Source organism: Peromyscus leucopus, chromosome 3, assembly GCF_004664715.2.
Source record: "Peromyscus leucopus breed LL Stock chromosome 3, UCI_PerLeu_2.1, whole genome shotgun sequence".
NCBI classification, from domain to species: domain Eukaryota; kingdom Metazoa; phylum Chordata; class Mammalia; order Rodentia; family Cricetidae; genus Peromyscus; species Peromyscus leucopus.
In genome coordinates this window covers 86,254,737-86,326,825 of record NC_051065.1, presented here as the reverse complement: position 1 = coordinate 86,326,825, position 72,089 = coordinate 86,254,737, and the positions used below count along the sequence as shown (strand labels likewise).

The following is a 72,089-nucleotide window of genomic DNA, read 5'->3' as shown; positions in this document are numbered from 1 at the left end:
CCCTGGTTTCTGCTGGTACCAGTTCAAGTACTTCTTCTGGTTTTTACTGTATAAAAGACTCTGACTGGACTTGCAGCTGATGGTGACCTTCTCTCCTGCTGACACAGGCAGGGAGGATGGAGACTGGGTCATCACAATGTCTGCACAGGCACCTGTAATCAGGAAACCAAGTGATCATGCATAATAAAAAAAACACAGAATTTAATACACATGAAATTTGTCATTTAGTGTCCCTGTAATGCCATCTTGTCAGAGTATTATTGCATAAAAATATTACACCCTGGCATACATTGTAAAATTTTTTATATACAAAGAAAAGAGTCTAAAAAAGATTATAATACTTTTGAATTTCTCACCAGACACCCAGAGTAGCAGGAACATGAGGACCTGTGTCTGTGATTCCATTTTGCTCCCCCTGCTGTGTAATGCCTCTCAGTTCTCACCACAAAGGCTTGGTTTATAAATTCTGAGCAGATGGGCTGGCCTGGAGGGGCCCATGCAAAGCAGTCAGCAAGTACATAAAGAAATATTTGGACAGTGTGCGTGAGTGGATGGTGTCAATCAACAGACAAAAATACCATCACAGGGAGTGTGAGCAATCACTAAAAGGTATAAGCTTACCTCTCTCAAACAGAAATCTATTAGGTGCTCTAATAACAACTCAGACATTTGGACTCCAGATTCTGGGCCAAATATGGAAGAAAGATGCAAAGAGAAGTCCATAACCATTTTTTTGAGATAATGGGGACATTAAAACTGAGATCAGGGGAACTTTAATCTTGAAGTAAGGTAAACCCAACAGAAACTAACATGCATTCCCCTGCAAATTCAGGAAACAGAAAAAGGGCTCTCCATTGAGGGGAAGGAGGGGAATGAAAGAAACAATATTCCTCCAGTAAGTCATAGAAGACCAACACTGCCAAGAGTATTTATTGCAGAAATTCATATTCTAGGATAATTTAGAAATTAGCAGTATTGAAACTAGGTTAATGTGGTCTTGCTGACAGAGTTAGCAGGGAAAAAACCATCCCAGAAGAGAGCTTCACCTTCCTAATTCAAGTAACAATTTTACAGAAACCTATAGACCTTGACATCAGAGATTGCTCCCAACCAAAGGAAAAAAAAGTTTGAACATAAATGAAAAACCAATAACAATAACAGAAATCACAGAACCTGAATGGACTTCAGATTAGTGGACTCTGAAAGTATATATATAAGAAGTATATTATAATCATAGTGTTATGTATAAGGTACAAGAAATAGAAAAAATAAATATAAATAAATAAATAACACTGTGGGAGGAACCTCCTTACCCTGCTGACAGTGATAAGTTGCAGCATCATCAGCCTCCACAGGATTGATGGTGAGGGTGAAGTCTGTCTCAGACCCACTGCCACTGAACCTGGCAGGGACCCCAGATGCTGTATTGGATGCTTCATAGATGAGGAGTTTGGGGGGTTGTCCTGGTTTCTGTTGATACCAGTGCATATAACTATTGAAAGATGAAATGACACTCTTACTGGCCCTGCAGGAGATGGTGGCCCTCAGCCCCAGTGACACAGGCATAGAAGCTGGAGACTGAGTCAGCACTATGTTGCCAGTGGAGTCACAAATACTAAACACATCTCTCTGTCACAGATATACTAAAAGCACCCCAGTGTAAAATCATCATGTGTGTGGAATCTGTAACAGCACTCATGAGCTACACTCTGGGAGGTCATAAAATAAAAGGGAGACTTAACACTAATTAAATGCCATAATTTCAATGGTCAGGACATCAAGGCAGGAAAAACAACCAGGGTTACAAGGGATATTCTCAACACTGTATCCTCTCATTTGGAACCCAAAGCAGCAGTGCCCACACCAAGAGAGCAGCTGGCCCCATCTCTGAGACCTGGACTAGAAGCTGTTCCTCGGGCACTGGCAAGCTGCCTTTAAAAATGCTTTGAACAGTCTGCACTGTGGCTAAAGTCTCAATATGCAAATCAGCTCAGAGAAGCTTGACTTGGTGCTCAAAGGACACCTGTTCTTATGTCACCCTGTGGCAGTTAGAGTTAGCAAAGGATTCCCTAGAGTGTTCTAAGTGGGGTATTTTTGCTGGAGAATTTCTCTTCAGCTCCTGACTCCAAGTCCTGCCAGTCCTGGAGCCCACTTATAAAATAAACACACAGACTCTTACATTATTTAAACTGCTTGGCCATTAGCTCAGGCCTATCATTGTCTAGCTCTCACTCTTATATTCAGCCCATTTCTATTAATCTTTACTTTGCCACATGGCTCCTAGCTTACCAGTACTTTACATCTTCCTTGTCCTGGCGGTGGCTCCAGGAGTCACCCCTATCCTTCCTCCTTCCTCAATCCTCCTCTCTTCTTGTTCTGCCTATACTTTCTGCCTGGCCACAGGCCAATCGGTGTTTTCTTTATTGACAAATCAGAGCAACACATTTGCCATACAGAACATCCCACAGCAGGGTATCCCAGGTGATTTTTTTTGGCTGGCCTTTAGGAATTGTCACTTTTTGTTATTTTGAGGTTCCATATGAGAGTTCAGTTTCATTTCTGCTGTAAACAATATGAGTTGTAAAAACACTGTGATCCCTCAGAATTAAACTTTTTAAAAAGTTGTCTTTCTAGTTATTCTATGTGTATGTGATTTGGCTTTAAGTACCACATTTACAACTCTTGCCCTTGGATTTCAGAAGAGGGCATTGGGTCATTTGGAACTATTGTGGCAGATGACTGTGAACTGCCATATGGATGCTGAGAAATAAGCCTATGTCCACTGCAAGACCAGGAAGGGCTCTTATCCACTCCTGCATCTCTCTAGCCTAAACTAGTTTTTTGTATATCATAACAGTACATTTTGCATTGGGATACTTCTCAACAAGAGAAAACGATAGGATTTAATACGATTGAGAAAGAAGAATGTGTCCCGCTTTGGATGAGAAGGGGAAGTTGGCTCCACTAAGAGACTTTAATCTAAATGTTATCAGGAGCAGAAGAGACAGTGAACTGTGAGTTTCAAAGGGAGAAGGAGTCTGGAAACCTAACTTAGAATGAACAGGCATCACGGCGTGTAAGACAGGTCTCTGCCTTCTTCCTCTAAAGCCAATGCTGAGTCTACATGAAGCCTTCACAAATGAAGGAACATTTAACCCTGTAACCAGTAACACCTCCTCATAATCCACAATTCCTGTCAGTCAGCATCTAGCTTAGGAGTCCCAGCTTAGTCTGTTGACAGAGTGTCAGCTATCCTGGCCATGACTCTAATATGAAACCCAAGGCAAATGATGCTGGACTTAGTGTCACTCTGGATACTCTGGGAAAAGAGGCTCATTCATAATCAGCATTTCCCTTCTCTATGGCACATGAACATTTATGTGTCCAGGTATTTGACAGATAGAAATGTCTCAGACACTGATATCCTTTTTATCATTTTATTTGAAGGGACTGAGTGAAACTCAGTCCTTCCCAATGAAGGACCGAAGTACAGTGCAGCTTGACTCTCCCCAGAAGGCCTATGTAGTAAAGCCTTGGTCTCCAGGCTTTTGATCTGTTCGATGGTGGAACAAGAATGAATACAGAGACACTGGGAAGGTTTGAGGTCACTAACTCTGTGCTCATGGGTAGAACTGTGTGCCTGTAATTGCCTCCTCTTTCCTCTCCACAAAGTGCTCAGCTTGTCTTCACACACTCCTGTCCTGATGTGCTACCTCACCACAGACTCACACAGAACCTTCTTCCCATGGAGCAGAACCTCCAAAACTAAGCCAACATTAAATTAATTATTTCCTATTCTTCTGGTGATTAAAAGAGTGATATACACAGTGAGCTTCACCTTTTCCATGTAAATCAAAGCAAGAGATGCTTAAGTTACTGCACAACTGACCACTGCAACACTCACTTCAGTTGACGTTAGTGAGATTTTCACCATGGCTTTTCCAACTCTGTGGGCAATGTCCCTGGGATATTGATGTGGATTGCATTCTTGTATCACACTGTTACCACAGCCTGCATGTCTTTCTCTACTGGTGAGTGTGGAAGATCTTTCCATTCTATATCTTCTTCAACTTCATTATTAAACATCCCAGTGGTTCCACTGTAGGGATCTTTAACTTCCTTGCTTAAACTGGTTCCTAGATATTGTATTTTGAAGTTGTGAAAGGAATATATCGCTGACTTCATTCTTAGTAAGTTTGTTACTATTACATAAAAAAAGCTACTGATTTTTGTATGTTCATTTTATAGAGTGCTCTTTGTTTATATCCTGATCTTTGCTGAAAGCATTTTCAGGTCCAAGAGGTTTTGAGTTGAATTTTGTGAGTCTTTCAAGTATAATAACACATTGTTGTAATTTGACTTCTTCATTTACTACGTATATTACTTTTATATCTCCCTCTTGCTTTTTTCGATAACTGAGGTTTGAACATTACATTGAATAAGAGTGAGTGAGTGGGCATTTACCTGTTTTTCTTTTCAGATTTGTGAAGCAATGCACTCTGCTTTTTCAAAGTTAGTATAATTATAATGATATTTTTACCATTCATAAGCTTTGTTTTTGTTTTATATTGTTTTACTGTGTCATTACACATTTCTTTCAGTGACCCATTTTTGTTTGGTTGTTAGTATTATTAGTTTTAAGCCCATTGAGAGAGAACTGGCTTCTCAAGCAACCCCAACACTCTCTAGGAGACACACAGTTAAAAAAAAAAAAAAAAAAAAAGCTTGGTTGAGAATTGCCCAGATATGTCATTCTCTTCTCCACTACATCTGATGCTACCAGGCCCTGGTCTCTGGATCAGTAATGAAATGGCAGGGATAGTAACCTAGATCTATACTTCTTGAGCTGGCACCCACAGAGCTCCCTTAACTCTCTAGGGATGCTTCAGGTACATAAAGTTGCAGAAGCCTCTCTTGTGCACTCTCCCATTTCAAACTGGAGCCAACAGGCTTTTCTGAAGTTGGACATGTAGGACATCTGTGTGTGGTTCGGCTGCCTATTAAACCCAGGTTTATTCAACTCCTTCACAACTGACTCAATATCCTCTTCAAGGAGAAACTTGACATATATGTGGGCTTCCAGGATGTTGTGGACATTCATCTCCACTAGCCTATTGGTTCCACATCAATGAAGACCTCCTCAAAGAACCCATCACAGTTCTCCTATATCTCCATGTCCTTCACAGAACAGTGTGAGTGATCAGATGTCTGTGCACTGTTTGGTACTTTGGTGTTTTCAATAAAAATAGTCTGGCTATGGGTCAGTCATTGTCAACCCAAAACACCTGTCTCCATAACAGCATGCTCCAATATTGAAAGAAACTAAACAGTTGACTTAGTCTGTTTTGGTGCTGACAACAGAAACCAATATTCTGCTTTCTTCCACCAGAAGCTGCAGACAGGGCTGCACATGCCACTCACTGTGCCATGTGTTCTTAGTTATAATCAGGAAAGATCCTTCTATTCCTGGTTCACTCAGGGATTTTGTCCTGAGTTCAAATGAGTGTTCTGCAATAATCAAGAGGATGACAGGATTTCTGCTTCTTAAGCACTTTGTGCTGAATTGCAGGTAATATTTTTGAGTTTCAGCCAATCTTAATTCCTAAATAGAAACCAACTTGGTTATAGTGTACATATCCCTTCATGAGTTCTTAGATTTCACTACCAAGAATTAGGGGTCCTTATGTTAATCAGGGAAACTGGTCTCTCCTCTCTGCCTTTTTTTCTTTATCTTTCTTTTTTCATGGATAATGCTTGCTCCATACAATGAGTCTGGTGGTGCTTCTTCCTTTTCTAGAGCATGAAACAGTTTCAGGAGTATTAATATTTGCTCTTCATTAAAGGTCTGTCAGGATTATGCAAAGTATCCATATGTCCTTTGCTTCATTCTTTTTAAAATAAATAATTTGTATTATAACTTTGAAATATTGTACAAGAAAAAAAAATTGAAAATGATAATGCTTTTTTACTCCCCTCTTAGAAAAAAATACATTACAAAATGTTGGCATTAAGACAATAATTACATTTCTTGTATTTAACAGGTACTATACTTCACATCCTTTGCTCACAAATTCACTAAGACACTCTCACCTGTCCCTTATGAAAAGGTCTATTTTGAATTGCATTTACTGGCACATGTAGTTGGAATGTAGTCTAAATCAAAATGTGCTGTTAATGTAAAATATATTTGAAAGATTTATACACAGTATTTTTTTACATTTTAAAGTGGCTAAAAATTAAATTTACTATGCAGCTCTTATCATGCTGGCGGAAGACCAGGTGTCCTCATACACATGCCTCTTCCACAGGGATGATTAGGAGCGCCCATTGTAGATACCAAGTGTGTCTCCATGGACAGCTCCCTCTACACCAAGGGTCTGTAAGACAGACTGGAAAAGACATTTGAAAATAAACAGCCTGCAGCTTTGGTTTCCACCATCACATACAATTATGATTTACTTTTAATAAATTGGATTACAAAATAAACTAGCTATTTTATTAATTTTTTAAATTTTTTTCTATTAGACATGGTATTCCTTTTTCAACAAAAAAGATAAAACTTCTTATATTACTTATAACTTTAGAGCTGCCAAAAACTGATGCTCGAAAGCCTGAAAGCTTAACCAGCCAAAATGCTTAACTAGCCAAATGCTTCTAGTTCCTGATCTTCATGCCTTGTATACCTTTCTACTTTCTACCTCACTCCTTGGGATTAAAGGCTCACTTTCTGGGATTAAAGATGTGAGTCACCATGCCTGGCTGTTTCCAGTGTGGCCAATAACTAACAGAGATCAAGAGGGATTTCTGCCTCTGGAATGCTAGGATTAAAGGTGTGAATGCCTCTCACACCTTTTTATAGTGATTAAAAGGTATTTTATAGCCTCTGTATCTAGTGGCTGTTCTGTTCTCTGACACCAGATACATTTATTAGGGTGCACAATATTTGGGGGAACACAATACCATCACAGGTCTTGTATCTCTCTCCCTTTTTCTCCCAGTTCTTAGTCAAGTCTTTCCAGCTGTGCTTTAGCATGTGCCTGCTCTACCTGGAATTCTATGGACTGGAGGTTCTGATCCTCCTTGTCATTCTTCTTGTGATCTAACAGCATTTTCATGTTTAAGAACATCTCTTTCAGCTTCAAGATTTTTTACAGTGATATGATAGACATACTTTATGTCTCTAAATTCTGTCTTTGATAGACATTTTGCTTCAAAAGTGTTGCTTGCTGTGTTCTGATAATGTTGTTAATATTCTTTTGATTTAATTTTATAACAGTTGTATGTAGAAACATATCTATGTTCCAAGTTTTCCAATTTTGCGGAGAAGTATAAGATTTCTAAATCCTCCATAGTGATCATCTGATTTTCACTTGAATCTGTAGCAAGCCTCTCTCTTCTATCTCTGATTTTATTCATTTAGGTATCTTTCTTTTTCTCTAGGCTAGTTTGCATGCTATTGTACAACCATTTATTCAAAGAAAAAACTCTTTGAATAATTTTATGAATTGTTATTTTAATGGTAGTTCTGCCATAATTTTTTATCACCTCTCGCCATTGACTCAGTTTGAGTTTGATTTGATCATTTCCTTTGACCTTAAGGCTCCTCCTTAGGTACTTATTTGAGATCTCTCTGAATTTAGTCATTTACTTGAGGTCTTTCTGGTTTTTAATGTAGTCATTCAAAGCCATAAACATTCCTCCCATCATCACATAGCTACCTCCCAAAGATGCAGGGAAGCTGTGATGTTATTCACATTTCTTTCTAGGAGTTGTTTGTTTTTCTCTCTTACTTCTTCAAGAGGCTACTGGGCAGTATCCAATTAATTATTTAGTCCCTGTAATTTCTCTCTGTACTGGTTTCTAGTTTCATTTAGATTCTCTTATTCTTATTATTTTTATGACTTAAAATAGTTTAAAATGAATTCTGTTTTTTAAAAGGTGAGTGGGATGCTAAGAATGATAGATAATATAAATAAATACATGATAGCTAGGCTATATTTTAGATGTCATGGTAGCCATTTGTTTCTTGTATAGTTTAATTAAAAAATTTCTCTGGTGGTTTTCAGTCTGAATCTAAAGAAGAGATCAGTGCACGGAAATGACCCTTTGCTGTTGTATGAGGACAAATCTGACCTTGTATGCCCATCTATCTCTGAGGCCCCCTTTTCCTTGCAGTCCATTGTCAATCGGTCCATAAGGACAAAGGGACAGAAGCAGCAACAAAGCTTTAGATGGCCTGTGAACATGATAGACATGGTCTTCTGGAAGGCATCTTCAGTGAGGCAGCTCAACTTTATTCCAGAGTTAGGGGAGATGATTAGGATAAGGGACAGTGGCTAAGGCATCACATAATTTGCATTAAACAGCATGATCCTATCATAAAGCTCCTAGTACTAGTCTTGGTTATCATCTGCAGAAGCACAGTCCTATCAAAAATCTCCTAGCACAATGTCTAATTACCATTTGGGAAACATGGGGAAACTTCTGCAGGGAACTGTGTCAAGGGTCATACTAGAGATAAGTCAGGCATCTGGGCCTAGAGACAGTCTCAGATAAGGTCAGTAGAGAACAGGGTGCCTTCCATCAGGGCAGGGTGTAGAAGAGGTTTAAATATGTTTTACAATGTGTGAAGTCTTAGGAAAGAAATAAAAAGTGTATTGGCAGTTGTAGGAAGGAATAAATTGATTAAAATAATATAATAAAGTCTTTAAAGAGATAAATAAAGTAATAAAAAGGTAATCCACATAGAGATGGAAAATACAGAGGGAGTCTGGATCCTGTGTTGTAGTGTTTCGATTTTGAATATTTTGAATGCTGACAAGCAGACAACAGCTGCTAAGAGAGTGTTGGGGATATCACTCTGTATGCTGTGAATATGTTGCTCTGATTGCTTAATAAATAAAATGCTGACTGGCCAGTAACCAGGCAGGAAATATAGGCAGGACAAGCAGAGAAGAGGATGCTGGGAACAGGAAGGCTGAGTCAGGAGTAGCCAGCCAAACTCAGAGGAAGCAAGATGTAAAAGTACTGGTAAACCACAAGCCACATGGCAACTTATAGACTGATAGAAATGGGTTAATTTAAGATATAAGAACTAGATAGCAAGAAGCCTACGATGACCATACAGATTATAAGTAATGTAGGTCTCTGTGTGTTTACTTGTTTAGCTGCAGAGCAGTGAAACAGAAATTCAGTACAGACATGCTTAAAGAGATTGATGAAATGACAGCTAGACATTTTTAATGCCTAATAAAAGAAGAAAAATACATTTATACAATGGAACTTAAAAGATGCATTGCTATGGAGAATTGGTTTTGCTTTGTTTACACAGCAAACAAGATGCTATTGATTCATTCCAGGTTAAGATGAACCAGATTTGATCAAGGGAGAACTGAAGCTTGACAAATGATATCTATCAACAAAGGTTATAGCTAGTCTTCCCAGGAATTGGCCATTATCTCAAATTTTCTCAGGATCCCCATAAGATTACCAGCACCCCCAATCAACAGGAAGTTGTCTAGAGAATTATGCCCAAATTTCCAAAATATTGATTATGAATGTTTTCATCTAAGGGGGGTTGGTTAGAAATGGTTAATGTTCATAGTTAATCTCTTCCTAAAGAAGAAAGGTGGATATGATATAGAAATGATGGGGGGAAACGTATATTACTATGATACAAAGGGGTAGATTATTGAATGTATTTTAATTCAAAAAACAAGTGTTAATCAGAAAATACTTTACATTGGTATGGATTTCAATTCAAACTTAATTTGAATTTTCATTCAAACTTAAGGTCAAATTTATTATGCCGTATGTATATTTCTACTTTTGTGTCAGATATTGTTTATGAAGCTCATTTAAAAATGTAATATTTGATTAAAAATACAGATTAATGGTTACGCATCTATAATAGTCAAATTTATAGCCATATTAGTTAGGTTTTACTTAGATATACAAAGATATATTTCAATTAGATAGATAATCTTCAAACACTTCAAAGACCTACAGAAATCATATTTAAAATGTTTTAAGAACTTAAACTTTTCTCAACAGTTAGACACATCTGCTTCTCAAAGCACCAGTAACTCAAAGAGGATGATGGGCATTGAAGAAACTCTTTATGGAGTTTGCTTTCAATGTGGCAAGGCTAGTCATTTGGGCAAGAAATTGATTTTGCCTGGACTGCTTGACAGTATGCTGTATAAACTAGCATTTAGGACCCACAGGAAAATGACTGCTAAAATTTCCCACAACAAAGTATGTTGTACTTCAGGTTCCTGCTTCACAGAAGAAACTGCCTAACATTTTGCAGGACAAAGAAGAAAGTGACTCATGAACTTTGCAAATATAGGTGAGACAGTCCTTCAAATTTCCCACTTCATTAAAAAGTCTACCAGATACCCTAAGGCTATAGGCTGAAGATGGATGCCACAACATTACAGAAGAACTGTGGGTGACTGTCCAATCAGCCAGATGTCTCTGTCATTTCTTGAGTTTTGAAAATTGCCTGCTTGTACTTCTTGCTTACTCAGGTAATATTATATCCTTCTAGGGTTTTGATGGAGTTGAAGACTAGATAATTATAATTATAGTTTTCCTTAGTTATGATAAAAGATAAATTAAATATAAAACTTTAGATTCACAAAGATATTATAGATGATAGAGTATTTTCTTTAATTTTGTCAAATACAAATAGATTAAATATTGTAACTGATTCTAACTTGATAATTGCTTTTTATTAAGAAAATTTATTATTCATTTTATATACCAATCAAAGATCCCCCTCTTCCCTCCTTGCACCCCTCCAGACTCCCCCTCCCAACCCAGATCTCCAGCCCTCTGATAAAAAGGTAAGGCCTCCCGTGGAGAGGTACATTAAGTAGAGGCAGGTCCAAGCCCCTGCCCATGCCTCAAGCCTGTGTGAAGAGTCCCACCATAGGTAGTGGGCTCCAAAAAGCCTGCCCACACACAAGGGATAGATTCTGGTCCTACTGCCAGCAGACGCTTAAGCACATCAAGCTACACATCTGTTTCTCTATGCAGAGGGCCTAGTCTAGTCCCATATAGTTTTCACAGCTATTCATCTAAATTTCATGAGTTCCCACTAGTTTGGTTTGGTTGTCTCTGTAGGTTTCTCCATCATGATCTTGTTATCCTTGCTTATAGAATCACTCCTCTCTCTCTTCAACTTGACTCCTGGTGCTCAGCCTGGTGTTTGACTGTGGGTTTCTGCATCTTCTTCCATCAGTTATTAGAGAAAGGCTCTATGATGATAGTTAAGGTATTCATTGATCTGATTACTGGGGTAAGCCAGTTCAGGCACCCTCTCCACTATTGCTAGTAGTCTAAGCTGATGTCATCCTTGGGGATTCCTGGGAACTTCCCTAGCACCTGGTTTCTCCCTATCCCCATGATGTCTCCCTCTATCATGGTATCTATTTCATTGCTTTCCCACTCCGTTCCTGTTCCAGCTTGACCATCCCATTCCCTTATGTTCTCATCCCCCATCCCCTACCCTCTATTGCCCACCTCTCATCCTCAGTTTACTCATGGAGATCTTATCTATTTCTCCTTCCCATAATTTTATTGTATATAATTTTACTATGTTAAAGTTAAAACTTTCCTTTTTGATTAGGCAGAAAGGGGGAAATGCTGTGGGATGTTCTTTCTGTATGCTGTGAATATGTGCTCCTCTCATTGGTTGATAAATAAAGCTGATTTGGCCTATAGCCAGGAAGCATATAGCTAGGATGGAAAGCCAAACAGAATACAGGGAGATAGGAGGGTGGAGTGGAGGCAGATACCAGTAACTGCCCAAGAATCAAGATGCCAGAGCTCTGGTGAGCAACAGGTCACATGGTGACACACAGATTAATAGGAATGCATTAATTTAAATGTAAGAGCAGCTCGTAATAAGCCTGAGCCACTGGCAAAACATTTATAATTACTATAATCCTTTGAGTGATTATTTGGAAGTGGCTATGGAATAGAATGAAACGGAGAAACCTTTGTTTACACATTATCTTGGTAAATTTAGTTCCATAATTTATATCTTAGCATGTGTGGATCATTAACAGTTAGTTGTGTTTCTTGGAGAAAACAGACAGTTGGTTATAGTTTTTTAACCTAGTAAAAACAATATGTGTATCATTCTTGCTGAATTGAGGTCACATAAGTTCATTAATAAATGTTTATAAATTTCTATCATTTTCTTGGTGTTTCTTGATGTATTAGATTGTTGTTTATTTGTTTTCTTTTTCCTCTATTCCTCAACTATATTGGAGTTTCTGGCTTATAGCGTTGGACATACTGATATCTCCTTTCCTGATAACCATTGTTTATTTATTCCTCATTTGACATCATTTTGTCTGTATTCTCATGATTGTGTTGATCTTTCTTTTTCTTTGTGCATAGTATTTTATAGTATCTTCTGCAGTGCTGTCCTCATGATCATTAAATGCCTTTGTTGGTGATGTGCTTGTAATGTCCTTATTTCTCTCTCACTTTAAATATGATTTTTCCAGACATAGCAAACTTATTTGGCAATGACCTAATATAAGGGTCTGAAATACATTGATCCATCCTTTTCTGGTCTTTAAGGTTTTGAATGAGAGTTCAGATTGTTACATTAAAATTTTAATTTAACATTTCAGTTCTGGTTTTCCCTTGTTCTCTTATTTTTGCCATATTGCTGATTGTTTTATTTTCTTGCTTATGTTTGCCTATATGTCACTATCCTTCCTCCCTACATCTTTGACTGAATAAATTTTTGTTCATATCTTTTGTGGTAATTCACCATTTTATGAGTTTGTTTTGGAAATCTTCACCCAACATTTTACCTATTTTATATCTTTGAATTGAATCATGATCCTTAGGGGACATAAAATTTGGTTCAATTTTTTTTGATCCTGTGTTTCTGTGTTGTTATTCATATCTTTCGTTTAAGTACCTCTTTTGGTTTATTTGAAGCTTTTCTAAATTTAGCAACCTACACTCAAGGGTTCACTGCCTAGAATCACTCAGCTTTAAGGAATTGGGAGATTTCCAACAATTTAATGTAGTCTGTAACTCACTTGTTCCCTGCCATATCTCCAGAATGGTGCTCAATAAGTTTCTTAATCAAATATGGACATGATTAGTTAGCACATTTTTTACATGGGAGCACATTATATCCCCCCTACGAACATTAAGCTTTATTAATTGATATGAAGTGTAAAGACTGGAGGCAGAGTCTGCTGACACAGAATTATATCCAACATTAGAGTGAAGAGATTTTTCTCAGTCTCCACAATTGGAAATCAGATATGGAGACTTCAGACAGAGATATGGCCTGAGAAACAAGTGCAGAAAAATATTATATTTTCCCTCCTTCAAAGATCCTAAGTATCTGTATTCTAAGTATGTAAGTTCATGTGCGTATATATGGCTATGTATATTTCCTTATGCATTCATGTGTATGTGTGTGTATATGTAATGTGTATATATGTGTATTATGTGAATGTGTATTTATCTGTGTGTACATATGTGCATAAGTGTGTATGTGAATGTGGGTGCAGGTGGGTGCATGGGGGCTTAACATGGGTGTAGGTGTATATATGACAGAGAGAGATAAACGTAGAAGATAGACTGGGGAAGAAAATATAGCAGGAAAGGGAAGGGGAAATGGGGAAGATTAGCATATAATTTCAAAATATATGATATACTGGAAAAACATTGCTTTTAAGAAAATTGTGTACAATGAATTTACTTCAATAGAAGGAATTAATGGGCAGCAAGATGGCTCACATGCCAAAGAAACTGGTCACCATGTCTGATGTAAAACCTGAGTTTGATCCTCAGAAAAAAATGACCAAGATAATCAAGTCCAAGCTGTCCTCTAACCTCCACAACTATGTCATGTCAGATTTGCACCTAGAAACATGCACACACAGACACTCAAACACATGTTCACATGAACACAGAAAAAAGTAACTAAAATGTAATAAAAAGTAAAAGAAAAAAACAGAAGAAATAGACATGTGTAAGGAAGTAAGAAAGCCCTCCAGAAACTAGGAAAAAAATAGGAAACACTCTTTCCAGAGCCTCCAAACATAAACACAGTTTGCCATCATCATCACTTCAGCCCATAGACTCTTATGATGGACACCAGAACTTCAGAACTATAAAAAGATAAATTCCTCATATTCAAGCAGCAGAGTTTGTAGTAATGTGTTACAGAAGGAATAGAAAGATAATACTGAGTTCTCTTTTGCACTCTATTATAAAGGTTTTTCGTACCAGAAGACATAAGAAACATTGAAGCCATTATTTTTTTCTGGGCTCTGCAAACCTTTTCATCAATGTTTCAAGCACACTGGCTCTCAGGCAGAAAGGGGAAGAATGCAGGTCCAGGGCTGTGTGTGGTGAAGGCAGCTGCTGAGACTCTCAGAGGAGGTTTTTGTTGGAGGCTGAAGTACTGTGCGAGGAAGGTAATAATGTTGCATACAGTAATAATCTCCTAGATCTTCAGCCTGGACACTGCTGATAGTAAGAGTAAAATCAGTGCCAGACCCACTGCCTGTGAAGCGATAAGGGACCCCAGTTTCCCGAGTGGATGCTAAGTAGATTAGCAGTTTAGGAGCCTGCCTTGGTTTCTGCTGATACCAGGATAAGTAGTTCTTCTGGTTTTCACTGTAAAAAAGACTCTGGCTGGACTTGCAGCTGATGGTGACCTTCTCTCCTGCTGACACAGCCAGGGAGGATGGAGACTGAGTCATCACGATATCTGCACAGGCACCTGCAACAGGAATACAAAATGAAGTTGCATAAGATGCAAACAGAGAATATAGTAACAGTTGAAATTTGTCATTTAATATCCTTGTAAAGTCATGTTGTCAGAGTGTTTAACTTACACAATAGAGTAAAAACTGTCATGTCCTAACACACATTGTAAATTTCTTATATACAAAGAAGTGAGTCTAAAAAGATTATAATACTTTTGAATTTCTCACCAGACACCCAGAGGAGCAGGAACATGAGGACCTGTTTCTGTGATTCCATTTTGCTCTCCCTGCTGTCTAATGCCTCTCAGTTCTCACCACAAAGGCTTGGTTTATAAATTCTGAGCAGCTGGGCTGGACTAGAGGGGCCCATGCAAAGCAGTCAGCAAATACATAAGGAAATATTTGGACAGTGTGCATGAGTGGATTGTGTCAATCAACAGACAAAAATACCATCACAGGGATTATGAGCAATCACTAAAAGATATCAGCTTACTGCTCTCAAACAGAAATCTATTAGGTACTCTAATAACAACTTTGGGCTAAAAACCAAGACAAATTTAAATCATTTTTCTTTTACAGAAATGTTAGGAAAGCTATCTCAGATTAACAGTACTAAGGAAGTGATAAAATGTGTTCAAAAAATCACAACAGCAAAATAAACTTAGAGTAAGTAAACATGCAATAAAAGAAAGGAAAGGTGTTGGGAGGAACAGAGGAAAGGCAGAATATATATATATATAGAGAGAGAGAGAATTGAGCTAAATGTATTTATCATCTTCCATCTATAAAGCTACTCTCATACTGAGGACAATGAACATTGAGCTTCATTTTCTGGACTAAACAAGGGACTGAGATACAAAGAGCAGCCCAGCATTCACTCTGTGGAAATCCTGGGGAATATTAAGATTGAGATAGAAAAGTTCTAATCTCAAAGCAGAGGTAACCCAAGCAGAAACTATCAAGCATCTTCCCCACAACTCCGGGAATTGAAACAGGACTCTAAATTTTGGGAATTGGAAGGGGAAGAAAACAAACTCTATTTCTTCAAGAAGTCAGGTCTGTAGACCAACACTGCCAAGAGTAAACCTTCCATAAATACATATTCTAGAGTAATCGAGAAATTAGCATTATTGAAATTGGCTGAAAATAGTCTTGATAACATGGTGAACAGGTAAAAACCTCTCCAGAAGGGGACACAGCTATCCTAAATCAAGTAATAATTTTACAGAGACCAATAGACCACACCATCAGAGAGGGTTACCATCCTAGGGGGAAAAATGATTGAGGATGAATGGAAATCAATAGCAATAACAGAAATCACAAATCATGCATTCTGACTTCAGACTGGTGAACTCTAAAAGTTATAAGAAGCAAATTATAAACCAAGCATTATGTGTAAAGTACAAGAAATAGAAAAATAAATACATTATATATCATGGCAAGGAGTAGAGATTCAGATCTGTAATCTCAGACCTGAAGAGACAGAAGCAGGAAGCGTATGTGGTTGAGGCCAGCCTAGGGTACAAGTTCTAGGCCAGTCTAATCCATGCATGGAGACAGTCTCTCAGAAGTGTGCATCATTAATGAAGTAATTACAAAACAGCTCTATGCATTCGATATATGAAGCATTTATCTGATGTTAAGGCTCCCTGCAATATCTCCAAAATAGGTGCTCAATAAGTTTCTTAATCAGAACATGGACATGGTTAGCACATTTGTCACATGGGAGCACAAAATATTTCCTTCTGAAAACGTTAAACTTTATTAATTGATATGAAATGTAAAGACTGGAAGGCAGAATCTGTTGACACCGAATTATATCCAACATTAGTGTGTAGGGAGAGTTCTCAGTTTCCATAGTTGGAAATCAGATATGGAGAGTTCAGAGGGAGACATGGCCCCAGAAACAAAGGGAAGAAATATCACATTTTCCCTCATTTGTTGGCCCAAAGTATGAGGATTCTGGATATGCGAAGTTCTCGTCTCTCTGTATCTATATGTGTATATGTATATATGTATATGTGCATATATGTGTATGTGTATGTATGTATATGTGCATATATGTGTATGTATATGTATGTGCTGGATGGGTCGGTGTGGGTGGGTCTATATGTATGAAAGAGACAAAGAGATAAAAGTAAAAGATACTAGGGAAGAAAAGACGGCAGGAAATGGAGGTTATTACATATGGTCAAATATATGATGTACTAGAAAAACACAACTTTTGTGTACACTGAAATTACATCAATAAAATATTTTAAGAGTCAGCAAGATGGATCAGATGGCAAAGACATTTGACACCAAGCTTGATGACAAATCTGAGCTTGATCCTCAGAACCCAAATGACAAAGAGACAATGAAGTCCAAGTGTCCTCTGAACTCCAGAACTATGCCATGTCACATGTGCACCTAGAAACATGCACAAAAATACACAGACAGAGGTAATTAATTAAATAAAATGTAATAAAAGTTAAAAGAATTTATGGAAAGGAAAAGAAAAAATAGAAGAAATGACCACCAATAAGGAAGTAAGAAAGCACTCCAGAATTTAGAAAAAAATAGGAAACACACTTTCCACAGACTCCAAGCATAAACACAGTTTGCCATAGACTTCAGCCCATAGACTCTTACGATGGACACCAGAACTCCAGAACTATAAAAAGATAAATCCCTCATAGTCAAGCAACCGAGTTTTGGGTTACAGGTTACAGAAGGAATAGAAAAATAATACTGAGTTCTCCATTCCATTTTCTTATGAAGGTTTTTCATATAAAAAGACACAAGAGACATTAAACCAATTATATTTTGCTGGGTCTGCAAATATTTTCATCAATGTTTCAGGCTCACTGACTCTCATCCAAAAAGGGGAAGTAGAAGTATGCAGGTCCAGGGCTGTGTGTGGTGCAGGCAGCTGGTGAGACTCTCAGAGGAGGTTTGTGTTGGAGGTTGAAGCACTGTGGGAGGAGTACTATAAACCTGTAGACAGTAGTAATATGCCAGGTCTTCAGCCTGGACACTGCTGATGGTGAGAGTGAAGTCTGTTACAGACCCACTGCCTGTGAAGCAATCAGGGACCCCAGTGTTCCGAGTGGATGCTAAGTAGATCAGCAGTTTAGTAGATTGCCCAGGTTTCTGCTGGTACCAGGATAAGCGGTTGTTTTTATTGTCTAAAACACTCTGACTGGACTTGCAGCTGATGGTGACCTTCTCTCCCACTGACACAGCCAGGGAGGATGGAGACTGGGTCATCACAATGTCTGCACAGGCACCTGCAAAAGGAAAACAAGTGATCATGCATAATAAAAAAAACACAGAATTTAATACACATGAAATTTGTCATTTAGTGTCCTTGTAATGCCATATTGTCAGAGTATTATTGCATGAAAATATTACACCCTGGCACACATTGTAAATTTTTTATATACAAAGAAATGACTCTAAAAAGATTATAATACTTTTCAATTTCTCACCAGACACCCAGAGCAGCAGGGACATGAGGACCTGCTTCTGTGACTCCATTTTGCTCTCCCTGCCTGTCTAATGGTGCTCAGTTCTCACTGTAAAGATCTGGTTTATAAATTCTGAGCAGCTGGTCTAGGCTGGCAGAGCTCATGCAAAGCAGTCAGCAGATACAAAAGCAAATGCCTGGGCAATTTGTGTGAGAGTGGCTGGTGTCAATCAACAGGCAAATGTACCATCACAAAGAGCATAAGAAATTGCTGAAAGATATTTACTTACAGCTTCCCAACAAAAATGTACTAGGATCTCTAATAGTAGAAGCTTTGGTTAAAATCCAAGACATATTTAAATCAGGTGACTTGTGCAGAAACATTAGGAGAGCTATCTCAAATTGACAGTCCTAAAGAAATATGTTCAAAAAATTACAACAACAAATTAGGAAACAGTAAGAAAACATGCAATAAAAGAAACGAAGTATGGAAGGAAGAAAAGAGGAAAGCCAAAAACTAGAGAATTAATCCTAATTATTTTCATTGTCTCCCATCTCCAAAACAACTCTTACATTAAGGACAAGGAACAGGGCCTTGGACATTTGGGCTCCCATTTCTGGGCCAAACATTGAAGACAGATGTAAAGAGAAGCCCATAATCGCTCTGTGGAAATCCTGGGGACATTAATTTAAACCTGAGATCAGAGGAACTTTAACCTCAAACCAAAGTTAAACCCAACAGAAACTAACACGTATCCTCCCTACAACTTTAGGAAACAGAAAGAGAACTCTACATTGGGGGAATGGAGAGGAATCAAGAAACAAGATTTCTTCAAGAATTTGTGGTAGACACACTTTGCCAAGAATATTTATTCCAGAAATGCATATTCTAGGATAATTTAGATTAGCAGTATTAAAACTGGGTTAATGCTATGGGATAATGCTTATGTACACTGGTTTAATGAAACTCAAATTGGCCAGTAGCCAGGCAGTAAGTATAGGAAGGCTAAACAGACAAGGAGAATTCTGGGTAGAGGAAGGCTGAGTCAGGACATGCTAGCCGGCCATCCACGGAGCAGCATGTAATGGCACACAGTAAAAGCCACAGAACACATGTCGATATATAGATTTACAGAAATGGGCTGAGTTTAAGTGTAAGAGCTGGTCAATGGTAGGCCTGAGCTAATGGCTAAACAGTCTTAATTAATATAAGCCTCAATGTTTTCTTTGGTCTGAGTGGGTGGGGACCGGGAGGAACAGAGAAAACTCCAGCTACAGGTTAAGATGGTTTTGCTGACAGAATGAACAGGGGAAAACCCTTCCCAGCAGGAGGAACAACCATCCTAAATCAAGTAACAATTTTACAGAAACCAATAGAATTCAACATCAGAGATGGTTCCCATTCATAGGGGAAAAATTGTCTGAATATGAATGAAAATCAATAGCAATAACAGAGGTCACAGAACCTGTCTGGGCTTCAGCTTAGTGGACTCTGAAAACATATAAAAAGTTAACTATAAACCCAGTATTATGTATAAACTACAAAAAAACCAGAAGAATAAATGAATCATTAAAATATCATGGTAAGAAGTCAAGATTCACATCTGTAATCCCACAACTGGGGAGATAGAAGCAGGATCATGGGGCATTTGAGGCCAGATTTGAGGCTGGTCTAATCTATGAATGGAAATAATCTCTCAAAAACATGCATTGTTAATCAACTGGCTACAAAGCAGCTCGTGGCGTTTGATATGCAAAACAAAGTAGTTATCTGACATTAATGTTTAAGCATTAAGCCAAGAATACTACTGAAAATTAAATAAGCATTTAAGTAACATGCACTTACCTTTTATTTTGCATTAATTATATAATTTTATACATCTACTTTTAGTGCACAAAATGTTAAATTACTTATGATGAGCAATTTCAGATTTCCTCTGTCAACCATCATATGAGAGAGATAAAGAGGGTGTGGATAAGGAAGTTCCCAATTTCAAGGTCAAGAATATGACAGATGAGTATCTGCCCCATTCAGAGTCTAACAAGTTGTCATGTGCTCTCAATCTTTGCTAAACTTTTTACTTTGCTTTGTGACAGCTGCAGTGAGCTCAGATTGTGCTTCATGTCATTTACTGCTGCTCAATCAGGTTGGTCACATGGAGACTGAGGTTTTATAAATTCAAAGTCTCCTGCAGTTAATCATGTGCTTCACACAGTGTGTAAGGGGAGAGCATGGGGACTAAAAGGACAAAATTCCCTTGTTCTTTTAAGTGTAATAGAAAAATCTGGACAGTCCTTAGTTACTGCTTTGCCCACAAATCAAGTTTCTACACTGTGTTGGTTCATTAGATTCCTTGGGCTGGGATTAAGTGAACAAACTACAAACCTACTGGCTGAAAACAACACAGATTAATTTGCTCCCAGCTTTGATCCAGGAAGTCTGATGTTGATGACCTTGAGCTCATGGGACACAGCACCCTCTTCCATGGGTACCACTGTGGAATGAGGCCCAGGGAAGTTCTATTTCATCCTCAAAATAAGCAAAGAGGAGAAAGAGGATGTTGTCATTTACTATGGTGTAAAAGGCAAGCAATCTTCACATACAGTACCATAGGCTAAAATGCAAACTTCTCTACTTAAATGGTCCAAATGCTATCACATGTTACTTATTTTTGGCACATCATAGAATGCTGCCTAAAATTGTGTGAGTGGAAGAACAATAGACCAACAATTTACAGTTGAGTTCTGTATACCATGGGAAATCAGCTTCATTCAGACAAAACCTTAATGATCCTTTCAGCTCCACCATCCTCAGTATGGAAAAATGAAGCAGAAGAATAAACATTATCCAATCTCTTCTAAATAAATACATATGATTGAAAGTAAGGGAAGTTCCAAGGTATCAATAACTCTTGTTCTTCTGAAGTTGATTAGTGACTTTTACATGATCTTTTGTGGCTTGTGGATTCTTCTCATTTTTGGCTATGAGATAGAAACCAAAGCAAAAACATAAAAAAAACCTTGTTTGAATAATGAACTAAAAGGAAATCATGATTGTGACTGACTATAAATGATAGGCAGACAGAATATAAAGAGCAAGCAGTACATGCTGCTGGAGGGAATGCAACCTGGTACAACCACTGTGGACTTCAGTATGGAGATCCACAAGAAAATATAAAAATATACAATATGATTTAGCTACTCCTGCACTATGTATATTTCTGAACAAATGTAAATCTTCATAAAATAGATATATTTCCACACCCATGTTTATTGCTGCACTATTCACAATAGTAAGAATTTAAATCAACCCAGTGTCTATCAACAGATGAATGGATAAAAAACATACATATGGCAAAGAAAATCGTACAGCTATAATAAAAGTAGAAATCACATAAAAGTGTTAATTTTTTCTCTGTGACTCAATATATAGATTTGATTAAAAAAAGACTCATTGTGTAGGTGAATACAATATTTATTATTCTTCATTTGGGTATGGAGTTCAGCCAACTTCTCCTGGTCCAGGCTGATTAGTGGCAGTCTTGAAATCTTCTGTATCCTTGGTGTTTTCCTTACTGCATGTCCCATCAGTATCTGTGACAGCCATTGGGCAAGGTGGCACATGAGTGGTTGAGTCAGGACATTTACAAAGTCAATGTAATCTTAGAAAATGTAGTGAGACCAAACTGAAAAATAAAATAAAATGTTGTACTTAACAGTAGCCATCCCTGGTGGTGGATAGGTCCTGCAGAGGATGTAAGGAGTCGGCAGGAGAAAGAAGTGAGCCAGGCCATGTTGGTCAGGAGAATCTTGCAGCCTGACTGACTAGCAGCCAGAGTGTTTCTTTATTTATGCAGAATTTAGTTATCAGGGATACATTCATGATGTTCCAAAACATAGATCATATCATTTTTGTTTTTGGACATGTGTTTCACTTCCTTTTGCTCATCTTTTAGTCATCATTAATAAACTATGACACAACAGAGTTATCATTTCCATACATTTTTCCTCAAGTTTTGACATCATTAATAAACAGAGTTATCATTCTTACTCATAAAACCCATAACCCAATTTTTGAGAATCTAGAGGCATATGACAGCCTGTGCTCAGGCTGGTTGTTTTGGTTGCTTCAAGGACACTAGACCAAAACAAAATCTTCAACCACCTTGGGCATTTTGCCATGTCTCAAGAAATGTGTTATTAACTCTTAGTGGTCAGAGTGCCCAGGAAAAATCCTCAGGCTAAAGCTGATGCAGTAATTCAAATTCTGGCATAATACAATCAATGTTCACATTTATATCTTTATAGAATTGGTCTATATGTCTAATCCTGGCATTCTGTTGTTCCTTGGTCATATGACATTATAGTGGCTCTACATGAACTAACTTCTAAGAGAGGAAGGTCCTAACACCTCATACTTTTATCATCTTTCCACTCCACACTTTGCTCATCAATATGTCTTTGTGTAGGGCAGTTGTATGCCATGTAATTGTCTGAGTGTACACTGGGAAGAGCCTTGTAATCTGAACTGTAGCCAACTCCTCTAGCCCACTGAATCTTGTTGACCTTTTTAATTTTACTTTGTTTTGAATATCTTGTTTCAGTGTAAGTACAGGGACAAATGTTTCAAGAATGTCTCATAGCCTCATGAAGAGACCTCTGGCTTCTTCTTTATGTGTCATGACCTCCAAGGCATAAGGAAGACCTTCAAGTAGATAAGGATATCTCCCTTAAAGTGTGGGAGGGATAGTATGTTCAGGACTTTCCTAGATAAGCTTAGAAGCAGCATTCCTGGGAGAAGGCATAAATGATTCAGAAGGAATTTTCCATCAAACCAATATCCTCAAATTGTACAAATATTAAAAGTGCCCCACATATGTAACAGGTGGAGATGAAAACCAAAGGTGGCATGGCAGACATCATGCAGCTCAGCTTTGCTGGATCTTTGTCAAGCAGCTGTGCTGGCTTTATGACTTCTGCCATTCCATTCAGATATGGCTATGCCATGTATTGCTCTTACAATGAAGTGTTTTGAGTACCCAGAAGAGAATGCAACCTTGACAACACCTTGACTATAACCTGTGAGAGCCTGAGGAAAGGATACCCTGCTCAGATAATTATGCTGAGCTCATAAGTCACTGAGTTTGTGATAACTTCTTGTGCAGTACTAGGAAAGTCATACAATACATACATACATATATACATACATACATACATACATACATACATACATACGTACATACATACACATCATCCTGAGATAGGACTGTAACTTGAAAAACTCAGAGATGTACATCTGAAAGTGTTACTAAGGATCATTTTGTTGAGCTTTCTCACTTCACATGTGGAGGATACAAAAACCTCAAAGAAGGTTCATGAAGAAGTGAAGAATGTCTATGAAGTAAAACTTCCAAGACCATGAGTTGCACACTTGGGCCTCTAGAGTTCATGCACCTACAATGGTAGAACAACTAGAATATGAAAAGGAGCTGGACATGGTCACATATAATTCAGCAGTCAGAGTGAAGAGGCTGGTGGTTTGCAGGCTCAGAGTCACTGTGTGCTAGATAGTTATTTCCAAGTCAGAACAGGTTTTATAGTGATATTTTGTACTCCTTCACCTAAGAAGACAACAGAAACTGAATCAGGCAAGAAGAGAATGTGGCCACATTATAGAAGATATTATAGAGAAAGATGTGAGTATTGGATGAGGAGAAAAGAAAAGCTATTGAGTATAAGGCCATGAACAAGCATCTGTGATGGGCACAGAGAGGCAGATCAGAAGCTAGGAAGTAAGTCAGCTGCAGGAGGCTAGGGTGTGTGATCTCCTGAAGGGGAACTTTGAAATCTCAATCAAATAGAAGTATAAATGTGACATCAGAGTGAGGATGTCAACTCCTTCTTCAAGACAACTAGCAATCTTCAATATTCAAAGTTTTTATTTTGAGAGATCAAGGAAAATTTCCTGTAAATATTAAATGATGTATACTCAGTCTACTGAATATAAAAATTATGATTTGAAATAGTATCATGGGGAATCTTTGTTAAGGAAGCAAATTGAAAATTATAAAGAATACAAGATGTGACAAACAATAATTAGTTTAAGAAATCTCTGTTTCACAGCTTTGGCTTCTTCCTCTTTATAAACAAGATTTCTAAAATCACATAGTTGAAATATCTGATGAGAAACAGCTTAGAGACTAAGCTTAAGTAAACAGCAACCCCAGGAGGTTTGTATTTCACCCTGGAGCATTGTGGGAGGAAACTCATAACTCTGCTGACAGAAAGAGGACACAGCTTCATCAGCCTCCACAGGATGGATGGTGAGGGTGATGTCTGTCCCAGACCCACTGCCACTGAAACTGGCAGATACCACAGATGCAAGAGTAGATGCTAAAGAGATGAGGAGCCTGGGGGGTTCTCCTGGTTTCTGTTGGTGCCAATAACTATTAGCAGATGAAGTGACCCTCTTGGTGGCACTATAGTAGATGGTTGCCCTTTGCCCTAGAGGCAAAGGCATTGAAGCTGGAGACTGGATCAGCACGATGTCGCCAATGGAAGCTGAAATAATAAACACACCTTATTGTCACAGATATACTAAAATCATGCCAGTGAAACACCATCATGTATGTGGAATCTATAACACACTCATGAGCTACACTCTGAGAAGCCATAAAATAAAAGGGAAACATAACACTAATTAAATGCCATAATTTCAATGGTCAAGACTTCAAGGCATGGAAAACAACAAGGGCTACAAGGGATATTCTCACCACTGTATCCTCTCAGCTGGAACCCAGAGCAGCAGTACCCACAACAGGAGGACAGCTGAGCCTATCTCTAAGACCTGGACTAGAGGCTGCTTCTTGGGCACTGACAAGCTGCCTTTAGGGATGTTAGAGCAATCTGCACTGTGGCTAAAGTCTCAATATGCAAATCAACTCAGAGAAGCTTGACTCGGTGCTCAAAGGACACCTGCTCTTGTGTCACTCTATGGCAGTTAAGATTAGGAAGAATTCCCTAGAGTATTCTAAGTGATGTATCCCAGGTGATTTTCTGGGTGATCTTTCTGAATTGTCACTCTTTGCTATTTTGAGGTCCCATGTGAGGAGTTTACTGTCACTGCTCTGCTGTAAAGAATGTGAGCTACAGAAGCCCTGTGATCCTCAGAATTAAACTTTTAAAAAAAATGTTTTTATATTTATTCTGTGTGGAAGTGTTTTCTCTACAAGTACCACAATCCTGTTGCCCTTGGATTCCAGAAGAGGGCATTGGGTCATTTGGAACTATTGTGGTAGACAGCTGTAAACTTCCCTATGGATGCTGGGAATTAATCCTATATCCACTGCAAGACCAAGAAGGGATCTTATCTACTGATTCATCTCTCTAGCCTACACTAATTTTTGTGTCTCATAACAACAACATATATTTTGCACTGGGATACTTCTCAGCAAGAGAAAATAATTGGATTTAATAAGATTGAGAAAAGGAATGTGTCCTGGATCAGATGACAAGGGACATTGGCTCCACTAAGAGGCTTTAACCTAAATGTCATCAGGAGCAGAAGAAGTAGTGAGCTGTAAGCATTGGCTTGAAGAAGGAGGCTGGAAACCTAACTGAGAATGAACAGGCATGAACTGAGGATAAGGCAGGTCTCTCCATCTTCTCACTCCAAGGCCAATGTTGAGTCCACATGAAGCCTTCACAAATGGAGGAACATTTAACCCTGTAACCAGTAACACCTCAGATTCCACACTTCCTCTCAGTCAGCATCCAGCTTAGGAGTCCCAGCTTGGTCTTTGCACAGAGTGTCAGTTATCCTGGCAATTTCCCTACTATGAAACCCAGGGCAGATAATGATGCTGGACTTTGTGTCCCTCTGGACACTCACCATACCTTCTACTCCACACAGGCTACAGCTTTTGAGAAAAACCTCAGGTTAGCTGGGAAGTGAGGCATGTTCATAGTCAGCATTTCCCTTCTCTGTGGCACCTCAATGGAGGTACTGACAACGTGAGGGGAAGTCAGAGATTTGTATTTCCAGGTATTTGACAGGTAGAAATGGCTCAGATCCTGATATCTTTGAACAGTATCATTGTATTTGAAGAAACTGAGTGAAGTGCAGTGCTTTCCAATCAAGGACTGCAGTACATTGCAGCGTAACAGTCCCCACAAAGCCATGCAATAAATCCATGGTTCCAGACTGTTTTTTGTTGGGGGTGGTGGTGGTGTTTTAGTTTGGTTTGGTTTGGTTTTTGGTGGTGGCAAGCATGTATGAATCAGGGCTACTAGGAAAGTCTGAGGTCACTAACCCTGTGCTCACGTGGAGTACTATTTGTCTGTGATCTCCTCCTTTTCCTGCCCACAAGATGCTCAGCTTTGCTCCACAGACTCTTGCCCCTGATGGGCTGCCTCATCACAGACTCACACAGGGCCTTCTTCTCAGGGAACAGAACCTCCAAAATTGAGACAACATTAAACTCATTATTCCTTTTTCTTCTCATGACTGAGGCAGTGATGCACACGCAGGGCTTCACCCTTTCAATATAATTCAAAGCAAGAGATGCTTAAGTCATTGCACAACTGAACACATTGATGTTTTTGAGATCTTCACTATTGCTTGTGGTGGTATTGTGTTCCCCGAAATATTGTGCACCCTAATAAACTTATCTGGGGTCAGAGAACAGAACAGCCACAGTATTAAATATAGAGGATAGGCAGTGGTAGCACACGCCTTTAATTCTAGCATTCCAGAGGCAGAGATCAACTTGGATCTCTGTGTGTTCAAGGATACAGCCAAGCATGGTGACTCATACCTTTAATCCAAGAAAGCAAGCCTTTAATCCCAGGGAGTGATGGCAGAAAGCAGAAATGTATATAAGGAGTGAAGACCAGAAACTAGAAGCTTTTGGCTGGTTAAGCTTCAGGCTTTTGAGAAGCAGATCGGCTGAGATTCATTCTGGATGAGGACTCAGAGGCTTCCAGTCTGAGAAAACAGGATCAGCTGAGGAAATGGCAAGGTGAGGTGGCTGTGGCTTGTTCTGCCTCTCTGATCTTCCAGTGGTCACCCCAATACCCCACTCCAGTTTGATTTTTATTAATAAGACCTGTTAAGATTCCTTCTACAGTTGTTTTTACAATTCTGTAAGCAATGTCCCTGGATATTGATGTGGATTGCATTCTTGTATAACACTTTTACCACAGCCTTCATGGCTTACTCTATTGGTAATTGTGGAAGATCTTTCCATTCGCTATCTTCTTCAACTTCATTATTAAACATCCCAGGGATTTCATTTTAGGGATCTTTAACATCCTTGCTTAAACTGGTTCCCAGGTAATTGTTTTGAAGTTGTGAATAGAATTTGTCCCTGGCTTCTTTCTTAGTAAGTTTGAAACTATTACACAGAAAAGCTACTGATTTTTTTTAGGTTGACTTTATATAGTGCTCTTTGTTTATATCCTGCTCTTTGCTGGAAGCATTTTCAGGTCTAAGAATGTTACGGTTGGATTTTGAGGGTCTTTTAAGTATAAGAGTATTTTGTTGTAATTTGACTTCTTCCTTTTATTTCTGATCCTTGCCTTTTTTCTATGACTGAGGTTTTAGCAGAACGTTGAATAAGAGTGAGAGAATAGGTGTGTACCTTTTTCTCATTTCAGATTTGTGAAGCATTGCTATTTTCCCTCACTTAGTATAATTATAATGATATTTTTATTAGTCATAACCTTTGTTTTTGCTTTATATTGTTTTACTATGTTATTACACATTACTTTCAGAAATACATTATTGTTTATTATTATTATTATTATTATTTAATACCATTGTGAAGCAGCTTGTCAATCAACTACAATACTGTCTAGAAGATGCACAGTTTAAAAACAGCTTGGCTTTTACCTTCTTTTAGAAGGGAATGGGGCCTAGGTTGGAGCAGGGAGACTGAAGGGGCTGGAGGAGGAAAGAGGGGAAATTTTGATTGGTATGTAAAATGAATTTTAAAAAATTTAATTAAACAAAAATACAGCTTGGCTTAGAACTGCCCAGATCTGTCATTCTCTCATCCTCCACCTCTTCTGCTGCTACCAGGCCCCTGTGCTCTGGATCAGTAACACAGTTGCTGGGTTGGGAACCTACATCTATGTTTCTTGAGCTGGCATTCACACAGTGCCCTTAGCTCTCTGGAGATGCTTCAGGGGCATGAAGTTGCAGAAGCCTCTCTTGTGAACTCTCCCATTTCAAACTGGAGCCAGCAGGCTTTTCTGAAGTTAGACACCCAGGACAGCTGTGTATGGATTGGCTGCCTGTTAACCCAAGGTTTATTAAACTCCTTCACAGCCTTCTCAGAATCCTCTTAAAGGAGAAAATTGACATACATGTTCTCAATAGGTTGGCCCCCAGATGTTGCAGACATTCATCTCCACTAGTAAGTTGGTTCCACATCAATAAATACTTCCTCAAAGAACCCATCACAGTGCTCTTGTATCTCCATGTCCTTCACAGAACAGTGTGAGCCATCAGCTGTCTGTGTACTATTTGGGGCTTTGTTTGATATTGTCAATAAAAATGATCTTGGTAAGGGTCAGTTTATTGTGCAACCAAAAACGTCTGCCTCCTTGACCACATGCTTCAATTTTGAAGAAAAATGAAGAGTTGACTTTGTCTGTCTCAGTGTTGACAATAGAAATCAAATATTATGTCTTCTGCCAGCAGAAACTGAAGGCTCAGCTGCATATGCCACTAACTGTGCCCTGTATTCTTAATTATTCAGGAAAGATCCTTCTATTACTGGTTCACTTATGGGTTTTATCATGAGTTTAAATGAATTTTCTGAACTAGTCAAGATGATAACAGGATTTCTACTTAAGCACTTTGTACTGAATTGCAGTTAGTATGTTTGTGTTTGAGCCAACCTTTCATCCCTCAATAGAAACCAATTTGGTTATAGTATACATTCCTCTTCATGTGTTCTTAGATTTCACTTGCAAGAATTAGGAGGTCCTTATATTGATCAGGGAAAATTGGTCTCTCATCTCTGGCATCTTTTTCTTTTTTATCTTTGCTTTGTCATCTGGGTAATGCTGGCTCCATACAATGAGTCCGGTGGTGTTCCTTCCTTTTCTATGGCATGGAACAGTTCCAGGAGTGTAAATGTCAGCTTTTCATTAAAGGTCTGGCAAAATTCTTCAAAGCATCCATAAGTCTTAATAATTTTATAAATAAATTATTTGTATTATAACTTTGAAATTTTGCATAAGAAAATACTGAAAATAATAATGCTTGATTACTCCCCGCTTAGAAAAAATGCATTGCAAAATGTTGGCATTAAGACAATAATTATATTTCTTGTATTTTACAGTTATTATACTTCACAACTTTTGCTAATGAGTTCACTAAGACTTGCTACCCTTTCCCTTATGAAAAGTTTTACATTGTAAGTATTACCTTTGAAAGGCTTCTACAACTGGAGTGTACAGTTGGAATGTAGTCCAAATAAAAATGTGCTACTAATGTAAAATATATTCTAAAGACTTAAACACAGTTTCTTTTTACATTTTAAAGTGGCTAAAAATTAAAATTTACTATGCAGTTCTTATCATGCTGCCTAGGGCTAAGAGGACCAGGTGTCTTCATGTCACCTGCCTCTTCCACATAGATGACCAGGAGCACCCATTGTAGATACCAAGTGTGTTTTCATGGACAGCTCCCTCTACCCAGGGGTCTGTAGGACAGACTGGGAGAGACACTTGAAAGCAAACAGGCTACTGTTTTGATTTACCATTATCTTACACATTTGTTATCTACTTTTAAAATTGGATTGCAAAATAAACTAGCAATTTTATGATTTTTTAAATTTTTCTATTGAACATAATAATCCTTATTCAAGAGAAAAGGTAAAGTTCTTCTATAATTTATAACTTCAGAGCTGCCAAAAATTAGGACTGTCATTTATTAGACCTGGCCTATGTTAAGGGATGCATTAACCTATGCCATTACTTGTCACTTTATATCAGCCTCATAAAGCCCATGAGATCCTCGTGTCTTTTCTGGGGTCCTGTTTTCCAGGTAGCCTCACTGGTGATGTGAGTAGCAGTCCAGTCATCCTTGTTCCACATCTAGTATCCTCCTATGAGTGACTACATACCATATTTGTCTTTCTGAGTCTGGGTTACCTCACTCAGGATGATTTTTTCTAGATCCATCCATTTGCCTGCAAACTTCATGATGTCATTGTTTTTCTCTGCTGAGTAGGATTCCATTGTGTATATGTGCCACAATTTATTTATCCATTCTTCAGTTGAAGGGCATCTAGGTTGTTTCCAGGTTTTGGCTATTACAAACAAAGCTGATATGAACATAGCTGAGCAAGTGCTCTTGTTGTATGGTTGAGCATTTCTTGGGTATATGTTCAAGAGTGGTACAGCTGGATCTTGGGGGAGATTGATTCCCAATGTTCTAAGAAAGTACCATATTGATTTCCAAAGTGGTTGTACAAGCTTGCATTCCCACCAGCAGTGGAGGGGAGACAGGAGGATCGCCCCGTGATGGATAAATGCCTGAGATCTACATAAACAACCTGGACATGAGTGGGAGCAATGAAGGGCGAGGGTCAAGGGAAAGAGAGCGGGAGATCCCAGCTGGATCAAGAACAGAGAGGGAGAACAAGGAATAGGAGACCATGGTAAATGAAGATCACACGAGAAAAGGAAGAAACAAAGTGCTAAAGAGGCCCACAGAAATCCACAAAGATACCCCCACAAAAAACTGCTGGCAATGGTCGAGAGACAGCTGGGACTGACCTAATCTGGTGATGGGATGGCCAAACACCCTAATAGTTGTGCCAGAAACCACTTCCAAAGACTGAGGAATCCGGATGCAGACATCCACAGCTAGGCCCCAGGTGGAGTGCCTGGAGTCTAATTTGTGAGAAAGAGGAGGGTTTATATGAGTGAGAATTGTTGAAATCAAGGTTGGATAAAGCACAGGGACAAATAACCAAACGAATGGAAACACATGAACTATGAACCAAAGGCTGAGGGGCCCCCAACTGGATCAGGCCCTCTGAATAGGTAAGACAGTCGATTGGCTTGATCTGTTTGGGAGGCATCTAGGCAGTGGTACCAGGTCCTGGGCTCATTGCATGAGTCAGCTGTTTGAAACCTGGGACTTACTTATGCAGGGACACTTGGCTCAATCTGGGAGGAGGGGACTGGACCTGCCTGGACTGAGTCTATCAGGTCGATCTCAGATCTCAGTCCTCAGAGGAGGCCTTGCTCTGGAGGAGGTGGGAATGGAGGGTGTGCTGGGGGGAAGGGGAGGGGGGCAGGAAGGGGGAGAACAAGGGAATCTGTGGCTATTATGTAGAACTGAATAGTATTGTGAAATAAAATAAAATAATAAAAAAGGAAAAGAAAAAAAGCCCATGAGAACTTGCTGTTTCTCTGTACAGAAATTACATCAGTCATCTAAATACAGAGTATGCTCCATAGTTCAGCTGTCAGATTGTTCCCACTCTGAGGTCCACCTTTCTCTACACATTTCTTGAGAAAGAGCTAATTTTCTAACAGGTAAAAAATGAAAGACATTCATCTAATCTATAAAACATGGCTGAGGATGAGTTCTTCTCTTCTTCCACTGTAGCCAAGGAGTGAAACCTTTTGCTGTGAAACTTGTTAATTGTGGTCTTCTGACATTAGGGAACCTGCTCATAAATCATTTCAAATGTGACTTGTACATTTTTGAGTAAAATCACCAAGATGTATGTTCTTTTTCCTGTTGGTTCAGTACAGTTAATTCTGACATTTACTCTGGTGGTGTTCATGTTTGACTGTGTAGTGAAATAATATTTTTTCAAAAAGTGTCCCAACAGTGGCATGTTTTCATCTGTTTTCAAACAAGGTCACTCAGATCCAATTTCCAACTAAAACTCTTGCTGTATTCACTTCATCTGCAAGTGCAATTAGCACATCTACCCCACTTTGGTGCAGCTCTCACAGAACATCTAGCATGGAGTCTAATTCTGTGCATAACTTGTCCAGCTCTCAATCTGTTATTACTGTGAAAGTCTCTTCCATTTCTCAATTACCTGTTTTGCTCAGTTTCTACTACTTGGTGTGTTTGCTATATTAGCTTATGAAGTTCCTGCTTTATCTGCTTATGCTTCATCTCCATTTGCCTACTTATCCTTTCTAAGACCATGAAATGTTTCATCTCTGGTGTATGGTTTTCATTGTCTTCTTTCAATTCTCCCAAGAGTTTTATGATCTTTCCTGTACAATTTCTTCTCCAACTGGAAAAATGCAAGGATTCTTTTTTAACCTGCAAATCATTAAATTGACCATGGAAATGTTTCATAAGCACCTTTTCAGTCATGATTTTGCAAATCAGTTTTGGCTGCTTTGGAAGAGAAATTTTCTAAGGCATTTTGCAAAGGAGTATTTCTATTTCTCTCTGATGCAATGCTTTGAGGGGCTCAACATATGTGGCTGTGTTGTCCTTGACCCTTTTCATGGGATTTTCAAATTGTCTATTCATACTTCATGATCCATTCTCAGCTTATTTCTCTCTGAAATTAATATGTGTAGCTCATTTCTCCATCTGTAGTTTTCTCATAAAATTTTTGAAATTTGGGAATCAGTAAAGGCATGTCTGTGGTACAGTTTGGCATGTAGGGTTCCAGGGAAAGAGTTTGCATTTCCTCTATTTGGGTGCCAAACATCTTCCTGCAGCCTTTTGGCAGAAGGTTCCTCTCTGATTATGGGGCTATGCCTCGACATCATCATTCTTCTCTCCTTCTGCAGCCCCTCAACAGTTTTCAACAGGTCTTGTATCTCAATCCCTTTTTCTCCCAGTTCTTAGTCAAGTCTTTCAAGCTGTGCTTTAGCATGTGCCTGCTCTGCCTGGAATTCTATGGACTGGAGATTCTGATCCTCCTTGTCATTCTTCTTGTGTTCTAACAGCATTTTCCTGCCTAAGAACATCTATTTCAGATTCAGATGTTTGACAGTGATATAATGGACTTCCTTTATGTCCCCAAGTTCTATCTTGAGTGCTTTCAATAGACATTTTATTGCTGCTTCAATAGTATTGCTTGCTATGTTTCTGATAAAGTTGTTGATATTCTTTGATGTAATTTTATGACAGTTGTGTGTAGAAACACCAATTTCTTCTAGATGTTCCAGTTTTGAGGAGAAGTATAAGATTTCTAAATACTCCTTGGTGATCACCAGTATTTCATTTTAATCTACTGCAAGCCTCTCTCTTCTATCTCTGATTTTATTAATTTAGAGAGCTTTCTTTTCTCTAAGTTAGTTTGCATGCTGTTTCTGATGCATTTATTTAAAGAAAAAAATGTGAATAATTTTATGTATTGTTATTTTAATCTCCATTTACTTGTCACCTCCTACCACTGACTGCCTCTGAGTTTGATTTGATCATTTCATTAGAGCTTGAGACTCATCACTAGGTTCTTGTTTGAGATCTCTCTGAATTTGGTCATTTGCTTGAAGTTTTCCTTTTTTAAATGTAGGCATTCAAAGCCATAAACTTTCCTCTAATCATCACATAGCTGTGGTGGTATTGTGTTCCCCAAAATATCGTGTACCTTAATAAACTTATCTGGGGTCAGAGAACAGAAAAGCCACTAGTTAGGGAGTGATAGCACACTCCTTTAATCCTAGCATTCCAGAGACATTAATTCCTCTGGATCTCTGTGAGTTCAAGGCCACATTGGAAACAGCCAAGCATGGTGACACACGCCTTTAATCCAGAAAGCAGCCTTTAATCCAGAGAGTGGTGCAGAAAGCAGAAAGCTATATAAGGCGTGAGGACCAGAAACTAGCAGCATTTGGCTGGTTAAGCATTTGGCTGGTTAAGCATATGGCTGATTAAGCATTCAGGCTTTTAAGCAGCAGTTTAGCTGAGAGCTATTGGGATGAGGACACAGAAGCTTCCAGTCTGAGGAAACAGGACCAGCTGAGGAATTGGCAAGGTGAGATAGCTGTGGCTTGTTCTGTCTCTCTGTTCTACCAGCATTGTTGACCCCAATAACTGGCCTCGGGTTTGATTTTATTAATAAGAACTTTTAAGATTCCTGCTACACATAGCTGCCTCCCAAAGATGCAGAGAAGCTGTGCTGTCAATTTCATTTGACTCCAGAAATTGTTTGTTTTTCTCATTTTCTTCTTCAATAAATTAATGGTAATTCAAGAGGATATTGTGCCGTCTCCAATTAATTATTTGGTTCCTATAATTCCACCATGTACTGATTTCTAGTTTCATTTAGATTCTCTTATTCTTTTTTAGAATGTACATTATGACTTAAAATGAAGTCTATATTTAGAAGGTTGATGGGATCTAAGAATGATATATAATATACATGTATACATGATAGCTGTGATATATTTTAGATGTCCTGGTGGCCATCCATTTTTCATGCAGTTTAATTCTAAAATTTCTAGAGTGGTTTTCAATTTGAATCTAAAGAAGAGGGCAGTGTGCTGAAATGACCCTCTGCTATTGTATTAGGACAAATCTGAACTTCTGTGTTCATTTGATGTGGGGCACCCTTTTTTCTTGCAATCTGTTGACTACCAGTCCATAGGACAAATGGGCAGAAGCCGTGACAGACAGCTTTAAATCATCTGTGAACACAATAGAAATAGCCTTCTGGAAGGCATCTTCAGTGAGGCAGCTCAACTTTTTCCAGAGTGAAGGGGAAATTCAAAGCATGGGGACAGTGGCTGAATACAAAAAGCCCAATTATTGCTATCTGGCAAATTATTTAGCCCTGGCACCCATTTCTGACCTCAGTTTGTGAAAATGTATTCTGAGTAGTCTAGACTACAGAAAATAACCGGATTCTGTAACCCCTAATGAGAGCTGCAGATGTTCTTAGACAATCAATAGTTACAGGATAGGAAAATATATTTCAAGATTTAAAACACTTTTTATGTCACTGTGACTTAGAAAATACTAAAGTAGGCCAATATTAGGAGATTTAAAGTAAACCTGAGTTCCAACCAAAGTACTTAAGACACAGCTCTCTTTCTGTAAAAACTCGAGAAAGTCAGCACTTCTGTTAATCACAAAATGTTATTTTAAAATGTAGTATATATGCATAAATTCCTTATTTTCCTTAGACTCCTCAATAGTTTAATTTTATAAAGCTATCTCTCTAAACATATAACAATAACTGGTTCTTTCTTTGAAACTGCAGCTGCGAGATTTCACCCCAATCAATTAGAGAGCTGTCGTTCACAATTTCCATACTGCACATATATCAGTAACTGTGAAAGCCTCTGTGAAAACTCAAGTGGATCAGGATTCTATCCAGGCACATGAAAGGTTGAGTGAGAACATTTGCAAATTCAAGGTAATCTTGGGAAACTTCATGAAACCTTATTTTAAAATTAAAAGAAAAAACAGTTGTGCCAACATCCTCAGTAGCCCTAGAAGAAGATTCTTTTCAGTACCTAGATGAGAATGCAGCCTTGACAACACCTTAACTGTAGCCTATGAGAGCCTGAAGAAATAACCCAAACCCTGCCCAGAATATACCTGTTAGGATTGTAGTCACAATGTTTGTGCTAATTTATTGTGCATCAGTAGGAAATTAACACAATATGGTTTCAATATCCTGAATTGGAATTAAACTTGAAAAACTCAGAGACCTGTATCTCAGAAAAATTGCTAGGGATCATCCTGTTGTGCTTTCTCACTCCACATAGGGAGGATGCAGAAGCCCAAAAAAGGCTCATGTAGAAGTGGAGAATGTGTACAAAGAAAACCTTCAATGACCATGGCTGTCCACACTTGGGCCTCTGGAGTTTATGGCCCTGCAATGGTAGAACAACTATAAAATGAAAAAGAGCTGGACATGGTGACATGTTATCCAGCAGTCAGGGAGGAGGGGCAGGTGTGTTTCAGGTTAAGGGTCACTAGGCATTAAATAGCGATTTCTAGGTTGGCTGGTGATGCGCACACACACACACACACACACACACACACACACACACACACATACACACACACACACTTGAAACTCACCCCATATTAAAAGAAAGAAAAATGTAAAGCAGGCAAGAAGAGAATGTGGCCACATTGTGGAAGATATTATACAGAAAGATGTGAGTATTGGACAAGGAGAAAAGAACAGCTAAGGAGTCTAAGACTGTGAATGAACATCGGTAATGGACACGGAGATGCAGAAGAAAAAACAAGCAGTAAATCAGGTGAAGGAGGCTTTTGTGTGTGATCTGCTGAAGAGGGACTTTTGAAATCTCAAGAAAATAGAAAGAAATGTGACATTAGTTTGAGAATGGCAGATGTGTCTGCAACACCACTAACAATCTTCAGTGCTCAAGCTCTGATTATTTTGAGACACTGAGGAACGGTTCCCTGTAAGTTAAATTGGCTGTCTACTCAGTCTATTGAACACACAAATTCACATACAGGTGCATGCATTCACACATATGTGTGCACACACATATGATATTTTGAAAAGGAAATCTTTAATAAAGAAGCAAATTCAAAAGTTATAAAGCATCCGTGTTTGGACAAACACTCATATCAATTTAAGAAATCTCTGTTTCATAGCTTCACCTTTTTTACAAACAAGATTTCTAAAATCACATTGTTGAGATGTGTGGGGAAAGACAGAGCTAAAATTGACACTCAGTGAGGAGCAACCCCCGAGAAGGTTTTATTTAGCCCTGGAGCACTGTAGGAGGAAACTTCCCCTACTCTGCTGACAGTAGCAGCTTACAGCATCATCAGCCTCCACAGGATGGATGGTGAGGGTGAAGTCTGTCCCAGACCAACTGCTGCTGAACCTGTCAGGGACTGCAGATGCTAGGTTGGATGCTCCATAGATGAGGAGTTTGGGAGGCTGTTTTAGTTTCTTTTGACACAACTGCATGCTGTGGAATGTTCTGTATGTCCTGTGGGAGCCCTTCTTGGGTTCCTCGTGGCTTTGCCCAGCGGGTCCGTATGGAGGATGCTGGGTCAACACAATGTCTCCGATGGAAGCGGGAATGATAAGCATACATTGTTGTCACAGGTGTACTGAAAAAACCCACTGTAAAACCGTGATATATATGGAATCTGTGTTAGTCTTGAGCTACACTCTGAGATGTCATAAAATAAAAGGGAAACTTAAAACCAATTAAATGCCATCATTTCAATGATCAGGATACCAAATCATGGAAAATAGCAAGGACTACAAGGGATGCTCCAAAACTGCACCCTCTCACCTAGAACCCAGAGTAGCAGTACCCACAGCAGGAGAACAGCTGACCCCATGTCTGAGAGCTGAGGAGAGGCTGCCTCATGGGAACTGGCAAGCTGCCTTTTCTCAATATGCAAATCAGCCCAGAAAAGCTTGACTTGGTGCTCAAAGAACACCTGCTCCTCTGTCACCCTCTGGCATTTTGAATGAACAAAAGATTCCCTGGAGTATTTTAAGTGTATCCCAAATGATTTTATGGCTGGCCCTGGGGAATCACAGTCTGTTACTTTGAGGTTCCATCTGGGGAGTGCACTCTCACTGCTCTGCATACTGTGAAGGATTTGAGTTGTTTTCCATTTCCCCTACTCCTCAACTTTATTAAGGTTTCCCAGCTAATAGTTTTAGACATACTAGATTCCTTTCCTGATAGCCATTATTCATCTATTTCTCTCATGACTTGTACATTATATCTGTACTCTCATGATTGAAACACTATTTTTTCTGTGTGCATAGTATTTTATTGTATCTTCTGAAGTGCTGTCTTCATGGTCATGAAACATCTTAGTTTGTGATTGTCTTGTAATGTCCTTATGTTTCCCTCAATTTATAATACAATTTTGCTTTTTACTGCTGAGTAATATTCCATTGTGAAAATGTACCACATTTTCTTTATCCATTCTTCTGGTGAGGGACATCTAGGTTGTTTCCAGGTTCTGGCTATCATGAAATTTGAAGGCAAATGGATGGAACTAGGAAAAAAAATCCTGAGTGAGGTATCCCACACACAGAAAGACAAACACGGCATGTACTCACTCATAAGTAAATATTAGACATAAAGCAAAGGTTAACCAGACTATAATCCACAATCCCCGAGGAGCTCAGTAACAAGGAGGACCCTAAGAGGGACTTGGATAAATCTCACTGGGAGAGGGAATGAGATAAGACCTCCTGAGTAAACTGGGAGCATTCACAGGGAGGGGTGAAGGGGATGGCAGGTGGGAACATGAGAGAACAGGATTGTTGAGTTGGGGCAGGGACAAAGAGGGAGAGCAAGGAAAGCGATAGTGAAGAGGGAGTCTAAACTGTAATCAGATGCGTGACTACCCTAATTTGATGTTTTCAATAAAGATGGTGCTGTCAAGGGTCAGTGTATTGTGGAACCAAAAATATCTGTCTCCAGGACAACATGCTCCAATTTTGAAGGAAAATGAACAGTTGATTTTTCAGTCTCAGTGCTGACAACAGAACCCAAGCATTCTGCTTTCTTCCAGCAGAAGCTTCACACAGGGCTGCACATGCTACTAACTGTGCCCTATACTGTTAGTTTTATTCAGGAAAGATTCTATTACTGGTCTATTCAGAGATTTTAATTATGATTTCAAATGAGTATTCTGCATTACTCAAGATGATGACAGGATTTCTACTTCTTAAACACTTTATGCTGAATTAAAAGTGGTATTTTTGTTTTAACCAACCTTTGATCCCTGAATAGAAATTAACTTGGTTATAGTGTACAGGCCCCCTTAACGTGTTCTTAGATTTCATTTGCAAGAATTAGGGTGTCCTTGTGTTAATCAGCGAGCTTCTCTGCCTTATTCCTTTTGTATCTTGGTTTTGTTATCTGGGTAATGCTGGCTCCATACGATGAGTCTGGTATGTATTCCTTCCTTTCCTATGGCATGGAACAGTTTCACAATTGTTAATGTCAGCTCTGCATTAAAGGTCTGCAAAGCATCTATAAATCTCGTGCTTCACTCTTTTATAAAATAAATTGTTTGTATTATAACTTTGAAATGTTGTATAGGAAAAAATGAAAATAATAATGCTTTTTTACTCCCATCTCAGAAAAACACACGTTACATAATGTTGGCATTAAGCCAATAATTACACATCTTGGATTTAACAGGTACAGTACTTCACAACATTTGCTCACAAGTACACTAAGACTTGCTTTCCTTTATGAAAAGTTCTGCTTTGCAAGTTTTACCTTTGAATTATTTTTACGAGTATGTGCATTTGGAATATTTTCCAAATCAAAATGTACTATTAGTGTAAAATATATTCTAAAAACATATACATGGTGTCTTTTTACACTTTAAGGTATCTAAAAATTAAAATGTACTATGCAGCTCTTATCATGCTGTCTGGTTCTAAGAGGACCAGGTGTCCTCATGTCACCTGCATCTTCCATGTGGTTGACCAGGAGCACCCATGGTAGACACCAAGACTCCATGGACAGCTCCCTCTCCAGAGAGGGGCTATAAGACAGCCTGGGAAAGACACTTGAAAACAAACTAGCTTTGATTTACCACTATTGCACACATTTGTGAAGTACTTTTAAAAATGGGATTGCAATATAATCTAGCTATTTTATGAATGTTTTTATTTTTCTATTCAACATAATATTTCTTTTTCAACAGAAAAAGTCATATTGTTTGTAACTTTAGAGCTGCCAAAAATTACAACTGTCATTTACTAGACATGGCCTACATTAAGGGATACATTAAACTACATCATTAGTTGTCACTTTATATCAAGTGCAAAAACCCAAGAGAGCTTGCTGTTTTCCTGTACAGAAATTACAACAATCATCTAAATACTGAGGATGCTCTACAGCTCAGTTATCAGTTGATGATATTGTTCACACTATGAGGCCCACATTCCTCTGCCGATTTCATGAGAAAGAGCTGATTTTCTGAAATACAGAGAATGAAAAGCACACATCTAGTCTATAAAATGTGGCTGAGGATGACCAATTCTCTTCTTCCACTCTAGCCTAGCAGAGAGCCCTTTTGCATTAACCTTGCTAATTGCTGGCTTCTGACATTATGGAACTTTGCTATAAACCACAGGAAAAGATAATGGAATTCAGCTACTATCACAAAAGCTACTACTGGGAAAAGTCAAGGATTTTCCAAAGGTCAAGCTATGGCTTAAGAAGTCTTGGTGATATTATAGCTTTGGTGTATGTATGTATGTATGTATGTATGTATGTTTATACATATATACACACATATTTAAAAATGGTTCATATAGTGATTTTCTTGTAATGCTATGTGTAGTTCCAAGAAGTCCTAATAGTGTATTTATCTAAAATACCTATCAAGCATCCAAGGCCAAACTAAACAACAACTGTCTCCTAGGTTAGGCAGATAGCTTTATTTCTTGTTCAATTTAGGGTGAGACCCTCTTTTCTTATACAGCCTTACTAACATTATAGACCCCTAACTTCTTACCTAGCCACTTCTGGGAATGTAGACTGAGCACATAGATCCCCTTCTTGATTCACTAACTGATCATTAGCTCTCTATTGACCTCCTACTTTACCACTCCCCTTTTGGGTTGTAAAAGAAAGCCTGGTGGTCACTGCTTAAGGACAAGTCTTACCTGCCTTTATGACCCCTTAATAATTAAAGCCTGGTGGACTTGCTCTGCCAGAGGATTGCTATTGCTTGGGTTTATAACTGGATTCCTGACTTAGAGAGAAGGGACAGAATAAGGAGATGGAGAGTAGGAAAGAGAGAGGAAAAGAGAATGGAAGAACTAGAGAGGAACTGACTAGATGGGAAGAACTAGATTGAAGAGATAGAAGAGAGTACTAGAGGAACAAGATGGAAGATGAGGAAGAGCCAGATGGGGAAGAACAAGATGATAAAGAAGGAGATGGGAGAGGAGCTAAGACAGGAAGGTACTACATGGATGAAAATCTAGATGGGGCAGAAAAAGAGGAGAGAATTAAGATAGAACTTAGAGGGGACAACAGATAAAGGTAGAGACAAATCAGGCAATAAAGGAGCTAAGCATGAGAGTAGAACAGAAGCTGTGTAGAGAGAGAACTGACACAGAACAATAAAGTGTATGGACTAAGGAGTTTCGTGTACATAGATTCACTTTTTTTCATCAAAGATTAAATTGTCAGCTGGTTGTAGACAGTCCCTGGGAGAGGACTATTGAAGAGCCAGACCCATCTAGTCACCAATAGAACCTGTTCATAATGTCATCTCTAATGCAATTATTTAATGGTTTGAGGTAGAATACACTATCACATATGTTCTTTTTCCTGTTTGCTGAGGGCACTTAATTATGACATGTTAGTCTGGTGATGGTCCAGACTATGGTTATGTAGTGGATCCGTATTTTTTAAAAGCTGTCCCAACAGTGGCACATTTTCATCTGTTTTCCAATGAGGTCACACTGTTCAGAGGTCCAACTAAAACTCTTGCTGTATTTACGTCATCTGCAACAGGGACTGGCACATCTAGTTCACCTTCAACAAAACATGTATTAAGGAGTCTAATTTTGTGCAGAATTTATCCAGCTCCCAATTCTTTAGCTGTGCAAATCTCTTCCATTTCTTAACTCCCTTGTTGTGCTCAGTTTCTACTACTTGGTGTGTTTTCTGTATTATCTGCTAGAGTTCCTGCTCTCTCTGCTTATTGTCCATCTCCATCTGCCTACTTATCCTTTCAAGCCCATGAAAGGTTTCATCTCTGGTGTACAGTTTTCATTGTCTTCTTTCAATTCTACTAAGAGTTTTGTGACTTGTCCTATAGGATTTCTTCTTGAACTTGAGAAATGCAAGGATTCTTCTTTACACTACAGATCATTAACTTGACATTGTAAATATTTTATAAGCACCTCTTGAGTTGTGATTTTGTGATGCAGTTTGCCTACTTTGGAAGAGGAATTTTCAAAGCCATGTTTACAAGGGAGTTTCTCTGTTTCTCTCTCATGAGATGCTTTGAGTGGCTCAATGTCTGCAGCTGTATCATCCTTGACCATTTTCATGGAGTTTTCAAATTGCTGTATTGTATTGTATTCAGATTCCATCCTCAGCATATTTGTCTGAAATAAATCTGTGTAGCTCATTTCTCAATCTGTAGTTTTCTCATAAAACCTCTGAAATATGGGAATCAGTAAAGGCATGTCTACGGTACAGCTTGGCATGTAGGGTTCCAGGGAAAGAGTTTGCATTTCCTCTATTTGGGTGCCAAACTTCTTCCTTCAGCCTTTTGGCAAAAGTTCCTCTCTGATCCTGTGGCTATGCCTGGACACAATCATTCTTCTCTCCTTCTGCAGCCTCACCACAGTTTTCAACAGGTCTTGTATCTCTCTCCCTTTTTCTCTCAGTTTTTAGTTGAGTATTGCCAGATGTGTTTTAGCATGTGCCTGCTCTACCTGGAATTCTATGGACTGGAGGTTCTGATCCTCCCTGCCATTCTTCTTGTGATCTAACTTAGCATTTTCATGCTTAAGAACATCTATTTCTTGAGTTAATCTTGCATCTGGCCCATTACTGAAGGTGTTTATCAGCTGTAGGAATTCACTGGTAGAATTTTTGGGCTCACTTATGTATACCATCATATCATCTTTGACACTGGACTAGGCCATCTGCATAAGTGAGACAGTTGTGTAGCTTGATCTGCTTAAGGGGTCCCCTGTGGTGCGACATCTCGAAAGCCTTGAGGCAGGTGGAGGCGCTTGGACCTCCCTTTACTGAATGTACTAGGCTCTGCTGACTCCCTATGGAAGGCCTTACCATATCTGAGGATAGAATGGGGGTGCACTGGGGGGGGAGGAAATGGAAGTTGGGAGGAAGGAAGAAAGGAGGATCTGTGGTTGGTATATAAAAATAAATAAAAAAGTTTAATTAAAAAAGGTTAAATATTTTTAAATTAAAAAAAGAAAAAAGCATGTGGATGTATAGTATAAATGCAAGACTTTCAAAGTGCTTCAGAGAAATAATAAAACCAAAACAAAATAAAACTGTGTACAATCAATTTACAACAATAAGGATTTTTGAGGGCCAGCAAGATGGCTCATATGACAAAAGCACTTGCCACCAAGCCTGATGACAAACCTGAGCTTGATCCTCAGAACCACCAAAATGTCAAAGACACAATCAAGTCAAGTGTCCTCTGACCTCTAGAAACATGACATGTTACATGTGCAACTAGAAACATGCTCACTCGTATACAGATGAAAATAATTAATTAAATAAGTGTAATAAAAGTTAAAAAAAAATATGGAAAGGAAAAGAAAAGACAGAAGAAATGGTCACCAGTAAAAAGGTAAGAAAGCCCTCCAGAATCTAGAAACAACAGGAAGCACTCTTGCCACAGCCATCAACAGAAATACAGTTTGTCATAGTCGTCACTTCAGCACATAGACGCTTATGATGGACACCAGAACTACAAAAGATAAATCCCTCATTATCAAACAACATAGTTTGTGCTAATGTGATACAGAACAAATAGAAAGATAATACTGATTTCTCCTTTGTATTATTGTATAAAAGTTTTTCATACCAAAAGACATAAGAGATATTGAACCCATCTTATTTTGCTGGGTGCTGCAAATGTTTTCATCACTGTTTCAGCCACACTGGCTGTCAAACAGAAGAGGGAAGTGTGCAGGTCCAGGGCTGTGTGTGGTGCAGGCAGCTAGTGAATCTCAGAGGAGGTTTTTGTTGAAGGCTGAAGCACTGTGGGAGGAGTATTATAATGCTGCTGACAGTAATAATCTGCCAGATCTTCATCCTGGACACTGGTGATGGTGAGAGTGTAACCTGTCCCAGACCCACTGCCTGTGAAGCGATCAGGGACCCCAGTGTTCCGAGTGGATGCTAAGTAGATCAGCAGTTTAGGAGATTGCCCTGGTTTCTGCTGGTACCAGGCCAAGTAGTTATAGGAGCCTGAAGTGAGACTCTGACTGGACTTGCAGCTGATGGTGACCTTCTCTCCTGCTGACACAGCCAGGGAAGATGGAGACTGGGTCATCACAATGTCTGCACAGGCACCTGCAATATGGAAGAACAATGATCATGTATAATAATAAAAAAAAAAAACTACAGAATTCAATACATAGGAAATTTGTCATTTAAAGTCCTTGTAGTACCATATTGTCAAAATATTATTGCATAAAAAATACACCCTGGCACACACTGTAATTTTTTTTGTATACAAAGAAAGGACTCTAAAACAATTATAACACTTTAAAATTTCTCACCAGACACCCAGAGCAGCAGGGACATGAGGACCTGGGTCTGCAACTCCATCTTGCTCCCCCTGCTTAGTTCTCAATGTCAAGGCCTGGTTTTTAAATTCTGAGCAGCTGGGCTGGACTGGAAAGGCTCATGCAAAGCAGTCAGAAAATACAAAAACAGGTGCCTGAGCAGTGTGTGTGAAAGTAGCTGGTGTCAATTACAGGCAAACATATCATCATAAAGAGCATGAGAAATCACTGAAAGATTTTGGCTTACAGCTCTCCAACAGAAACTACTAGGATCTCTAATAGAAGCCTTGGTTAAAATCCAAGACATATTTAAATCAGGTGACTTTTGCAGAAACATTAGGAGAGCTAGCTCAGATTGACAGTCCTAGGGAAATGATAGAACAACAAACTAGGAAACAGACAGTAAAACAAAGTAAGAAAACATACAATAAAAGAAGGGGGAGAGAGAGAGAGTCAGACAGAGACAGAGAGACAGCAAGAGACAGAGAGAGAGACTGGGTCAAAATTTGTTATCACCCATCTGCAAAGCCACTCTTACACAGAGGACAATGAACACTGTCTTAGACATTTGGCCTCCAGTTTCAGGATAAGCATGGGACAGAGGTGCAAAAAACAGCCCAGAATTCGATCTAGTGAAATAATGGGGGTCATGAATTTAAAACTAGGATCAGAAAAGCTTTAATCTTGAAGCAAAAATAAACCCATCAAAAACTAGCAAGTATCATAAGCATGACTTTGATAGCTGAGAGATGGCGCTAAATTTGGGGAAATAGAAGAGGAATAAAAGAAACCAAATTTCTTCAAGAAGTCATGACTGTAGACAAACAGTGCCAAGAGTGTTTATTCCAGAAACACATATTCCATGGTAATTTAGAAATTAGCTATGTTGAAATTGGATCAACGTGGTCTTGCTGACAAAGTGAACAGATAAAAACTTTGCCAGAAGGGGGCATAGCCATCCCAAATCAAGCAATAGATTTACAAAGACCAATAGATCACAACATCACAGATTGTTGCCATCAAAAGGAAAAAAATATTTGAGTATGAATTAAAATGAATAGCAATAACAGAAATCAAAGAACCTTCTAAGATTCAGAGTAGGGAATTATGAAAGCATATATAAGAAACCTGTTATAGTATATAGGAGGGCTACTGATTTTTTTGAGTTATGGGCTGAGGGGCCCCCAACTGGATGAGGCCCTCTGAATAGGTGAGACAGGTAGAAGAAGGTAAGTCCCTACTGAACTTTGGATATAAAACCTAGAGGACCCAAGATGGATATGGCATGAATGTGCCCTCCCTGACAACTAGCTTTAGGCAACATACAAGTTTACAAAGTAAGAAAGCAACCAATAATCCTTTCCAACTATGATGGCTATGAGTAATGACAACCACAAAAATGATGACCATGGCATGATAACCCTACAATTACAATAATCATACACATATTGATCTGTTTGGGAGGCATCTAGGCAGTTTTACCAGTTCCTGGGCTTGTTGCATGAGTTAGCTGTTTGAAAGCTGGGACTTATGCAGGGACGCTTGGCTCAATCTGGGAGGAGGGGACTGGACTTGCCTGGACTGAGTCTATCAGGTCAATCCCAGTCCTCGGGGGAGACCTTGATCTGGAGGAGGTGGGAATGGGGGGTGGGCTGGGGGGAAGGGGAGGGGCAGGAAGGGAGAGAACAAGGGAATCTGTGGCTATTATGTAGAACTGAATAGTATTGTAAAATAAAAAAAAAAATTAAATTAAATTTAAAAAAAGAAGCATGTTATAAACCCAGTATTCTGTGTGTGGACCTAGAAAAGATCATATTGCATGTGGTAACACAGACACAGAAAGACAAACATCATATGTTCTCCCTCATCAGAAGCTCTTAGCTCCAAACCCAAACTCAAGTATATAACCTAGAGTAACTACAGAAACCAGAAACATATAAAAGAAATCATTGTGGGGAAGAGAAGCAATAGATAGGGGAATAAAAGGGTATAAGTAATCTGAAGTGGAAAATATGTGCTGTAATTAAGTGGGGAGGGAGAGAAATATAGAAAAATGAGATTGGAAATGTAAATAACTGTAGATGTCTGAAATTTGTAGAAAATCATTTTATTAACTATCTAATTGAAAATTCCTATAGTACATATAACTGCATATGTATAGACCATATGCATGCATATATACATATATAATATTTTAATGAAATTTCCACAAGAGCCATAGACTAGCAAAAAAGAAAAAATAAAAATATCAGCCATGAAACACTGTCTTTGAGTTGTTGCTCAGGGTTGTTCAAGGCACTCCCTAAACTTTTAGGCTATTGCTGTTTCCCTTCATCACCATCCACAGGTAGAAGAAGGTAAGTCCCTACTGGATTTTGGATATAAAACCTAGAGGACCCAAGCTGGATATGGCATGAATGTGCCCTCCCTGACAACTAGTTTTGGCAACATACAAGTTTACAAAATAAGAAAGCAACCAATAATCCTTTCCAACTATGATGGCTATGAGTAATGACAACCACAAAAATGATGACCATGGCATGATAACCCTACCATTACAATAATCATACACATATTTTGACACTGACCAATAGATCTCTGATGATACTTAAAGCCTGTTTAACAATAGGAACATCATCCCTGGTACTGGAAACCTGTCCAACTACCTGGGGCTGGTGAAGTCACAGGTACTGGAGGAGAACCTACAACTATCACTTTACTAAGGCAGCATAATCACTAACTACATTATTATTTGTCCTTGTACCCAAAGATCAGCACAGTTCTCACTCCTCACCAAGGAAGGTTCTCTTTGAAATATATGAAGATTATTTCAGAAAACCATACTTGATCAAAACACAGACTTGAGGAGTTTAGTGACAAGTGCCACACCGAAAACACAATTCTTACACCTAAGGCCTAGGGATCTTTTAGGAAGAGGAATTGAAAAGATTTTATGAGTCAGAAAAACAAAAAAAAATTGTGAGGTTGTGTCTTCTATAAATGTCAGAAGCTACACACATGAAGCCTCACCAACATGTCTGTCTAAACATGAACTGAACAAGAATGAATCCAATAGATACTAACTGGAAGAGAGAAAGCTCAGGAGGCATCAACCCTAACATAGAACTACAGGTAACTAAGGAATGCTGAGATTAGGAGAAATAGTCTTCTCAGGGAAGAGTACACTAACTGGCTCTCCAGTATCAAATGGTTAACCCTGGAAAAGTATACATACAAGTCGTTTAATATGGATGGAGTAGTCTGTGTTCATATATCTAAGAATATATTTATATATGTTTACGTAGGAGTATATATGTAACAACAATTCAAAGAGGTCATAAATTTTAAAGAGACCAAGAGAAGTATATGGGTAGGGTTGGAAAAAATTCAGAGGTACTCATAAGGAACTGTTCTGATGCTGGCTTTGGAATAAAAGGACCTCATTTATGTTTTCTCAGTCTACGCATGAGCGAACTCAGTCATGCCATTCCCAGAGTTCTCAGGCACATGCTTTTGGATCAATGAGCTGATGAAACAACAGAAATTCATCAGTTGGTAATAGAAATAAAAAAGTAGCAGTGTCATGAGAAACTCGGATATCTATACAGCCATCACCTTCCCCACTAGCTCACTGCCAGGATGGTGCTGAACCTTTTAACCTAAGCTGAATTGCACACACCTCTGTCCTTCTTCTACTACAGGAATTTTCCTAAAATGCATACATAGTCAAACAATCAGTTGTCATTTGAATTTCTAAAGGTCTTATTAATAGAAAACCCTGAGCCAGATATTAGGGTAAGAGCTGAAAGATCAGAGAAACAGAGCAAGCCACAGCCAACCTCACCTTGCCAACTCCTCAGCTGATCCTGAAAGCCTCTGATTCCTCACACAAAATGCCTCAGCCAAAAATACCCTTTAGTTCCTGTCTCCTCACACCTTATATACCTTACTCTGTCCTGCCATATTACTTCCTGGGATTAAAGGAGTGTGTGCTTCCCAAGCCAAGGCATGATATCTCAAGTGCTGAGATTAAAGATGTGTGCCACCACTGCCTGGCTCTGTTTTCTCTCCTAGACTGAGTCGATCTCATATAGTCCAGGGTGGCCTTGAACTCACAGAAATCCATACGCAACTCTGCCTAGGATTAAAGGTGTGTGCCACCACTGCACTGCCTCTATGTCTAATCTAGTGGCTTGTTCTGTCCTCTCATCCTCAGGCAAAGTGTCATATATCCTGGACATGTCTCATATCTAAAACACAAGGTGGATAATGATACTGGGTTTTGTGTCCCTCTGGACACTCACCATCAATTCCATATAGGAGCACAGCCTTGAAAAAACCCCAGATTAGCTGGAAGTGAGGCTTTTTCATAGGAAGCATTTCCCTCCTTTATGGCCCCTGAACTGGATACACTGACAATGGTGAGCATTGTGTATAATGTAAGGGAAACTCAAACATTTCCACTTCTAGGTGTTTGTCAGTGAGAAACATCTTAGACCCTGATATCCTCACATAGTAGCCTTATAATTCAAGGGGCTAAGTGAAGCTTCATGCTCCCCTCTCAAGTACTAAAGTAAATAGTTTGCTTTTTCCCAAAAGGCCCATGAGGTAAAAGCTTGGTTTCCAGGCTATTGCTGTGTTTGCAGGTGGAACATGTCTGAATACAGGGCCAGTGGGAAGTTTGAGGTCACTAACCCTGTACTCATGGGGAAACTGTGTGACTGTGATCTTCTCCTCTTTCCTTACCACAAGAGTCACAGCTTTGCTCCACACACAAACATGTTCTGATGGGCTGCCCAACCTCAGACTCACACAGAAGCTGTCTCCCATAGAGAAGAACTTTCAAACCTGAGCCAGTGTTAAATTCATTATGTCCTTTTCTTCCAATGATGGACACATGGGGCTTCACACTTGCAATGATATTCAAAGCAAGGGGTGCTTAAGTGATTGCACAACTGATACTCTAAATCACACATGCACAGGCACACACACACACACACACACACACACACACACACACACTGCAGTTGATGCTAGTGAGATAATGAAATTCAGCATTGCTTTTTCAGCTCTGTGAAGAATGTCACTGGAATATTAATGTGGATTTCATTCATATATCAGCTTAGTACCACAGCCTTTATCATATTTACTACCTGAGTGTGGGAGGTCATATCATCCTTGATTTTTTTCAACTTCATTTATAGTGCCCCAACGATTTCAATTTAAGGGTCTTCACTTCCTTGCTTAGACTGATTCCTGGGTATTTTATCTACTTTCAAGCTGTTTAAGAATGGAATTTTCCCTTCATTTCTTTCTGAGTAAGTTAATTTTTATTACATGGAAACCTACTGATTTACATCCTGCTCCTCACTGAAAGTACTTTATTTTCAGGTCTAAGAGTTTTCTGGTGGGTGTTTTAGAGTCTTCTAAGTATAAAAACATATTGTGTATGAGTGCTTCCAATCTGCCTTCTTTGTTTACTATTTATATTTCTTTCATTTCTTTCTCTTCCTTTTTCTATGCTGAGACTTTGAGCATTACATTAAATAAGAGTGATAGAGTGGGCATGCACATTTCTCTCGTTCCAGATTTGAGAAGCAGTGCTCTGTTTCCACCACTTAGTATCACTGTATTTAGATTTTAAACTTTTATATTCTTTGTTTTTATTTTTTTACTTTATCACTACTAATTTTATTCAGAAACCCATCTTCGTTTTGTAAAAATGGCTTGTCTCAGAATCTTCCAGATCTCTCACCCTCTCATGAGAAAAACAAAATAAGCAAACAACCCTGATCTTAAGAGTGTTAGTCAGTATCTTAAAGTCATATCATTAACAATGTTTAATATTTAAAATAATTTTTTATTTTAAATGCCTGGAAATTTTTTCTTAAATTTTAAATGATTATCTAAGTAAAAATTATTAAATCTAAAAAAAAAAAAAACTTCTTTGAGAAGCAGTAGCAGAGACACCACTATTTAGTGAGGAAATTATTTAATTATAACATATTCAGGGAAAACAAATGCCCTCATGAGCTTAAGAATCTTCTGTTTTGTATTTTCCTTCCCTTTCAAAGACGCCTCCTACAGACCCTAGCTGGAATGTCTCAAGAGGAAAGACACCTGAGAGACTGAACTTCAGGAAACAGCAACCGAAAGTGGTTCATCCTTAGACCTAGAAGAATGTGGGGAAAAAGAATGTGTCCTTGCAGACAATAATGGATTACAGGATCATCAACTGTAAGGGTGAAGTCTAAGGCAGCCTCAATGTCGCTCGACCTGTTAGGAATCCCAGATGCTAGACTGAAATCATTATAGGTCTGGATTTTGGGGTGTTGCACTTGTTTCTGTTCATAACATTGATGAAATTTATGCCCAACATATTGACACTGTCACTAAACCTGAAAGAGATAGTTGCCTTTTGTTCCACAGATTTAACTAAGGAAGCTGGAAATATGTCAGCACAGTGTCTCTGGTGGAGCCTGGAATGATAAACACACAAAACTACTGTTAAGGAAACATTCTCAGTGTAAGACATGTGACATTAATCACAAGCATTAAAAAAACTAAAAGGTAACCCGGGAAAGAAAAAAAATTACCAATGCTATAACTCCAATTGTCAAGAGCCCAGAGGCATAGAAAACAGACATGACTACAGAAGATGGTCCAACACTTCCCTGCACCTTCTCACCTGGCACCCAGAACAGCAGAACCCATAGCAGGAAAGTACATGATTTCACCTCTGAGAGCTAGATAGAGGATGCTTCTTTTTTGTTGTTGTTTGTTTTTTGCTGTGGTTTTGTTTTGTTATTTTCTTTATTCATCTCTCACACAATGCATCTGGACTATCTCTGGATTTCCCATCCTTCCTTCCTCCCTTCTTCCTAGGTACCGCCCTCCCAGATCCTCTCTCCCCTAGATTATCTGCTCCTCCATTTCCTCCTTCAGAAAAGACCAGGCCTCCCAGGGATATCAACCAAACATGGCATAACAAGATGTACTAACACTAGGCATAATCCCTCAAGTGAAGGCTGGATGAGGTAATCCAGTAGGAGGAATAGGGTCCCATGAGCAGGCAAAAGAGTCAGAGACATGCCCACTCACTCTGTTAGGAGTCCAACAAAAAAACTCAAGCTAAACAACCCCAGCATTATTCAGAGCACCTAGCAAAGACCCATGCAGGCTCCCCAGTTACCCTATGAGCTCTCCTTAGTTGATTCTGTGGACCATGTTCATCTGCAGTCCTCAATCCCTCTAATTCCTACAATCATTCTTCCTTCTCTTCTGTAGGCATTCCCTGAGCTCCTCCTAATGTTTAGCTTTGGGTCTCTGTATCTGCTTCCATCAGGTACTGCAGGAAGCCTCTCTACATCAAATGAGGGTAACAGCAGACTCTTTAGGAATAAATTGCATTGATGCTTGTTTGGTTTCTTTTTCTTTTTTCTTTTTTTGTCAGTCCTGTTTTGTTCTACTCTAAGTCTCTGAATCATCTAGCTTCAGGATCTTGACCATCCAGGCAGTGTTGAGCATGGGCTCCCTCTAGTACTTAAGCCTCAAGTTAGACCAGTCATTGGTTGGCCCCTCCCATATTACCACGTTACAATTACCACACCACATCTTGCTTCCTACAGGCATAACAGGTTGTGGGTCCAAGGTTTTGTGACTGCATTGGTCTGTTAGTTTTCTATTGTTGTGAATAGACACCATGACCACAACTACTCTTATAAAGGAAAACATTTCATTGGGGCTAGCTTACATTTTCAGAGGTTTAGTCTATTACCATGATGGGACATGGGGTGTACAGGCAGACATGGTGCTTAAGAAAGAGCTGAGGGATCTACATTTGATTCTTAGATAACAGGAAGCAAGCTGTGTGCCACATTGTGTGTAGCTTGAGCATAGGAGATCTCAAAACCACCCCCACAGTGATTAACTTCCTCTGGCAAGACCACACCTACTCCAACAAAGCCACACCTCCTAATAGTGCCACTCCCTATGGGAACCACTTTCTTTCAAACCACCATAGTTGGTATCCTAGTCCCACCATAGGGAGCCTAGCATGGTTACAAAAGATGGCTGCTTCAAGCTCCATATCCTTCATTACTAGTAATCCTTGCTAAGGTCACCGTCATAGGTTCTAGGAAGTTTCCTCTGCACTAGGGCTCCTCAGTGTACCCTAAATGCCCAGATATTCCACTAATCTCTCCCCATATTCTCTCTCCATCCATTTCTCCCAAACATTATCCCTCCTGTTCCCATCCCTACCTGCTCCCTGTCCACCCACAAAATCTATACTAATCCCCCTTCCCAGAGAGATCCATATATCCCCACTAGGCCTCTCCACCTTATCTAACTTCCCTGAGTCTGTGGATTGTAGCATGATTATTCCTTACTTCACGGCTAATACTTACTTCTACATGTAGACATATAATGTTTGTCTTCCTGGGTCAGATTTGCCTTGCTCAGGATGATTTTTTTTATATAGTTTTGTCCATTTGCATGCAAATTTCATGATGTCAACTTTCTAACAGATAAGTAAATTGTGTAAATATAACATACTTTATTTATCTCTTTTGCAGTTAGGAGTATCTAAGTTGTTTTCAGTTTCTGACTATTATGAATAAAACTGCTATGAACATAGATGACTAGTGTCCTTGTGGCAAGATGAAGCTCTCTCGGGTATATTCGAAGAATGATATAGATGGTTCCTGCAGTAGAACAATTTCCAATTCTCTGAGAAACCACCACTATACAAGTTTTCACTCCCACCATCAATAGAGGAGTGCTCTCTACCATGAGCTATAGTTTGTGTTATTGATCTTAGCGCTAATGACAGGTGAAAGATGGAATCTCAGAGTAGTTTTGATTTGCATTTTCCTGATGGCTTAGGATGTTAAGCATTTCTTTTCAATGTTTCTCAGATATTTGAGACTCCTCTAATGATAATTCTTTGTTTAAATATGTACTCCATTTTTTGTGTTACTTGGATTTTATGATATCTAGTTTCTTGGTTTCTCTGTATATTTTGAATATTAGCCCTATAACGGATGTGTAGTTGGTAAAAATCTTTTCCCAATGTGAAGGCTGCTGTTTTATCCTATTAACAGATACAAAAAAAGCGTTACAAAAGCTTTTCAGTTTTATGAAGTACCATTTACTAATTGTCAATCTTAGTGCCTGCACTCTAGGTACCTTGAAGGAGGTGGGAATGGGGAGTGGGTTGGGGGGTGAAGGCTGCAGGATGAGAGGGGGGAGAGAGGGGGAACTGTGGTTGGTATGTAAAATGAATAGAACATTTCTTAATAATAAAAAATCATTTAACATCAAAAAATGAAAATCAGAAGGAAAGGTGACAAAGTTTGGACCAATTTTATATAACATTGGCTCAAAATTTCTCAGCTCAAAAGACACTTACATTCTGCCCTTAACAGAGAGCACTACAAACTCATGAGCTACAGTTTCCAACCTGATAATCTACCAGAGAACAAAGACTGGCCCAGAGTTCACTCCGTAGATTTATGAGGCATCCTCACTGAAGCATAGGTTTATAAGGCTTTTAATGTCATTGTAAATGTAAGCCAAACAGAATCTTGAAACTACCTTTCCAAATGCTAGAGACTGCCACAAAACGCAGGTTTGAACACTGGCGGGTTCCTGGCATGTGCGTTTGGCATAAAATGAGGCGTCTGCCAGTGGCACATTAAGCTGTGTGGTAGACTTAGTCTTTACTAGTATTTAAAAAAAAGAGGTTTCTGGGCTACACACTGCTTTGATAAAAGCTTAGACCCACTATTTCTGAGAGTTGATGACTCCCAGAGCTGGCAAAAAACGTACCACTGCCATGTTGGGAACCTGAAGTGGGAAGAGCCAGCAGCCACAGTGCCAGTTCAGTCTTAGAATGGTACAGTTTAAAGCAATAGGCTCAAGGTAATATAAAAAATAAGCCACGTAAAGATGGCTACCACACAGAGAATCTGGATTATGTTGTCTTTGATATTCGTAACTGAAGAAAAACATTTGATTGCAAAAGCTGTTGAGTTATGCCAAAATGTATATTTTAAAGGTACCTTGACTTCAAAATTTGGATTTAAGGATATGTTGCTTTGGAAAAGAGGTTCTGCTTTTGTTTCCACAGAAAGACAGAGGCTGTGGATTTGTTCCAGATTAAGATACATCAGGTTTCACCAGCCAAGACCCCCTGAAAGGTCTCCGATGATACCATGGCCCAGATGATCGAACATCCAGAGTGGTTTAAAGACAACTGGTTCATACAATACAGCCTCACAGGCTACCCCATAGTCCTAAAATTTTCTTTGCGTCCCCATAAGATACAGCGCCCCCCTCCAGCAGAAAGTGGTAAGAGATGCTACGCCCAAATTCCCAAATATACCAAACTGGCTTTAAAGGTGGAATTGGCTCACTCCCTCTCTAAACCCAGACATATTGCTTAAAAAAATGGGTAAGAGATTCTTGTGTCCCAAATCAGAAGAGCCCTCTGGTGTGGGACAGAGAAAAAAAATATTTTTATTTAAAACAAGTTGATTATAAATGTGATCTCTTTCTACAAAAGAAAAGGGGATATGATATAAATATATAGGAGGATATAGAGATGATAAGATAAAAGGGTAGATTAATGAACCTACTTTTAAAGAACAACTTGTTTAAAATGTTTTACATTGGTATAGATTTTAGTTTATGTTTAAAATGTTTTGCATTGGTATAAATTTTAGTTTATTGATACAAACTTGAAGTTAATTTTGTTATACTAAATATATATATATATATATATATATATATATATATATATATATATATTTCTATTCTTGTTTGAGGTATTATGTTTAACTCATTTAAAATTATAATGGATAATTAAAAATAAATTAATAATTAGTCATTTATGATAATCATATTTGTAGCCATGTTAGTTAAGTCTTCTAGGTATACATAGATATATTTCAGATAGATAGGTAATCTTCAAACACTTCATAGACCTAGAGAATATGGCATTTAAATAACTTAGAATTCTGTTGACGTGAGACACAATTGCTCCTGGCTGCACCAATTGATCCCGAGAAAATGTTGGGCTTCTAAGACATTTCCATTTGGAAGTTTGTCTTGTTGGCACAAAATGGCCTACTGGGCAAAGAACTGCCCTTTCCTTGATGGCTGACAGTACGAATACAATGCTGTCCTTTCTGGACAAGCGGGACACAAGGAAAACGACCACTGTACTCTGCCAAGACAGAGTAAGATGGTCTTTCAGAATTCCTGCTTCTGAAAATGGTCTGTCAGATACTCTAGGCCTGTAGCCAATTTGAATGCACCAACAATGCTGAGAAACATTAGGTGACTGTCCAGGCTGCCAGCTGTCTCTGTCTACTCTTGCAAGATTCCCGAAAGTTGCTTGCATCCATCTACCATTTCTCAGGTACCATTATGTTCCTTCTCAGGTCTTTGATGTGGCTAAAGACTAGATAGTTGTAATTTGCTCAGTTATGATAAAAGATAAGTTAGATATAAAACCTTAAATTCACAAATATAAGATAGATAGGACATCTTCTTTAATATTGTAACTGTAATTCTTGCTCAATAATTGTTTTGTTATATGTAATTTTACCATGTTAAAGTTAAAACCTTCCTTTTTTTAAAAAAAAAAAAAGAAGAAAAGGGGAAGTGCTGTGGATATCACTCTATATAAATAAAACACTGATGGCCAGTGACCAGACAGGAAGTATAGGCGGGACAAGGAGAGAGGAGAATTGGGAAAACAGGAAGAAGAGGGACAGACACTGCAGCCACCGCCAGGACAAGCAGCATGTAAAGATGCCAGTAAGCTACCAGCCACGTGGCAAGGTATAGATTTATAAAAATTGGTTAATTTAAGATAAAAGAACAGTTAGCAAGAAGCCTGCCACGGCCATACAGTTTATAAATAATATAAGGGTCTGAGTGATTATTTTTTATATGGATTGTGGGACTGCGGGGCTTGGTGGAGCCTGGAGAGAAGCCCTCCAGCAACAGTTTTCTGTTGTCATAAAAACATAAAAATGTAGTTGCCAACTATTATTCCTTATCTTATAAGAATGGATTACCTATATCTTTAGATTGTATAGCATCACAGTGTTGAACTACACCTGTTATTGTTTGAGTTGCTGACTTCAGTTACATGAAAGGTGGTCAAATAAATTTAACTTTGGATTAGATAAAATTTGCTAAAATTCGTGAAGTGCCCCTATGCATATTTCTGACATTTTCCTATGTATTTATATTAACTGTGAATCTGAGCATTGATGATTATAAATTACATTATCTACAAATGCTGAAATATGTTGATACTATACTACATAGTATGAAATCAAACATTAGAACAGATTAACTTCCTTTGTCAAAATAAGCAGCATACCAATATCATCAATATGCAGATTAGCTTTCATCTTTAATAAACAGTAAAATTATACCATACCAAAAGTATTTTAAAATAAAGCTCTATGATTTATTAACAATTAATCTTTGTCTTCTATACCTAATATATTGCTTGTATGCCTGAGGTTTCAGTAAATATTTCATAAGTGATATTTATGAAGTTTCTGTGTCACCTTCCAACAGAAGGAAGCAACCAGAAGCTCTAGTCACCTATGACACCTATGAACTGCAAGGAACAGTAAGTATTTTACACTATACCTAAGTGGGCAGTAGAGACACGTGTAACTTGATGCTAAGCAACAGCTCTCTAATTGGACTTAAGACTTACTCAACAAGAGGGAAATCAAGCCTGGTATCAGAAATCTAGCCAAATATTCAGGGCTAGTGAAGTCATGGATCTTGGAGGAGACTCTAAACTCTATACCTCACTAAACCTGCGTAATCCCTAACTACATGCTAAATAATTTGTCCTTAAACCACAGATAACCATTGTCTTCACCCCTCATAAAAGAAACATCTCCTTGAAACAGATGGAAACCATTTTTGAAACCCATTCCAATCTAAATACAGGTGTGTGGGCCCAGTCCCAATACATATTTCAACAAAACAATCTCACATCTCAGGCTTAAGGAACATTGAGGAAGAGGAAAGGAAAGGTTGTAAGACCCAGAGGATCAGGGAGTTTCCTGTCAGATCATGTCTCCTAGTATGCCAGAAGTCTCACCAGCATGATTTTTATAAATTTTAATTCACTCTGTTCAGAAAAGGACTACTTTTAACATCTATTATTATTATTCTTTTATTTTACCTAGTAGCAAGAGATCTTGAAGAAGCAGAAATGTGTGGTATAAGTGACAGAAACTCTTAAGTTCTTATAAATATCAGCTTTCCCTAGATCTGTGATAGCTAGAAATTGGTCAAGTAGGGTGGCTTTTTGAGATCTTAAAGAAGATGAAATGTGTGGATAAATGACAGGAATTTTTAACTTCTTGTAAATATCAGCTTTTCTTTTCTCTGTGATAGGTAAAAGGTGATCAAGTGGGGTGGCTTTTCCACTTCTAGAGATGGGCTAGCATACATACTTCACACTCTAATACTGTGTTAGCATTAGACTCATGCTCATCATGACCTTCAAATAGAGGCAGAATTTCAGAGCTGACTTCTGTACACAACTGTGATTAGCATAAACTTTTTTGGTTTTCTTCCAAAGACAGAAAGAAATTTATACCAGTGGCTCACCAAATAGGCTGTCCACTTTCTCCTTGGCTCTTTCCATATCATATTACCCACTAGGAAATTTGCATATAGCTCCCCAGGGAGACATTTCTCTTCAAGGATTAGGAGTAATCTCAATTCTGCTTGGCTTCACTGGATGAATTCTCAAAATGAAGATCTTTATGCATAGCTTGGGTGCTAATGCTCTGGGTCCCAGGTGAGGTCAGAGATGAGGAAAGAAAGCAGCACTGGATGAGTTCTAGGACCACGCTGCTTCCTGTGTGTCTTTTGTGCACATGTGAGATGAGCAAGATTTAATCTGCAAGATGGGACAGAAATGTTTCACTTATGAAAGAAAGAGTCCACTAATGACTTTACAGAACAACAAAAGCTCTAGGAAAAAAAACAAGCAAAGTCACCCAGGAGGAACACATGCCTGGAAATAATGAAATTAAAACTTGAAATCAATAAAATAGAAACAAAGATAACAATACATTGATAAAATCAACAAAATAGACAAGCCCTTATCCAAACTAACCAAAAGGCAGAAAGAGCATCCAAATTAACAAAATCAGAAATGAAAAGGAAGACATAATGACAATGAGGAAATCCAGAAATTATCAGGTCATACTTCAAACACCTGTACTCCAAAAACTGGAAAATCTAAAAGAAACAGACAATTTTCTGGATAGGTATTACATACCAAAGTAAAATCAAGACCAGATAAACAATTTATATATATCAATAACCCCTAAGGAAACAAAAAGAGTCATTAAAAGTTTTCTAAACAATTCCACTAAAATCAGGAACAAGACAAGGCTGTCCACTCTCCCCATATATATATATATATATAATATATATATATATATATATATATATAATATATTCAATATAGTACTTGATGTTCTAGCTAGAGCAATAAGACAACAAACGGAGATCAAGGGAATACAATTTGGAAAGAAAGAAGTTAAACTTTCACTATTTACAGAAGATATGATAGTATACATAAGTGACCACCAAAATTCTACCAGGGAATTCCTACAGCTGATAAACACCTTCAGTAATGTGACAGGATACAAGATTTAATCAAAAACATCAGTAGCCCTCCTATATACAAATGATAAATGTGCTGAGAAAGAAATCAGAGAAACATCACCCTGTACAATAGCCACAAGTAATATAAAATACCTTGGGATAACTCTAACTAACCAAGTGAAAGACCTGTATGACAAGAACTTTCAGTCTATGAAGGAAGAAATTGAAGAAGATAACAGAAATTGGAAAGATCTCTCATGTTCATGGATAGGTAGGATTAACATAGTAAAGATGACAATCTTACCAAAAGCAATCTACATATTCAATGCAATCCCCCATCAAAATCCCAACACAATTCTTCACAGACCTGGAAAGAACAATACTCAACTTCATATGGAAAAACAGAACATTCAGGATAGCTAAAGGAATTCTGTACAAAAAAGCCTCCTCTGGAGGCATCACCATCCCTGACCTCAAGATCTACTATAGAACTGTACTAATAAAAGCAGCTGGGTATTGGCATGAAAACAAACCCACGGACCAATGGAATTGAATTGAAGACCCTGACATTACTCCACACACCTATTTATATCTTATTTTTGACAAAGAAGCCAAAACTATACCATGGAAAAAAGAAAGCATCTTCAACAAATGGTGCTGGCATAACTGAATGTCAACATGTAGAAGATTGCAAATAGATCCATATCTATCACCATGCACAAAACTCAAATCTAAGTGGATCAAAGACTTCAACATAAATCCTGTTACACTGAACTTGATAGAAGAGAAAGTAGGAAGTAGTCTTGAACACATCAGCATAGGAGAACACTTCCTAAATATAACACCAGTAGCACAGACACTGAAAGCAAGAATTAATAAATGGGACCTCCTGAAACTGAGAAGCTTCTGTAGGGCAAAGGACACCATCAATAAGACAAAATGACAGCCTACAGAATGGGAAAAGATTTTACCAACCCCACATCTAACAGAAGGCTGATCTCCCAAATATATAAAGAACTCAAGGAACTAGACATCAAAATAATGAACAATCCAATTTTTAAAAATGAGCTATAGAGCTAAAGAAAGAATTCTCAAAGGAAGAGTTTCAAATGACTGGAAGACTTTTAAGGCATTGCTCAACTTCTTTAGTCATCAGGGAAATGCAAGTCAAAACAACTCTGAGATACCATCTTACACTTGTCAGAATGGCTAAGATAAAAAATACCGAAGACAGCTTATGTTGGAGAGGATTTGGGGCAAGGAGAACACTCCTCCTCTGTAGGTGTGTGTGCAAATGTGTATAGCCACTTTGAAAAACAGTGTGGAAGTTTCTCAGAAAATTTGGAATCAATCTTCTTCAAGACCCAGCTATACCACTATTGGGCATATACCCAAGAAATGCTCAATCATACCACAAGAATATAGGCTCAGTTATATTCATAGCAGCATTATTTGCAATTGCCAGAACCTGGAAACAACCTAGATGCCCCTCAACTGAAGAATGGATTAAGAAAATGTGGTACATATATAAAAGGAAGTACTACTCAGCAGAGAAAAACAATGTCAGCATGAAATTTGCAGGCAAATGGATGAAACTAGAAAATATCATCCTGAATGAGGTAACCTAGACTCAGAAGAATGAGCATGGAATGCACCCACTCATAAGTGGACAACTAGATAACAACCTACAACTTCAGAGAAGCTAGCTAACAAGGAAGACACAAAGAGGGATGCATGGATCACCCTGGGAAGGGGAAATAGAGGAGATCTCCATAAGTAACCTGAGCATGAGTGGTGGACAATGGAGGGTAGTGGATGAGAACACAAAGGAATAGGATGGTCAAGCTGGAACAGGGAGGGAGGGGGAATACAATGAAAGAGATACCATGATAGAGGGAGATATCATGGGGATAGAGAGAAACCCAGAGATAGAAATTTGCCAGGAATCCCCAAAGATGACCCCAGCTTGGACTACTAGAAATAGTGGACAGGGTCCCTGAACTGAACTGGTTTACCCCAGTGATCAGATCAGTGAATACCCTAACTGTCATCACAGAGCTTTTCTCCAATGACTGATGGAAACAGATGCAGAGATCCACAACCAAATACCAGGCAGAGCTTTAGGAGTCAAGTCAAAGAGAGAGAAGAGGGATTCTATGAGCAGGTGCATGAGGATCATGATAAGAAAACCTGCAGAGATGACCAAATCAGACTAGTGGGAACTCATGAAAGTTGGATCAGTGGCTGTGGATCCTGCCTGGGACTGCACTAGGCCCTCTGCATAGTGAGACAGTTGTGTAGCTTAGTATGCTTGGGAGAGGGGCCTGGTGGTAGGATCAGAATCCATCCCTGGTGCATAAAGGGCCTTTTAAGAGCCCACTACCTGTGATGGGACACCTCGTGCAGCCTTGAAGCAGGGGGAAGGGCTTGGACTTGCCTCTACTGGATACGCCTCCCCCTGGGAGGCCTTGCCTTCTTGTGGGCAGGAGTGGGGGGTGGGTTGGGAGGACAATGCTGGGGGAGGCAGTAGGAGGGAAAAGAGGGATCTTTGATGTGTAAAGTGAATGAAAAAATAAAAACACAATCATCACAAAAAAAAGAACACAGCTGGTTATGGCAAAGCCACAACCTGAAGGGATCAAGGAATACCTTCAGAGGAAGCCAAATCTCAGGGAGTATTTGGTGCTATTTGGCTCTTTATATATCACCTGTCTTCTCCTATGAATATCATATGTACCTTCATAGAATTGCTAAAAGTGTGGACTGATCACTCTTTTGACATATACAATTGAGGTATTTAGAGAACAGCCTCAGGAAAGGCTTCCTTCCATAAGGCCCATCTGTTTCTCCCCTTTTAGCACTGGAATCAGATATCTCCCTTAGCTACATCCAAGGACAAATAGAAATAATAGTTCAGACCACCACATGCTAGTCTCCTAAATTAAGGTAAATTCCACACAGAGACACTGCCTAGGTTAGGGTGGACTGTAAGTTCATAGCTTCATACAAATTAAGCTTGGACCCTCCTTTCTTATACAGCATTAGTGATATTTACACTAACATTATAGACTCCTAACATTTTACCTAACCACTTCTAGGAATGTAGATTGAGCACATAATTTACCTTGTTGATATATTAACCAATCTTAGCTCTCAGTTAACCTTCTCCTTTACCACTCCATTTTTGGGTTGTAAAAGATAGCCTGACAGTCACTGCCTGAGGAATATTCTTACCTGCCTTTATGACCCTGTAAGAATTCAAGCCTGGTGACCTGGTGTGAGGGAGAGGATTTCTATTGCTTAGGTTTATAACTGTAAACCTCAGAGAATGAGGGGAAGACTAAATCTATTGAATAAGTGTTCAGTGTGCTGAGATTATTTTCCTGAAATTTAATTTTCGCTGTTCATAGCTTCACTTCTGGGCTCCTGGGAAGACGATTATTAAGGCTGCTCCTTCATAATTTTTGAGATTTACCATTTTGGCCTAGGATGCTATATGAAATACACTGTTAAAAGTTCTTGGGGAAGTTGTGAATGCACTTAAAATTCTTAACAAAAGACAGCTGATATATCAATAAAGCTGAATAACATCTAACACTGCTTGAGATTTGGGTTCCTCCAGAAGAATGCCATGATTTTTTCAGGGTTAGCTTTGTCACATTCAGCTAAATTCTTACTACATTCATGCAGCTTGTAACAATGAACTGCTATAAGGATTCATTTTAGGAAAGGAACTTATGAATTTGAATACAATACTTAGAGGAGAAGAGTTACCACACCATGCCCTACTTATGAGTGTAAGTTGTTTTTACATCACTGAATTTGTATTAACTTATTGTAAGTCATATAGAAATAATACAACACAATTTCTCATGAAAACTTATGTGTGTGAACTTGGAGAGCCATAAACAAAAGACATAGTCCTTGCAGTAACTCCCTTTCTGCACATACTCCGACTGCTCAAGGTTCAGCCAGGTTTTTAGTGTCTGGGACCCCTCACCAACTTAGAGCTACATGCAAAGGGTCAATGTGAACATGCAAGGCCAGCCAGCCTCCATGGCAGCTCAAGGAAAAAGCCTGGGACTTGTCCAGGCCTGCCCAAAAATGATAACTGTAACCCACCCACAACCAGTAAATTCAAAGGTACACATCCTCACCCAGTCATATGACCCAAAGACTTGTACCACCCTGCTTGCAGGTTTCCCCTTTAAAAAACCCTCACTCCGGGTGGGCGTAGAGGGTGGGTTGAGAGGGAGAGCCTGGGAGGACGGGAGAAGGGAAGAGGGGGATCTTTGATTGGTATGTAAAATGAATGAAAAAAATTCTTCATAAAAAATAAATAAGTAAAAGATCCTCACTCTGAGAGCTCAGGGCCATCCTCCTCAATGCTCTTAGTTGGAGTATTAGACACAAACCCAGCCAGGGCTTGCTTGTTATCAATAAACCCCTATGTGTTTTACATCAGATATTGGCTCTGTGGTGGTCTGGCTCAGTGGTCTTGCAATGTGGGCACAACAGTAGGACAAACACACATATTAGGTGAAGAAACCTCTTTTTCACAGCTTCTCCCTTTTTATAAACAAGACTCCTAAAATCACATGGTTGAGATGTCTGGTGAGAAACAGCTCAAGGACTGAACGTCAGTGAGCAGCAAACCTAGGAGGTTTTTGTGGAGCCCTGGAGCACTGTCGGAGGAAGCTTCCTAGTCTGTTGACAGTAATGGGTTGCAGCATCATCAGCTTCCACAGGATGGATGGTGAGGGCAAAGTCTGTGCCAGACCCACCACCACTGAATCTGGCAGGGACCCCAGATTTTAGGTTGGATGCTCTATAGATGAGGAGTGTGGAGGCTGTCCCAGTTTCTGTTGGTACAGGTTGATATAACTATAACCAGGTACAATGACACTAGCTGGCCCTGCAGGAGATGGCTGCCCTTTTCCCTAGAGACACAGGCAAGGAAGCTGAAGACTGGGTCAGGACAATGTCACCAGTAAAGCCTGGAATGATAAACACACCTTGCTATCACAGATTTACTGATTGCATCCCAGTGTAAAACCATCTCATATGTGGAATCTGTGTTAGTCACGAGCTACACTCTGAGAAGCCATATAATAAAAGAAAAACTTAAAAGCAATTAATGTCCTCATTTCAATGATCAGGACACCAAAGCATGGAAAAGAACAAGGGCTATAAAGGATGTTCCCAGCACTGCACCTTCTCACATGGAACCCAGAGCAACAGTACCCACAGCAGGAGAGAACCTGACTCCATCTCTGTGAGCTGGACTAGAGGCTGCTTCACAGGCACTGGCAAGCTGCCTTTAAAGATGACTTGAGGAATCTGAACTGTGGTTAATGTCTCAATATGCCAATCAGCTCAGAAAAGCTTGATTCTGCTCAAAGGACACCTGCTCTTGTGTCACTCTAGGGCTGATAGAATTAACTAAGAGTTCTCTAGAGTATTTTAAGTGTATCCCAAGTGATTTTGTGGCTGGCTCTGTGAAATCATCACATTCTGTTATTTTGAAGTTCCAAGTGCGGAGGACACTGCCATTACTCCTCTTGCTGAAAAAGATGTAAGTTATAGGAGCACTGTGATTACTCAGAATTTAACTTTTCAGAAGGATGTCTTTATTTGTAGTTTATGTGTATATGTGTTTTGTTTGCATGTATGTCTGTGTACCGAATGTGTGCCTGTTACCCTCAAATTCCAAAAGAAGAAATTGAATCCCTTGGAACTAGTGGGGCAGATGGTTGGGAACTACCATAGGAATGCTGGGAACTGAACTTATGTCCTCTGCAAGACCAGGAAGGGCTCTTATCCACCTCCTCCTCTAACTTATACTAAGTTTTGTATATCATAGCAACATGTCTTGCATTGTGATACTCCCCACCAAGACAAACAATTGGGTTTAATAAGATGGAGAAAGAATGAGGTGTCAGGGTTAGAGGAGAAGGGGACATTGGCTCCACTAAGAGGCTTTAATGTGAATGTCATTAGGAGCAGAAGAGGCAGTGAGCTGTGAGCATGGGATGAAGGAGGCTGGAAACCTAATTTAGAGTCAACAGGCATCACTGAGGATAAGGCAGGTCTCTTCATCTTCTCACTTCAAAGCCAATGCTGAGTCCACATGAAGCTTTCACAAAAGGGAACATTTTACCCTGTAACCAGTGACCCCTCCTCAGAATCCACAGTTCCTGTCATTCAGCATCCAGGTTAGGAATCCCAGCTTGGTCTGTGGATAGAGTGGTAGATATCCGGGCAAAGTTTCTATTCTGAAATAGAAGGTTAATGATGATGGACTTTGTGTACCTCTGGACAATCATTATCAATTCAACACAGGACCACAGCTTTTAGAAAAATCCCAGATTAGCTGAGTAGTGAGGCTGTTTCATAATGAGCATTTCTCTTCTAAACGGCACTTGAACTGGAGGCATTAAAAATGGGAAAATATTGTAAACAATGACAACCTTTCATCCCTGAATCGAAACCAACTTGGTTATAGTATACAAACCTCTCAATGTACTCCTAGATTTCGTTTGCAAGAATTGAGATGATCCTAATGTTAATCATATATACATATATACAATGTACATGTATATTATATACATGTACACATGGTAAATGAGATATATTTTAGATGTCTGATTAGTCCATTCGTTTTCATGTTGGTTAATTCTAAATTTTCTCTGGTGGTTTTCACTGTGAATCCAAGAGTGGTGCACTGAAATAGCCTCTGCTATTGTATCAGGACATATCTCACCTTCTATGTCCATTATATCCTGGTTTATTTTATAAAATTTGAGTCCCAAAGTTTGCTGTGTATACATGTGGAATTGCTATTTACTTTCAATGACTGAATTCTTGTATTGCTTTCCTTATGTGTTTGATTATGCTTTGTTTGGATTCTACTGTACCAGATATCAGCAGAGGTGTGCTTGAGCCCCCATTCTCTCGGTAGATTTATTTTCAGTATTTGACTTACAGCACATGTGTGTGTCATTCCCACTTAGGTGTGCTTCCTACACAAAGTAGACTGTTGCATATAATTCTTATTCTATTCCAACAATATTTGTATCTTTATTGCTGAATTGTAGTCACATAAGCTTATTAAGAAATGTTTTACTAATGTCTATCATTTTGCTGGGATTTCCTGATTTATTAGATTCTTTTCCATTTTCCCTACTCTTCAATTATATTGGAGTTTCTGGCTTACAGTGTTGGACACACTGGATACTTTCCTGATAGCCATTGTTCATTCATCCCTCTCATGAGACCAACATTTGTCTGTGCTCTCATGATTGAAACACTCTTTCTCCTATGTGCATAGTATTTTTATAGTATCTTCCACAGAGCTGTCTTCATGGTCATGAAATGCCTTAGTTTGTGATTGTCTTGCATTGATCTTATTTCTCCTTCAATTTAAATACAATTTTGCTGGAGATAGTTAACTTATTTAACAATTACTTACTATCAAGACCTGAAATATATTGTTCCATGCTTTTCCTGGCTTTTCTGTTTCAATGAGAGTTCAGATGTCATTGTGATGTGCTTGTCTTTGGAGTTGAGTTGGTGATTTTCTGTTTTATTTTTTAACACTGGTTCTTTACTTTGTATCTTTTACATTATAGGCACAATCTGTGATATGGGGAGGTCCTTCTCTGGTGACATCCATTTAGGCAAGTAAATGCATTTCTGCGTTTGTCACTTTTTTCTCTTTATATTAAATTTTCTGTACTCATTTCACTCAATATATTCCCTTTGTCTTTGGTTTTTATCTCAGCTCTTCTATATCCTATGATTCTTGATGTGGGTCTCTTCATCATATGCTAGAATTCTTTGACATTATATTCATGATAATTTTCTTTTACTAATAATGTTTCAATACTGTTTCCACTTCAAACTTGATCCAGGATATCTTTCTTCTGTTTTATTGAGACTATTGTTAATTTCTTTGTTCTGAGGGTTGTATTGGATACATTGAAATTTTAATTCCCAGCATTTCAATTGTGTTTTATTTTCTTTATTCACCTTTTCTGCTGAGTAGCTGATTTGTTTGCTCTATCTTGTTTATCATTGCCTGTGTATCATTAGCTTTCCTCCCTACTTCCTTGACTGAATAAATGTTTAGTTTGTATCTTTTCTGGAGAGTCATCATTTTTTAAATCTTCACTAAACATTTTAGCAATTTAGACCTTTGAGTTGACTCCTTGAGGGAATTATGATCCATTGGGGACATCATTTCTTACTTGATATTTACTGGTCTTGTGTTTCTTTGTTATGATTCATGACTCTTGGCTTAAGTACCCATCTAGTTTATTTGAGGCTTTTCTAAATAGCAACCTACACTCAAGTGTCTCATTAAAAAAAAAAAGAAAAGAAAAGAAAATGGAATGGATAGGTATATTATGGTAGATTATTGTATATACTAGTAAACAAATTTATTAAAATAGCAGCCTTAGATAATTTGCACTGTAATTTGCACTGTTATGGATTCTTATATGTTGATATAAATGTAAACTATTTTTATATTCCTATTTAAGATAATTTGTATATTGATACAAATACAGAACTATATTTGTTATAATGTACATATATTTCTACTCTTATTTGAAATATTTGTATATTGATACAAATGAAAATTTATATCTGTCATATTGCATGTATGTTCTACTTCTGTTTAGGATATTCTGTATATTGACATATATTTAATATTATTGTCATATTATATATCATACTATACATTCCTACCTCTGTTACAAATACCTTGTGTATTGTCACAATTTTGAAGTCATTGTCCTTTACCATACATTTGCTTATAGACTGTTTACCTTGTTTACTTGAAGTCTTAGTCCTTAGGTTATTTCAGTAGATAAGACTTGTAGATTTATAGTCACCTATGCTTGTCGTCTCTATAGTTACGTTAGTTAGGTTATCCAGATTTACAGATACATAGGTCAGATGGACAGGTAATCTTCAAACACTTCATAGACCTAGAGAATATGGCATTTAAATAACTTAAAATTCTATTGACATGAGACACAATTGCTCCTGGCTGCACTAATTTGATCCCGAGAGAATGTTGGGCTTCTAAGACATTTCCATTTGGAAGTTTGTCTTCTTGGCACAAAATGGCCTACTGGGCAAAGAACTGCCCTTGCCTTGACGGCTGACAGTACGAATACAATGCTGTCCTTTCTGGACAAGCGGGACACAAGGAAAGCGACCACTGTACTCTGCCAAGACAGGGTAAGATGGTCTTTCAGAATTCCTGCTTCTGAAAATGGTCTGTCAGATACTCTAGGCCTGTAGCCAATTTGAATGCACCAACAATGCTGAGAAACATTAGGTGACTGTCCATGCTGCCAGCTGTCTCTGTCTATTCTTAAAAGATTCCCAAAAGTTGCTTACATCCATCTACCATTTCTCAGGTACCGTTATATTCCTTCTCAGGTCTTTGATAGGATTAAAGACTAGCAGTTATAGTTACAACTTAGTATATTTATAATATCTTGACAAAACATATTAAGTATTAGATTCAGGTTCTTTAGGATAGGACACCTTTTGGAATGATTTTTGTAACATGCCATTTACCTACACTCTAGACTTCTCTGGATTTTAGTATGTGTTTCTTGCTTGATATTGTTCTCATTGGTTGTAGTTCCATCTTATCTAGGTCACTATCCTCATTGTTCCTGGACAATCTTTGATGACTATTCCTTTGATTATAGTCTTGTATTAGGTTAAAACCTTCTTATTTAGACAAAAGGGGGAGATGTAGGGGGAAGCCATTCCAGCTTTGATCTGGAAGTTCCAACCCCCATTAGCTTCAAGAACTGTCACGTCTACAAAACGGGGTCAAGAGAGGACCCAGAAGACCCAAGATCCAGATGTGCCAGCTCTCTTGGTTCCTGGTTCCTGGACGCTGGACATAGACCAAGCAGAGTTCTCCAGAGAACACCGCCGGACTGTGCTACACCTTTTCCAGATCCTGTAAACTATCCATTCACTTGTAAGTTACTCCACAAAATAAACCTCCTTTTTAACTATGTACAGTGGCCTTAATAATTTCACCAATAATTTACTGCCCAGAATCACTCAGAGAACCACTCAGCTTTAAGGAATTGGGAGATCTCCAGCAATTTTATGAAGCCTGTAACATACTTGTTCCCTGCCAATCTCCAAAATAGGTGCTCAGTAAGTTCCTTAATCAGAACATAGACATGATTAGTTAGCACATTTTTCACATGGGAGCACAAAATATTCCCTTCTGAAAACATTAAGCTTTATTAATTGATACAAAATGTAAAGACTGGAAGGCAGAATCTGCTGACACAGAATTGTATCCAACATTAGTGTGAAGGGAGTATTCTCAGTTTCCACAGTTGGAAATCAGATATGGAGAGTTCAGAGGGAGATGTGGTCCCAGAAACAAAGGGAAGAACTATCACATTTTTTCTCCTTTGCTGGTCCTAAGTATGTGAATTCTGGGTATGTGAAGTTCATGTCTCTCTGTATCTATAAATGTATATGTACATGTGTATATGTGCATATATATGTATGTATATGTATGTGATGGATGGGTCGGTGTGGGTGGGTCTGTATGTATGACAGAGACAAAGAGATAAAAGTAAAAGAAACTAGGGAAGAAAAGACAGCAGGAAGGGGAAGGGGAAATGGAGAAGGTTAGTGCATATGGTCAAATTATATGATATACTAGAAAAACACAGCTTTTAAGAAAATTGTGTACAATGGATTTACATCAATAACAATATTTTAAGAGTCAGCAAGATGGATCAGATGGCAAAGACATTTGCCACCAAGCCTGATGAAAAATCTGATTTTGATCCTCAGAACCCAAGTGACAAAGAGACAATCAAGTCCAAGTGTCCTCTGACCTCTACAACTATGCCATGTCACTTGTGCACCTAGAAACATACACACATAGACACAGACAGAGGTAATTAATTAAATAAATGTAATAAAATTTAAAAGAATTTATGTAAAAGAAAAAATAGAAGAAATGGGTACCAGTAAGAAAGTAAGAAAGCACTCCAGAATCTATAAAAAGCTGGAAACACTCTTTCTACAGCCTCCAACAGAAATACAGTTTGTCATCATCATCACTTCAGCCCATGGACTCTTATGATGGACACCAGAACTCCAGAACTATAAAAAGATAATTTCCTCATAGTCAAGCAATAGAGTTTTGGGTTATAGGTTACAGAAATAATAGAAAAATACTATTGACTTCTCCATTGCATTTTCATATAAAGGTTTTTCATATAAAAAAAAACATAGGAGACATTGAACCCGTCATATTTTGCTGGTCTCAGCAAACATTTTCATCAATGTTTCAGGCTCACTGACTCTCAGCCAAAAGGGGGAAATGGAAGCGCACAGGTGTAGGGCTGTGTGGGGCAGGCAGCTGCTGAGACTCTTAGAGGAGGTTTTTGTTGGAGGCTGAAGCACTGTGGGAGGAGTATTATAAAACTGCTGACAGTAATAATCTGCCAGGTCTTCAGCCTGGACACTGTTGATGGTGAGAGTGAAATCTGTCCCAGACCCACTGCCTATGAAGCGATCAGGGACCCCAGTGTCCTGAGTGGATGCTAAGTAGATCAGCAGTTTAGGAGCCTGCCCTGGTTTTTGCTGGTACCAGGCTAAGGCGTTCTTCTGGAGGAAGCTTGAATAAAGACTCTGACTGGACTTGCAGCTGATGGTGACCTTCTCTCCCAGTGACACAGCCACGAAGGATGGAGACTGGGTCATCACGATGACTGCACAGGCACCTTCAATCAGGAAAACAAGTGATCATGCATAATAAAAAAAACACAGAATTTAATACACATGAAATTTGTCATTTAGTGTCCTTGTAATGCCATATTGTCAGAGTATTATTGCATAAAAATATTACATCCTGGCAGACACTGTAAATTTTTTATATACAAAAAAATGACTCTAAAAAGATTATAATACCTATCAATTTCTTATCAGACACACAAAGGAGCAGGGACATGAGGAACTGCTTCTGTGACTCCATTTTGCTCTCCCTGCCTGTCTAACACTGCTCAGTATTAAAGATCTGACTGTAAAGATCTGGTTTATAAATTCTGAGTAGCTGAGCTGGGCTGGAGGGGCCATGCAAAGCAGTCAGGAAATACAAAGGCAGATGCCTGGGCAGTGTGTGTGACAGCGGCTGGTGTCAATCAACAGGCAAATATACCATCACAAAGAGCATGAGAAATCACTAAAAGATATTGGCTTATAGCTCTCCAACAGAAATCTACTAGGATCTCTAATAATAGAAGCTTTGGTTAAAAATCCAAGACATATTTAAATCGGGTGACTTGCGCAGAAACATTAGGAGAGCTATCTCAAATTGACAGTCCTAGGGAAATGATGTGTTCAAAAAATTACAACAACAAATTAGGAAACAGAGTAAAAAAACATGCAATAAAAGAAAGGAAATAGAGAAGGAAAAAAGAGGAAAGCCAAAAAATAAGAGAATTAATCCTAATTATTTTCATTTCTCCCATCTCCAAAACAACTCTTACAGTAAGGACAAGGAATAGTACCTTGGACATTTGGGTTCCAGTTTCTGGACCACACATTGAAGACAGATATAAAGAGAAGTTCATAATTGCTCTGGGGACATTAAATTAAACCTGAGATCAGAGGAACTTTAATCTCAAAGCAAAGTTAAACCCAACAGAAACTAACACATATCCTCCCTACAACTTCAGGTCAAAAAGACAACTCTACATTGGGGGAATGGAGAGGAACAAAGAAAAAAGATTTCTTCAAGAATTCATCGAAGACATACTTTGCCAAGAGTATTTATTCCAGAAATGCATATTCTAGGATAATTTAGATTAGCAGTATTAAAACTGGGTTAATGCTATGGGATAATGCTTTTGTATATTGGTCTAATAAAACATAGTTTGGCCAGTAGCCAGGAAGGAAGTATAGGTG

At 38.6% G+C, this 72,089-nt stretch overlaps 4 gene segments (V, D, J or C); all 4 read right to left on the bottom strand.

The window, feature by feature from the left end:
• The window catches only part of LOC114686495, a 592-nt gene extending 177 nt beyond the window's left edge, over positions 1-415 (bottom strand). Inside the window, 2 exon segments of the V gene segment in view lie at positions 1-152; positions 357-415. The exon segment at positions 1-152 is cut by the window's left edge and continues 177 nt beyond it. Coding sequence covers positions 1-152; positions 357-405 — 201 coding nt within the window.
• A 13,945-nt stretch (positions 416-14,360) lies between these two features.
• Positions 14,361-15,039, bottom strand: LOC114686496. The segment is given in 2 exon segments: positions 14,361-14,776; positions 14,991-15,039. Coding segments are annotated over 2 exon segments (465 nt in total).
• Positions 15,040-17,615: 2,576 nt separating this feature from the next.
• Positions 17,616-44,591, bottom strand: LOC114686497. The segment is given in 2 exon segments: positions 17,616-18,031; positions 44,439-44,591. Coding segments are annotated over 2 exon segments (465 nt in total).
• A 25,839-nt stretch (positions 44,592-70,430) lies between these two features.
• Positions 70,431-70,922, bottom strand: LOC114686499. The segment is given in 1 exon segment: positions 70,431-70,922. A coding segment is annotated over 1 exon segment (456 nt).
• Positions 70,923-72,089: the final 1,167 nt, after the last annotated feature.